The following is a 71,690-nucleotide window of genomic DNA, read 5'->3' as shown; positions in this document are numbered from 1 at the left end:
GAGTCTCCTTTGTTCAACTAATCGCGTGGAAAGCATCCTACGTCATGCACCCCCACTCATGCACCCCTACTGCCAGGAGTTCGTCAAGTGGCATATATCGTTGGCTACATCCATGACCTCCATGGCCATACCATGAATGTCCAAGGCGCTGCACGGAGACATCCACGTTCACATGAGTGCATCCTACCGGAGCGCGGAGTAGCTCCAGTACTTCGCCTCGGTCGACGGCGACCAACGCCTAGAAGACATTTCGGTTCCTTCCTTCTCTTTTTAGAGACACTGTCTTATTAAATTGGGATACCTAAATTCTCATAGTCATGGATTACACTTTGTGAATTTGTTTGCTTCAGAAGATCACGTTGCTCCTGGTGTGACAATGCTAAATAAAATGGATGTTTGTATCACGAAAGTAAAAGAATAGATGCTTTTATCCACATGTATTCCTGGAAAAAAAATTCAAGGCTATTTGGGGATTGCTGGTCTAAAAATTGATGGACCAGATGATGTTGTTTCCTATAAAAAAATTTGAGTAATGTTGGAGGACGGATTGTAGTAAATTTGGAGTGACACTTGAAGGATGAAATAATACGGCCACCGTTATGATACCCAACCTTGGTGGATATATAATCCTAAAAAGGTAACTTATTTTTGCCCAATTAGTCTCTGTAAAGTTCTTTATAAAATTATTAGCAAAATATAGGCTAATCTTGTGAATAGGATTTTGCCGGATATAATTGGAGAAAAACAAAGGGCCTTCGTACCTACTATATTTAGAGGTGATAACATGTTAGGGCACATACAATGGGGTGACGTCAGCCTTCCCTTATATGTGTCACGTCAGATTTTTTGTTAGTTCGAGGAGAGAGAATGAAGGAAGATAATGTTGTCTTTCCTTAGCTAAGAGATCATCTCTTAGAAAATAAGGGAAGGCTATTTTCTCCATTGTACGACATGTCTTCCCTTAGCAACATAATTTTCTACCAAATTTAATTAATTATCATTAATTGCTAGGGATAGCTATAAGAGATAACCCATTGTAGGACTTCTACCTATTGTCTTCCCCAGATGATGTGGCAGGATAAGGGTAGGCGTGCCTTCTTCACCATTGTACATGCCCCATATGATAATATGAAAGCACACATGCAATAAAGAAGAAATCAAAAGGTGGTTTGCATGCCGTAAAATTGGATATGCATAAGACATATGATAGGGTGAAGTGGAGTTTTTTTGAACCTACGGTGGAGTGGAGTTTCCTAGAAGGAATCATGCTAAAAATGAGGTTTGGTCAAAGGTGGGTCAAGATTATTATGGTATGTGTCTTATTGGTGTACAAATCCGATTTAGCTCCACAAAAATTGCATATGTTGAGCCATCAAGAGGATTATGCCAAGGTGATCCTTTTTTTTTACCTGAAACACCATGATTCCATTAATTTGGCACAACAGATTCACTGGCCACTAGACCCTTTACATCATCCAATACATTTTCCGGCCATAGAAGCCGTTCAGCATTCTGATGAGCGCCATAGGCAGCAATCAGATGAGCAACCTTATTACATGTGCGAGGTACAAAAGTAACATCAACAGACCAAAAGTTTAAACGAATGAAAGCTCGGATGTCGCGGAAGATAACTCCTTCAGGTAACAGGTCGTAGTCCTTACTCTGTAAGGCACGAGCGAGGATCGAAGAATCTGTCTCGAGAGTAATATTCACCATGCCCCATTGCACAGCTGCGTGCAACGCCGAGCATGCTTGGTGTGAGAAGGTTTCTCAGCACTAACCTATAATGCAAAGAGACATGGACATATTCAAGGAGTAAAAGTGTGTAGGGATGCTCCATCTTCATCACACATTTTTCCACATATGATTCTTTAATTCTTATGGGAGCGAACAAACATAATGTTGTTTGCTTGAAAGAAAATTTGGGGGACTAATGTAGCGCATTAGGACAGATAGTAAGTGAAGGAAATTGTACTATCTATTTCAGCCTTAACACCAATGTTGATACACATGTGGACATTTGTACTATCCTTAACCTTATGGTAGAAGCGCTATGCGATAAATAAACTAATTTACCTTTCCTAGTTCAGGAAGATAGAAGTGATATCTTCCAATATCCAGTTGATAGGGTTTATGAACATGCACAAGGGTGGGCGGATATATGACTTTGTCTATGGGAGGAACAAAGGTGAAATTAAAGGTTGATGCTCAAGCAACACCTCGATATGCAATTTTTGTATTTTTTGTTACAAAAAACTCCGTAAAAGAATTAATGATGCAATCTCAGAGTGATGATGGGTTGATGATGTGACAAACAAAAAAGATGCACGGGTTTGCTTGGTGAAAATTATGTGTTGCTAAGAAAAGAGGAGGATATGCATAAGGCGCAAGGGTGGGCGGATAGAGATCCTCACTGTTTTAATAATACAATGCTTGCAAAGCAAATATTAAGGCTAATCTAAGAACCAGATATAGTTTATGTGTAAGAGTTTAGAGGAGAAGGTACTACCCTAATGTAAAGATCCTAGAAGCAAGATTGAAGGAAATATCTTCTTTCACATGGCAAAGTATCATGACAAGTTTGCGAACTTTGAAAAATAATCCATATGATATGTAGGGGGGTAGGGGACAACATATAACTAAATATGTGGCATGATGTTTGTGTACAACTGTTATCACCAGAATTTAACCGGATCAGAGGTGGGCCGTGATTGAGATGGGCTTGGAGAATATACACGGAAAATATACATGAATCGGCCTTGTACAAGGAGTTTGGGCTAGATTGCCCGTGTATCTGTAAATATAGTAGGATACGTGTCGGTTAAGATTAAAAGGTAGAATTTGGCTCGTGCACGGTTGGGATTATTCCCACGTTAGAAAGTCTACGGACTATAAATATGTATCTAGGGTTATTGAGAAAGAGGATGATCACGTTCACAACAAATCAATCTAGGCGCATCGCCACCCCTTGTTTCGAGGGTTTCTTCCGGGTAAGCACCATGCTGCCTAGATCGCATCTCGCGATCTAGGCAGTATCGAGTTTATTCGTTGTTCATGCGTTGCTCGTGCTGAAGCCTTGTTGATGGCGAGCAACGTAGTTATCATAGATATGTTAGGGTTAGCATCAGTACTTTCTTGATGTATTTGTTTAGTCATGCTTCCCCTAGATATCTAGCCACCCTTGTACCAATTTGAGGTGCAAGGGTGGCACCTTGCTTAGTCATTGTTTAGTAGATCCGATCCGTTACGATTGCTCCTTGTTCTTCAAGGATTAGTTTGATATCTACATAGTTAGGCCTTGCAAACGGGTTGAAGGATCCAGTAGCACGTAGGGTGTAGTTTGCTAGCCCTAGAGAAGATGTTCCGGGAATCAACTCCATGTTGGTTTTTAGGCCTTATCTAGGGCTGGTTTATTATCATCTTGCGTGGCTGCCAGGCTCAATTACGTGTAGGACGTTCCGGTTATGTGGTGAAAACCCTAGATCGGCGTAGATCGTTTTAACTTAATATTGATCAAGCAGGACCACCATGTTATCGTAGATCTCATACGAATCATGGGTGGATCGGCTCCTTGAGCCGATTCACAGGACAACCTGAGAGCCGATCGAGGCTCGTATTTAATGTTTACGTGTATGCCATGCAGGAAACTAAGCGAAGAAATCCATCACCTTCCTGACCAGGTATAGGTCAGGTGGCACGCCCTTGCACCAGCATCGGACGTGCGTGCCGGAGCTTTGCGGGCCGTCGCTCGAGGGACCAGGGCCTACCGCAGTTCTGGGAGCCTCCCGGCTCTACGTGTTGCCCGTCGCTACTCGCCGGTGGGTTTTGGTGGCCAACACATTCTGGCACGCCCGGTGGGACAGTCTTCTACATCAACTGCATCATCATCCGCATCAGAGATGGCGGAAGATCCAGTCACGTACGAAGATTTGACTGAGGAGCTCAAGAAAAAGTATGACGATATCAAAGCTCTCTTCGAAGCCGACCTCATCGGCTCTTTCCAGAGAACCCGCTCACACGGCATCAGGTGGAAAGGGTTCTCACCTGAAGGCGCGCTCGATGGAGTGGATCTGTCTACTCCTTCAGAAGAACGCACCAGGTCTCTGCGTCAGGAAGTTAATCACATGGTAGCTCATTCGCTACACCGCCATTCGGAGAGCCTGGTGAACGCCTTGGAGCGTGTCGCGCTTCGCGTGGTCCAGGAAATCATGAAGCATCAGTACTCTCCATCAGGACCTGCTCTAGGGACTCACCAAGGAGAGATACCACTCCAGACCCGACCACAGCTGCCATTCGCGCTGGCAGCACCAGAAGTGCCGAGTTCACCGGCATACGTCGTCTACAAGATCGGTGGCGATCCTAGTGATTACCAGTGCTTGTATGAACCGCCTAAGGAGATCCCGCACGGATACATGTGCACATATGTGCCGCATCGCGATATCGGGCACGCACAAGCCGATCGCAATGAGGGGTTTCTGGAACAGCAGGAGGGGCTTCTGGATCAGATCTTGAGAAGCAGGCGTGGCTAGCTAAGTATGCCACTCCATCGAATCTTCAAAGCTCGACTCCTGCAGCTAGCACCGTGGATCAGATCAGTGCAATCTTGAGAGACCAGTTCGGCATGGTGCCGAAAAGGAGGACAATCGGCTATTTCAAGCCGTACCCCAACGAGTACGATTTGATCCCACTACCACCCAAATATCGGCTCCCTGAATTCTCCAAGTTTAGCGGGTCAGAAGGCTCCAGTTCAATCGAGCATGTGAGCCGATATTTGGCGCAGTTGGGCACGATCTCAGCATCGGACCCGTTACGTGTGAGGTTCTTCGCACAGTCCCTCACAGGATCGGCTTTCGGGTGGTACACCTCGCTGCCACCAGATTCGGTCCGGACTTGGAAGCAGATGGAGGAGCAGTTCCACATGCAGTATCACTCAGAGGCTTCCGAGGCTGGCATTGCCGATCTAGCACAAGTACGACAGAAGCGCGGAGAAACAGTGTCAGAATACATCCAGCGCTTCAGGGCCATTAGGAACCGATGCTATTCGGCTCGTTTGACTGAAAAAGAAGCAGTCGAGCTGGCGGTGGTAGGTCTCGCATCGCCGATCAAGGATATGGCTTCACAAGCAGAGTACGCTTCACTGGCGCATATGGTTCAGAAACTGTCATTATATGAACAGCGCCACCCAGAGTTGTACCAGGACAAGTTCAAGCGCGCAGTAGTCCTGGTTGAGACAGAGGAAGGTGAAGACTCCGCTGGAGATCAGGAGGTAGCGGTGGCTGAATGGGCTCGGGGGGCAAGCCCCGTGTCCTGCAAGTGGGTTAAACCACAAGGTCCTCCAAGAGGGTTTGACTTCGACGTAAGCAAAGCTGAGCAGATTTTCGACCTCTTACTCAAGGAGAAGCAGCTGAAGTTACCCGAAGGCCATAACATCCCTACGGCGCAAGAGCTGAACGGAAAGCCATATTGCAAGTGGCATAACACGTTCACCCATACTACCAACGTCTGCAGGGTGTGGCGTCAGCAGGTCCAAATGGCAATAGAACAAGGGCGTCTGATTTTCAGCCAGTACGCCATGAAAGTTGACACGCACCCCTTCCCCACCGTTAACATGGTGGAGTACACTTACCCCGGGAGGTGCCAGCCAGGTTTCTCGTTCAGTATTAACATGGCCGGGCCTGTGCACCACCCTGGTAAGGACAGAGACGAGGGCACCCGCTCTCGTAGCAAGGACAAGGAGGAGGCCGTTCCGCGCGACCGGCCCCGACACGATGGCAAGCGCTACATCACAGAGGGAGAAGTGAAGAATGTGCGATATCAGCGACCTCTCTCTGATCATCTCCTCAACAAATATGAGCGTCAGTACGACCAACGTCGGCGATACAACGACGATGACGAAAGAGATCGTCGGGCTAGCAGGGACGCCAGGGAATATCGTCGGCATGATCGGGACGATGAAAGATATGAGCTCCATGCCAAGGAAAAGTCAAGAGAGCAGGATGACGTGGACAGGCACTGGGATTGTCCCTTCTTCAAACACTGCTGGGATTCAGGAATGAGCCGATTGCCCACAATCGGCAACTGCCCAGAATGTAGACAAAAGAAGAAGGGCACAGGAGACGTGTCAGTGTTCAAGCGTCTAGGACCTCTCCCATCTCGGAACAAGCAAGCTGAGTCCTCTCGGGTGGAAGATCTCGAGGAGTTAGAAGACGAAGAAGAAGAAGAAGAAGAAGAAGAAGGAGATAAATACCACCGTCCTAGGTGGTGCCCTGATGGACTCAGCCACTCCCAAAAACGTAGGGTTCAGCGACTACGTTCCTTGGAGGAAGCCGAAAGGTTATACCTGCACACGTTGAGGAAAGCGCGGCCTGATCTAGCCGCGAAAATTCAGCGAACTCTGGACGAGGAAGGTCGACCACAGAAGAAAGAGTGGCGCCCCAAACAGAAGAAAGCCGATGATGAGACATCGGCTGGCACAAACATGGTGTTCATCCTTCCGGCGGAGTTTTGTGCTCCTGGAATAGAAGAGGCACCTGTGGCACAACTTGACTGCGGCCCACGGCCAGTTATCTTTGAGAAGCCACGAGAAAGAAGCTATAGACACCTGAAGGCCCTGTACTTACGAGGTTATATCAATGGGCAGCCTGTCAACAAGATGCTGGTTGACACCGGAGCGGCAGTCAACATCATGCCATACTCCATGCTACGTCGTCTGGGATGCTCTAGCTCGGATCTGATCAAGACCAATGTCACATTGCGCGATTTCAACGGCCAAGCATCAGAAGCACAAGGTGTTCTGAACGTGGATTTAACCGTAGGAAGGAAGACCATCCCTACAACGTTCTTCATCGTCGACAGCAAGAGCACCTACGCTGTCCTGCTGGGGAGAGATTGGATTCACGCCAACTGCTGCATTCCATCCACGATGCATCAATGCTTAATACAGTGGGATGGAGATGAAGTAGAGATCGTCCACGCAGATGACTCGGCCGAGATCTCAACGGCTGGCATGAACGTTTGGGAGGCGGCAGGCCAAGAGCCACTCTCCGGAGTCACTTTGGACGACTGTGAGCGCATCGACGTGACAAAAAACTGGGTGAGGCTGGTCTTATCCACCGGCCTGACTGTGTAACAAGAGCAAAGACTATGGACGCACGTGACAAGGCCGATCCCAGCGATCGGCCCCAAAAAATAAAAAGTGATGATCTTGTCTCAAGCATGTCACGTAGTCGTAGTAAAGCACGAAAAAGATGTAAACCTTCATTGAGCAATGCAATCAAAGTGGGGGCCGATTCCAGCAATCGGCCCATATTATCCTTGCCATACGTTTTGCATGTGTTGAGCATCGATCTAACAGGAGACGGAAAGCTAGGGTATGGGTTTACATCGGCTGATGAGCTAGAAGAGGTTGATATTGGTCCTGGGGATAAGCCACGACCCACTTTCATCAGCAAAAAAGTTAGATCCACATCTCAGGAGCCAGATGATAGCTCTGTTGAAAGAATACCCAGATTGCTTTGCATGGGATTACACAGAGATGCCTGGTTAGACAGGAGCATTATTGAGCATCGGCTCCCACTCAAGAAAGGATTTCGGCCATTCCAACAACGTGCACGTCAGATGAAGGCCGAAATTCTCGAAGAAGTCAAGAAAGAGATCGAGAAAATGTTGGCCGCCGGGTTCATCAGGCCATGCAGGTATGCTGAATGGATTTCCAGTATCGTACCTGTAGAAAAAAAAGGACGGCCGATGGCGTGCTGCCATAGATTTCCGAGATCTCAACAGAGCCACTCCAGAGGATGAATATCCAATGCCTGTGGCAGAAACATTGATCAATGCAGCTGCTGGCCACAAGGTGTTAAGTTTCATGGATGGCAATGCCGGCTAAACCAAATTTTCATGGCTCCAGAAGATATACACAAGACTGCATTCAGAGTACCAGGATCAGTGGGCTTGTTTGAATATGTTGTCATGACTTTTGGGCTGAAGAATGCCGGTGCAACATACCAAAGAGCCATGAATTACATTTTTCATGATCTGATCGGCAAGTTGGTGGAAATTTACATCGATGATGTGGTGGTCAAGTCTATCTCCATGGAAGGACACTTGGGTGATTTGCGACGCATCCTAGACCGGACTAGAAAATTCGGACTAAGAATGAATCCAAAGAAGTGTGCCTTTGGTGTGACGGCCGGTCAGTTCCTAGGTTTTTTGGTTCATGAATGTGAAATTGAGATCGGTCTGAAAAGTCAGGAGGCAGTACGTACCATGCAGCCACCTACCACGAAGAAGGAACTCCAATGTCTTATCGGCAAGATCAACTTCGTCCGACGGTTCATCTCTAATCTGTCAGGACGAATTGAGCCGTTTATGGCATTAGTGAAGATTAAATCTGATGATGAGTTTCACCGGGGGGCAGAGCAGCAGCGAGCGTTTGACGAGATTAAACAGTACCTCATGACGCCGCCCGTGTTAGTTCCACCTCAGCAAGATAGACCGTTCTATATCTACTTATCAGTAGCTGACACGTCCATCGCTTCAGTAGTGGTGCAACTTTATGAGGGTGTAGAAAGGGTCGCATTCTACCTCAGCAGAAGGATGTTGGATGCAGAGACAAGGTATCCCGAGATCGGGAAGTTATGCCTCTGCCTATTTTTTACCTGCACCAAGCTTCGTCACATCTTTCTGATGGCAGAAATCATCATCATATGCAAGTCAGACGTTGTCAAGCACATGCTGTCGGCTCCTGTTTTGAAAGGCCGACTTGGTAAGTGGATGTTTGCGTTATCGGAGTTTGATCTTCGGTATCAGCCTGCGAAAGCAGTTAAAGGGCAAGCATTGGCCGATCTTATAGCTGAACGAATCAATACTAATATAGCAGCACTATCTGTACGTGCATGGGCTATGTTCTTCGATGGATCGGCTTGTGACGATGGTTGTGGCATCGGCATTCTGCTCGTGTCGCCTCGGGGGGCAACATATTCCTTCTCCATCAGGCTACCTACCCCTTGCACCAACAATGTCGCTGAGTATGAGGCAATACGCAAGGGAATGGAGTTACTTTTGGAAGCCGGGGCAGAGGCGGTGGAACTTTTTGGAGACTCGAAGTTGGTGATCTCCCAGCTCACGGACGAATACAAGTGCGAGAGTGAGTCACTCTTCCCATTATGGATGGAATGCCGCGAGCTGATGGCACAATTTCGGTACATCAACTTCAATTGGGTCCCAAGATCTCAAAATACCGAGGCCAACGATCTCGCACAGATGGCGTCAGGCTACAAGGACATACCAGACGGGTCAGAAGTTCAGGTGCAGTTCCTGGAACAGGATGATTGGAGAGCCGATATCTTCAATTACTTGAAGGATCCGGCTCGGGGGGCACCTAAACGGATAAGGTACAAGGCCATGAAATATGTTCTTATAGGAGATGACATGTTCTACAGGACGTTGGAAGGATTACTGCTCAAGTGCCTGGGACCAACCGAGTCTAATCGGCTCTTACACGAGGTACATGAAGGCGCTTGTGGAACTCACCAATCGGCTCATAAGATGAAGTGGCTGATCAGGCGATCAGGGTTTTACTGGCCCACCATGCTTGAGGACTGCTTCAGCTAATACAAAGGATGCCAAGCGTGTCAGATGTTCGGGAAGATTCAGATGGTACCCGCATCAGCAATGAATCCCATCATCAAGCCTTGGCCATTTCGAGGTTGGGGCATGGATATGATCGGTAAAATCCATCCTGCATCGAGCAAAGGCCACGAGTGGATTTTGGCCATTACCGATTACTTCACTAAATGGGTGGAGGCTGTCCCTATGAAGAAGGTAAAATCGGAAGATGTTATCAAATTTGTGAAAGAACACGTCATTCATAGATTCGGGATTCCCCAAACCATCACGACCGATGGAGGTTCGGTCTTCACTTCTAAAGAATTCAGAAAGTTCTGCGACGACATGGGAATTAAGCTGATCCGATCATCTCCATATTATGCTCAAGCCAACGGGCAAGCTGAAGCGTCCAACCAAAGCCTTATCAAGCTTATTAAGAGGAAAATTGACGAGAACCCTAGGGGTTGGCATGAGGTTTTATCGGAAGCTTTGTGGGCCTATCGCATGTCATGCCATGGAGCTATAAAAACTTCGCCATACCAGCTGGTCTATGGGCAGGAAGCCGTATTGCCTTGGGAAATTACGGCTGGATCGAGACGTGTCACGTTTCAGAATGATCTAACAGCTGAAGAATATGCAGCCCTGATGAGTGATACTATTGAGGATGCAACGGAACTCAGACTTTGGTCGTTGGAAAAGATTAAAGAGAACAAAGCCAAGGTAGCTTGCGCATACAATAAGAAGGTGAGACCAAAGGAGTTTCAGGTTGGTGATCTGGTATGGGAAGCTGTGTTGCCATTAGGAACTAAGGATAAAGCATATGACAAATGGTCTCCTAATTGGCACGGTCCGTACAAAGTTGACCAGGTATTGAAGGGCAATGCATACATGCTCGAGCAGCTGGACGGTGTTAAATTCCCAGTAGCCGTCAATGGTCAACACCTCAAGAAATATTTCCCAAGCATGTGGGATGACGGACAGTGAAACATGGGGGCCGATGCATAAAATCGGCCAGTAAAAAAAATTTATATGCAAATCACAGCCGATGCACAGACATCGACTCTAGAAATATGGATAGCAGTACAGCCGATGCACGGACATCGACTTCAGAATAATAAAGCCGATGCATAGTCATCGACTCTAGAGGAACAAGTTCGATCGAGCAGTTAACAGATCAGTTTCAGGCGAGACCGTGACATTTGGGATAATTTTCCCATTGAATTCGCTGAGGGGTCGAATCTGTGCGTTTGAAATCTAAGGTTGGCGTGGACACGGATTGGACCTGTTTGGACGGCAATTTGGGGGATTTGATAAGATTGCAGGTTACTGATACGTCTCCGACGTATCGATAATTTCTTGTGTTCCATGCCACATTATTGATGATATCTACATGTTTTATGCACACTTTATGTCATATTCGTGCATTTTCTGGAACTAACCTATTAACAAGATGCCGAAGTGCCGATTCTTTGTTTTCTGCTGTTTTTGGTTTCAGAAATCCTAGTAACGAAATATTCTCGGAATTGGACGAAATCAACGCCCAGGGTCCTATTTTGCCACGAAGCTTCCAGAAGACCGAAGAGGAGACGAAGTGGGGCCACGAGGTGGCCACACCCTAGGGCGGCGCGGCCCAAGCCCTCACCGCGCCGACCTGTAGTGTGGGCCCCTCGTGTGGCCCCCTGACCTGCCCTTCCGCCTACTTAAAGCCTCCGTCGTGAAACCCCCAGTACCGAGAGCCACGATACGGAAAACCTTCCAGAGACGCCGCCGCCGCCAATCCCATCTCGGGGGATTCAGGAGATCGCCTCCGGCACCCTGCCGGAGAGGGGAATCATCTCCCGGAGGACTCTACGCCGCCATGGTCGCCTCCGGAGTGATGAGTGAGTAGTCTACCCCTGGACTATGGGTCCATAGCAGTAGCTAGATGGTTGTCTTCTCCCCATTGTGCTTAATTGTCGGGTCTTGTGAGCTGCCGAACATGATTAAGATCATCTATCTGTAATTCTATATGTTGTGTTTGTTGGGATCCGATGAATAGAGAATACTTGTTATGTTGATTATCAAATTTATATCTATGTGTTGTTTATGATCTTGCATGCTCTCCGTTACTAGTAGATGCTCTGGCCAAGTAGATGCCTGTAACTCCAAGAGGGAGTATTTATGCTCGATAGTGGGTTCATGTCTCCGTGAATGCAGGAAGTGACAGAAATCTCTAAGATTATGGATGTGCTGTTGCCACTAGGGATAAAACATTGGTGCTATGTTCGAGGATGTAGTCACTAATTACATTACGCGCAATACTTAATGCAATTGTCCTGTTGTTAGCAACTTAATATCGGAGGGGTTCGGATGATAACCTGAAGGTGGACTTTTTAGGCATAGATGCATCTTTGGATAGCGGTCTATGTACTTTGTCGTAATGCCCAATTAAATCTCACTATACTCATCATAATATGTATGTGCATGGTCATGCCCTCTTTATTTGTCAATTGCCCAACTGTAATTTGTTCACCCAACATGCTTGTTTATCTTATGGGAGAGACACCTCTAGTGAGCTGTGGACCCCGGTCCAATTCTCTATCTTGAAATACAATCTCTTGCCAATACTTGTTTCTTGTTTTACGCAAACAATCATCTTCCACACAATACGGTTAATCCTTTGTTACAGCAAGCCGGTGAGATTGACAACCTCACTGTTTCGTTGGGGCAAAGTACTTTGGTTGTGTTGTGCAGGTTCCACGTTGGCGCCGGAATCTCTGGTGTTGCGCCGCACTACATCCCGCCGCCATCAACCTTCAACGTGCTTCTTGACTCCTACTGGTTCGATTAAACCTTGGTTTCTTGCGAGGAAACTTGCCGCTGTGCGCATCACACCTTCCTCTTGGGGTTCCCAACGGACGTGTCAACTACACGCATCAAGCAAATTTCTGGCGCCGTTGCCGGGGAGATCAAGACACGCTGCAAGGGGAGTCTCCACTTCCCAATCTCTTTACTTTGTTTTTGTCTTGCTTTATTTTATTTACTACTTTGTTTGCTGCACTATATCAAAATACAAAAAAATTAGTTGCTAGTTTTACTTTATTTGCTATCTTGTTTGCTATATCAAAAACACAAAAAAATTAGTTACTTGCATTTACTTTATCTAGTTTGCTTTATTTACTACTGCTAAAATGAATAATCCTGAAGTTGAAGTTCGTACGTTTAAGCAACGAGGGGGAGAATGTTTAAGAGATGCTTAGTACAGAATTAGTGATGCCCATAATAGGTGCATTAAGAAACACTCCACCACTATCCTACTCAGGATTTTTTATGTTGGTATCTCTAACTGGAATAGGTATGTTCTTGATAGTCTCGCGAAAGGTAACTTCCTAAGTACTCTTGCATTAGAAGCTAGCTGCATTATTGAGAGTCTATTTGGAATACCCCCTGTTGATGAAGTTAAAACTGAAATCTCTCTTGAAGATGTTATGAAAAAATTGGAAACCTTAGAGAAAAATTTTCCAAGTATTGAAGCTAAATTGGAAATGTTACTTGATAAAACTGATGAACTTGATAAATCCTTAGGAGGAATTGATGAAAGAATTAGTATCCTAGGAACTTGTGTTGTCCATGACGATCAAAGCAATAGGATTGACGAACTTGAAAAAGGTATGGGAACCTTGGGTTCAACATTTTCTTCTCTTAAATATAAGGAGAAAGCTTATGTGGGTAAGGAGCAAAAGTTTATGTATGTCTCTAAAGTGCCTAAACCAAAGAAGTATTATTATAGGCCTAAAATTGACAAAGCCCTTAGTACCACTACGGATGGGGGAGCTCATGATAACGATGCACCATCTCTTGATAATACTTGATACACACTTTCTGCGCCTAGCTGAAAGACGTTAAAGAAAAGCGCTTATGGGAGACAACCCATGGTTTTTACTACAGTACTTGGTTTTTATTTTGAGTCTTGGAAGTTGTTTACTACTGTAGCAACCTCTACTTATCTTAGTTTAGTGTTTTATTGTGCCAAGTAAAGTCTTTGATAGTAAAGTTCATACTAGATTTGGATTACTGCGCAGAAACAGATTTCTTTGCTGTCACGAATCTGGGCTGTTTTCTCTGTAGGTAACTCAGAAAATTATGCCAATTTACGTGAGTGATCCTCAGATATGTACGCAACTTTCATTCAATTTGAGCATTTTCATTTGAGCAAGTCTGGTGCCTCGATAAAATTCGTCAATACGAACTGTTCTGTTTTTGACAGATTCTGCCTTTTATTTCGCATTGCCAGTTTTGTTATGTTCGATGGATATTTCGATTCCATTGACTTTCAGTAGCTTTGTGCAATGTCCATAAGTGTTAAGAATGATTATGTCACCTCTGAACATGTATATTTTGATTGTGCACTAACCCTCTAATGAGTTGTTCTAAGTTTGGTGTGGAGGAAGTTTTCAAGGATCAAGAGAGGAGTATGATGCAATATGATCAAGGAGAGTGAAAGCTCTAAGCTTGGGGATGCCCCGGTGGTTTACCCCTGCATATTCTAAGAAGACTCAAGCGTCTAAGCTTGGGGATGCCCAAGGCATCCCCTTCTTCATCGACAACATTATCAGGTTCCTCCCCTGAAACTATATTTTTATTCCATCACATCTTATGTGCTTTTCTTGGAGCGTCGGTTTGTTTTTGTTTTTTGTTTTGTTTGAATAAAATGGATCCTAGCATTCCTTGTGTGGGAGAGAGACACGCTCCACTGTAGCATATGGACAAGTATGTCCTTAGGCTCTACTCATAATATTCATGGCGAAGTTTCTTCTTCGTTAAATTGTTATATGGTTGGAATTGGAAAATGATACATGTAGTAAATTGCTAAAATGTCTTGGATAATGTGATACTTGGCAATTGTTGTGCTCATGTTTAAGCTCTTGCATCATATACTTTGCACCCATTAATGAAGAAATACATAGAGCATGCTAAAATTTGGTTTGCATATTTGGTCTCTCTAAAGTCTAGATAATTTCTAGTATTGAGTTTTGAACAACAAGGAAGACGGTGTAGATTCTTATAATGTTTACAATATATCTTTTATGTGAGTTTTGCTGCACCGGTTCATCCTTGTGTTTGTTTCAAATAACCTTGCTAGCCTAAACCTTGTATCGAGAGGGAATACTTCTCATGCATCCAAAATACTTGAGCCAACCACTATGCCATTTGTGTCCACCATACCTACCTACTACATGGTATTTCTCCGCCATTGCAAAGTAAATTGCTTGAGTGCTACCTTTAAAATTCCATCATTCACCTTTGCAATATATAGCTCATGGGACAAATAGCTTAAAAACTATTGTGGTATTGAATATGTACTTATGCACTTTATCTCTTATTAAGTTGCTCGTTGTGCGATAACCATGTTCACTGGGGACGCCATCAACTACTCTTTGTTGAATTTCATGTGAGTTGCTATGCATGTTCGTCTTGTCTGAAGTAAGAGCGATCTACCACCTTATGGTTAGAGCATGCATATTGTTAGAGAAGAACATTGGGCCGCTAACTAAACCCATGATCCATGGTGGAAGTTTCAGTTTTGGACAATATCCTCAATCTCAAATGAGAAAATTAATTGTTGTTACATGCTTATGCATAAAAGAGGAGTCCATTATCTGTTGTCTATGTTGTCCCGGTATGGATGTCTAAGTTGAGAATAATCAATAGCGAGAAATCCGATGCGAGCTTTCTCCTTAGACCTTTGTACAGGCGGCATAGAGGTACCCCTTTGTGACACTTGGTTAAAACATGTGCATTGCGACGATCCCGGTAGTCCAAGCTAATTAGGACAAGGTGCGGGCACTATTAGTATACTATGCATGAGGCTTGCAACTTGTAAGATATAATTTACATAACTCATATGCTTTATTACTACCGTTGACAAAATTGTTTCATGTTTTCAAAATCAAAGCTCTAGCACAAATATAGCAATCGATGCTTTTCCTCTATGGAGGACCATTCTTTTACTTTTATTGTTGAGTCAGTTCACCTATTTCTCTCCACCTCAAGAAGCAAACACTTGTGTGAACTGTGCATTGATTCCTACATACTTGCATATTGCACTTATTATATTACTCTATGTTGACAATATCCATGAGATATACATGTTACAAGTTGAAAGCATCCGCTGAAACTTAATCTTCCTTTGTGTTGCTTCAATGCTTTTACTATGAATTATTGCTTTATGAGTTAACTCTTATGCAAGACTTATTGATGCTTGTCTTGAAGTACTATTCATGAAAAGTTTTTGCTATATGATTCACTTGTTTACTCATGTCATATACATTGTTTTGATCGCTGCATTCACTACATATGCTTTACAAATAGTATGATCAAGGTTATGATGGCATGTCACTCCAGAAATTATCTTTGTTATCGTTTTACCTTGGGACGAGCGTAACTAAGCTTGGGGATGCTGATACGTCTCCGACGTATCGATAATTTCTTGTGTTCCATGCCACATTATTGATGATATCTACATGTTTTATGCACACTTTATGTCATATTCGTGCATTTTCTGGAACTAACCTATTAACAAGATGCCGAAGTGCCGATTCTTTGTTTCTGCTGTTTTTGGTTTCAGAAATCCTAGTAACGAAATATTCTCGGAATTGGACGAAATCAACGCCCAGGGTCCTATTTTGCCACGAAGCTTCCAGAAGACCGAAGAGGAGACGAAGTGGGGCCACGAGGTGGCCACACCCTAGGGCGGCGTGGCCCAAGCCCTCGCCGCGCCGACCTGTAGTGTGGGCCCCTCGTGTGGCCCCCTGACCTGCCCTTCCGCCTACTTAAAGCCTCCGTCGCGAAACCCCCAGTACCGAGAGCCACGATACGGAAAACCTTCCAGAGACGCTGCCGCCGCCAATTCCATCTCGGGGGATTCAGGAGATCGCCTCCGGCACCCTGCCGGAGAGGGGAATCATCTCCTGGAGGACTCTACGCCGCCATGGTCGCCTCCGGAGTGATGAGTGAGTAGTCTACCCCTGGACTATGGGTCCATAGCAGTAGCTAGATGGTTGTCTTCTCCCCATTGTGCTTAATTGTCGGGTCTTGTGAGCTGCCGAACATGATCAAGATCATCTATCTGTAATTCTATATGTTGTGTTTGTTGGGATCCGATGAATAGAGAATACTTGTTATGTTGATTATCAAATTTATATCTATGTGTTGTTTATGATCTTGCATGCTCTCCGTTACTAGTAGATGCTCTGGCCAAGTAGATGCCTGTAACTCCAAGAGGGAGTATTTATGCTCGATAGTGGGTTCATGTCTCCGTGAATCTGGGGAAGTGACAGAAATCTCTAAGATTATGGATGTGCTGTTGCCACTAGGGATAAAACATTGGTGCTATGTTCGAGGATGTAGTCACTAATTACATTACGCGCAATACTTAATGCAATTGTCTGTTGTTAGCAACTTAATACTGGAGGGGGTTCGGATGATAACCTGAAGGTGGACTTTTTAGGCATAGATGCATGCTGGATAGCGGTCTATGTACTTTGTCGTAATGCCCAATTAAATCTCACTATACTCATCATAATATGTATGTGCATGGTCATGCCCTCTTTATTTGTCAATTGCCCAACTGTAATTTGTTCACCCAACATGCTGTTTATCTTATGGGAGAGACACCTCTAGTGAACTGTGGACCCCGGTCCAATTCTCTATTGCAATACTTGTTTTACTGTTTTCTGCAAACAATCATCTTCCACACAATACGGTTAATCCTTTGTTACAGCAAGCCGGTGAGATTGACAACCTCACTGTTTTGTTGGGGCAAAGTACTTTGGTTGTGTTGTGCAGGTTCCACGTTGGCGCCGGAATCTCTGGTGTTGCGCCGCACTACATCCCGCCGCCATCAACCTTCAACGTGCTTCTTGACTCCTACTGGTTCGATTAAACCTTGGTTTCTTACTGAGGGAAACTTGCCGCTGTGCGCATCACACCTTCCTCTTGGGGTTCCCAACGGACGTGTCAACTACACGCATCAGTTACCGTGCAAATAGGCAACTAATTTGGCCTTGATCGCGTGTTATGAAAAAAGCCGATGCGCTGCTATCGGCTCTTTACACGTTAACTTACTCTGACAATCGGCAAATTTGATGAGAAAGCAAGATCGGCAGAGGAATATTTTCTTCATTAATAAAGGGGATTTCTTACAAAGAAGAGCCGATTGCTCAAGAGAGGAAGAACAAAAGAAAGGTCTATTGACCAATCTACTACTACTAATCATACTCTACGGGCCGTCGCTGCCCTCGTCGTCGCCATCGGAGCTCTCGTCGGCACTGCTGCCGGCGGGCTCCTCGTCGCTGCTCCCGTAGCCTTCGTTGGGAGCCTCCTCCTCCTCGTCGTCGTCATCGTCGTCATCGTCATCTGACCCGGCACGGAAGCGCTTCGCCGGCGGGTAGTCTTCGAGGGAGTCGTCGTCCTCCTCTTCTTCCTCCTCCTCGGAGGAAGTGTAGTCGTCCCAGGAGAACGAGTCGTCCTCGCTCTCCGCCTCCAGTTCCCCATCGGCAAGGAACTGGAGGTCCTCATCTCCGCTGGTCAAGGACTTATCGTCCTCAGACCAGACGGAGGAGTTGTGGTCCTCCTGGTCCCATTCTTCTGGGGCGCGCTGGTTGTGCGCCGCCGTCAGATCCCACTCCGGCGTGGGCTCGCGGGAGGAGGAAGATGAGGAAGAAAAGGATTGGGAGGAAAGATCCGACGAGGCGGAGGAGGAGGAAGAGGACGACATTGCTACAGGAGAAGGGGGATTTCTGGTGCCGATGGCTAGAACATAGCAAGGGGATGAAGAGGCGAACTGTTCGGCGCGGTTAAATAAAAGGGGATATAGTGGATTTAATGCCACAGCAGTTTCCGAGGAAGTGGTGCCAAAAGAAAAAAACAACAACTGTCACATCACGCAGAGAAGTTGAGAAGGCGAGGCATCATGATGAAGGATACTGCGACGGTTCTGCCCTGCCACGACGTGACCCGACGAAGAAAAGGCAGAGTGGTTTTGGAATTATCATTACCAAAACCAGGGGGGCATGTGTTATCACCAGAATTTAACCGGATCAGAGGTGGGCCGTGATTGAGATGGGCTTGGAGAATATACACGGAAAATATACATGAATCGGCCTTGTACAAGGAGTTTGGGCTAGATTGCCCGTGTATCTGTAAATATAGTAGGATACGTGTCGGTTAAGATTAAAAGGTAGAATTTGGCTCGTGCACGGTTGGGATTATTCCCACGTTAGAAAGTCTACGGACTATAAATATGTATCTAGGGTTATTGAGAAAGAGGACGATCACGTTCACAACAAATCAATCTAGGCGCATCGCCACCCCTTGTTTCGAGGGTTTCTTCCGGGTAAGCACCATGCTACCTAGATCGCATCTCGCGATCTAGGCAGTATCGAGTTTATTCGTTGTTCATGCGTTGCTCGTGCTGAAGCCTTGTTGATGGCGAGCAACGTAGTTATCATAGATATGTTAGGGTTAGCATCAGTACTTTCTTGATGTATTTGTTTAGTCATGCTTCCCCTAGATATCTAGCCACCCTTGTACCAATTTGAGGTGCAAGGGTGGCACCTTGCTTAGTCATTGTTTAGTAGATCCGATCCGTTACGATTGCTCCTTGTTCTTCAAGGATTAGTTTGATATCTACATAGTTAGGCCTTGCAAACGGGTTGAATGATCCAGTAGCACGTAGGGTGTAGTTTGCTAGCCCTAGAGAAGATGTTCCGGGAATCAACTCCATGTTGGTTTTTAGGCCTTATCTAGGGCTGGTTTATTATCATCTTGCGTGGCTGCCAGGCTCAATTACGTGTAGGACGTTCCGGTTATGTGGTGAAAACCCTAGATCGTCGTAGATCGTTTTAACTTAATATTGATCAAGCAGGACCACCATGTTATCGTAGATCTCATACGAATCATGGGTGGATCGGCTCCTTGAGCCGATTCACAGGACAACCTGAGAGCCGATCGAGGCTCGTATTTAATGTTTACGTGTATGCCATGCAGGAAACTAAGCGAAGCAATCCATCACCTTCCTGACCAGGTATAGGTCAGGTGGCACGCCCTTGCACCAGTATCGGACGTGCGTGCCGGAGCTTTGCGGGCCGTCGCTCGAGGGACCAGGGCCTACCGCAGTTCTGGGAGCCTCCCGGCTCTACGTGTTGCCCGTCGCTACTCGCCGGTGGGTTTTGGTGGCCAACAACAACTAAGCCAAACAGGGAGCGGTTTCATTCCCCAAAAAGACAAAAAAAATCAAACATGTTGATGAATTACTCGATGCAACGTGCAACTCGAATAAGAAAACCCTAAGAGAGAATTTATATCCAAGTGATGTGGAAAATACCCTCTATATCCCTCTAAGTCAGAATGGAATGGAGGATTTTGAGTGTTAGAAGTTCAATACTCCCTCCGATTCATATTAATTGACTCCAATATGGATGTATCTAGAACTGAAATGTGTCTAGATACATCCATATTAGAGTCAATTAATATGAACCGGAGGGAGTAATATAACCATTTTATCTGTAAGATCAAAGTACCACATGGAATGGGAATCACAATTTGGAAACAATCCTAGAAAACTGGATGGACCAGGAACAACTATACTGAATTGATTTTGTGATGAACTTTTGAAGTGCAAGCTACCAGAAAAAAAACTTCACTTTGAAGTGTCTACTTGGTATTCTACCTTAGTTTGGAGCGTTAGCAATCGTCACATTGTCGCAAACAGCTCCTTCCCGCTATGTCCAATGGCTTGTGAATACATCAAGCATTCTATTTTCACGTATGAGGGGACGGAAGATATATGTAGTAATTGGACCTAGGATATTTAATCAATGAATCTTGTGCTACTGATGGATTGGGCAGTGTATTGTTGGACTATGTAATCATGGGAAACATCACTAACCCTCTAGAAATGGAGTAAGCTAAACTCATAAAAGTATTCATCGTGTCAGCATGACACATATGGTGGATTAGACGTCAAAAGGTACATGTGAAACGATCCAACCTATTTCAAGAAGGGTTTTGTCGATCTAGGCTCTTCGAGTGACATCACCAAAGAAAAAAGGAAAAGGAAAGTTTTGGGGCTAAAGCGAGGGAGGGCTTTGTCTTGGTGAATGTGGATGCAACTTTCTACATTGAATCACGAAGAGGAGCAACATGGAATGTGATCCGCAATTGCAAATGAATCTATCTCGCTACTAGCAATAACAACACTGATTTTTCTTTTGATGCGGCTACCATTTTAGCTTGTATGATCCAATCAAATCATTTTGGAGCTAATAAGGTAGAGATTCAACGTTCTAGATGCAATTGAGATGATGAAGCATTTTTTTGGCAGCCTACGCGACTCCAGTCTTTGAAGATATATGCATCAAGCGAAATCATTTAATAAATCTGTTATTAATTTTATTCCTAGAATGTTAATAAGTGTCTTAGAGAAAGAGTGTAGGTCTCAACCTAAAGTTTGGTTTGGGGAACCACCTGTTTTTATTATTCTCTTGTTGATTTACTATGTAAGTGTGCTCTGATTCATAAGTGCGTACAGTAGAGTCCTGGTGCTTAATTAAAAAAACATGTAGCCATGTTAATCAAGCTTAAATTTTGCTTGAGCACAAACAAGGGTCTAAAGTTGGGAGCTGCACTTTGGACCATAGAAAAAAGATTCTAATGCGGTAGGCTATGCGGACTTAACGAACAGGCTCATTAATCCCATTAGTCGAAGCACTCCCGAAATCCTGTAACGGGTACAAACTGGCGAAACAAAATCATTATTATTTGGATGAAAACTTGATAAATGGATTAATGAGGGACCGCCTGAGGCTTGGGTGACTGATAACTAACCTAGTGCCCGATCGACGTCATCCTACCCCTACAACCATGATATTCTTTTCCTTCTCGGGTGAGGCTCCGTAACCACGGTCGTCCTACCCGTAGGCGCCACGCACGCCTCACCCTACCCCGATCCCCGTCCTCCCGACCATCCCTCTAGATCTGGTGAGGGACTAGATCTTTTCCAGACCACCGCTCCCTCCCTAAGTTTCTAGTTCGCTTACATTGCCTCCGTTGTGGCCAGTCCGGCGGCAGCTTACTCTATTCCTCGCCCCGGCTGTGGCGAGTGGTTGTCGCCGACTTGGGCTCTGCCTCCCCTATCTTCCTAGCGCACGAGTAAGGGATTTGTTGGGGATATGCATAATGAGTGTATCCACGACGCTTAGGTGACCCACAAATAGTGGTTGGTCCTATGGCCTAACGGGCAGTCCAGTTGTTGATGGACTTGAATGGAGGTCTAGCTAGGACGGAGCAAAGTGGGCCCACACCTCCTTACACAAGGCGGAGATTTGAAGGACAATATAAGTGGTGTGCGTGTTAGTCTAGGACTCTATCATCCGTCAGACAAGGACTCTCATGAAACCTAGGTCCGGGGCCTACGGGAGTCCTTAGGGCATCACAATACATCATTGTAACGTGCACTTGTTAGCTTTAAAGTAATTTACAACAGGATAGGGTTTCGCTGCCGTTGTGAGATTTGAATCTGGGTAACTCGCGTTTCTCCATTCCGGATTCTTCACGCCTTACGCCTCTCTCTCTCTCTCCCCCGTCTTGAGCTTCTCCTCATGGCGTACAACAAGATTAATCAGCATCAAAAACGTCTAAATAAAGGTAAATATTCCAAGTTGTCGGCCATTTTTTATGGACCAGTCAAATATGAAAACATATGGGCAGTGTAACCCTAACACGAGCCGCATCATGGCATTATATATGGGTAGACATACAGGCCACCGGTACAGAGGTGTAATCCGGGTACAATACATAGTATAGAGACCTATACATATATAGCTAGGAGTAATGCTACACCTACGGATATTTTCTTTACGGAAACCACTTACGGGCTCACGATTGCACAGCACGCAGGGAAACAGTTTCCGATTTTTAAGCAAAGAATCCATACCAAACCAACCAGGACGTTCCACGTCAGTCCGTAAGTCTTTCCGTAGGCAAATGATCCGTACGTCTAGGATTACCGTATAGCTAGGCAACTACTTTAACATCAAATTCCAGGCTAATGACTCGGCAGAACAAGAACTGCAAATCTGGAAGCACAGAAGACTCGAGTTCTATGCTTAAAAGACACGCAAGCTCAAAAAAGAAAAGAAAAAACTCAAGGTCTCCAAGTTCATCTTCGTCCTGCTCCTGCATCACTGCATAAAGAAGTGTTCGGCCTTCACATTACATATTCGTGCGCACTGCGCCTTCGCGCATCTCCTGGGAGAGCCTGCACAGTGCAGAGTAGGAGGATCCTCCCTCCTCGACGGCCTTCCTGCAGGCACCCTTCATCTCCGTGCACTTCTCCCTCGCCTTCCTCCCTTCGTCAGAGTCGCCGTCCATGAGCGCCTTTACAGCTCGTTCCAGCTCCGAGCCCACGACGAAATTGTTCCTCTTCCTGTCCACCTCCATGGCCACGGCCACGCCCATGTAGGCGACCAGAGTGAACGCGTTCAGGTGCTGCTCAGCGTAGAGCGGCCACGGCACCATCGGCACTCCGAACCACAGGCTCTCCAGGATGGAGTTCCACCCGCCGTGCGTCACGAAGCCGCCCACGGCGGCGTGGGCGAGTATCTCCTTCTGCGGCGCCCTCGTCGGCCACACCATGCCCTTCTCCTTTGTCCTCTCCAAGAACCCCTCCGGGAGCAGCTCCACGAGGTTCGCGTCCGAGGGTTGTCGCGTGCCGGCTGCTGGCGGGCCACGCAGCACCCACAGGAAGCGGTGCCCGCTGCGCTCCAGCCCGTGGGCTATCTCATGCGCCTGCGTCGCGGTGGCGAACCCTCCGCCGCCGAAACAGAGGAGTACCACGGATGCTGGAGGCTGCGCGTCGAGCCACCGCACGCACTCGTGCGGCTGCTCCGCTGGCGGGTTCAAGGAGACCACGGGGCCTATTGGATAGACCGTCGGGGCAGGGACTCCGTGCGTGCACCGGCCATCAGCGATGGCAGCGAGAACGCTCTGCTCCAGCTCGCTAGCCGTGTTAATGATGACGCCCCGGGCTTCCATGAAACGCCTGCCGTGGTACACGAACCATGTGTACCCCGGCTTCTTCTTGTCCATCAACGGCGTCGGGAGGGCTGACGGCGGTACGGGCGGCAGCCCAGGCACGTCGACCATGCCTTCCATCTCCTCGAACTCACTGGTGACCTCCTCCTGGAGCGCCGGCAGGCGCAAGAAGAGCGCGTACATGGCGGCGCTGGCGGTGAAGTAGACGTAAGATGGCACGGCGAGCTCGCGGGACTCGTCGAGCAGCGTCGTGCAGAAGAAGTCGATTACCAGCGCGGCCACCGGGCACGTCAGCCGGGATATGGCCGCCTTCACGTGGGCCGCGTGGAGCTCCACAAAACGGGAGATGAAATCCTCGGCGCCCACGTAGTCCGTCGGGGGCTCGACGGCGGGAAGGTGGTGGAAACGAATGTCCAGACCAGACGCTTCCTCACGGCGTATGTGGCCGGCGACGTCGGACCTGTAACTCTCGGTGGGCGCCTGCATTACGAGCACCGTGAGCGACAAGGCGCCGCCGCTGCGGGCAAGCAGCCGCTTGCCGGCGTCGAGCATGGACATAAGGTGGCCGACGCCCCAGACGGGCAGCAAGACGACTGTCGGGGTTGCCATCGGTGGTGATCGACGAGGACTCCCGGATTATGCTAGTATTTTGCTTAGGATCAAATGAGTGAGAAACTGCAGGGAATTATGCGGTGGTTCGTGTTTTTTCAAGCAGACTGCGAGGTGGCAAAACACGTCGGAACTCTTGCGAAGTAATTAGCTGCATACAAAAAAATAAAAAGCGGCAAACCTACCACTGAAATTGTTGGTTGGTGGATCTGGCATCTTGGCAGGCGTGGTGTCAACTCTCGAAAGCGCATTGCAGGCAGTACGAGGAAAAAAATTGATGGGTGGTCTTTTATTTTTTTGAACTGGATGGGTGAGCTGATGATGCAGTCCAATCGCTAGCTGTCGTTTCTGGGTCGTCGTCATGTAGGCGCGGTGTTTCTATCTGCTTGTGTATTAAATTGAAAATTGCTGCTCAATGCAGAAAGTCAGAGAAGCAGGCACAAGTATGATTCTTTTATTTCACGTCACAAGATAATTTAAATATATTAGTACGATCTCTTTCTATTATAAGTTTTAGTTGTACTAAATTGCTTGTGCATGGTAGACTGTGTTATGAAATATGGAGTCTGATAAAAGTATCTTGCAAGTTATGAGCACTCGCATATGTCTTTATGCCAAGTTTAATAAATTAAACTTTCGTTAAAAAAGACTTGGTCAAGCTTTAACATAGTTTGATTTAGCAGGGAACTAGAGATTTTTATAGTATTGATCGGCCGGTGTGAGCGAGGGCGTCACCGACAAGGAAGACCGAAGAGGAAGTAATGGCGGCTATTGTTGATCTAGCCACCGACCATGATCTAGCCCCAGCCGACCGCTTCGGATCGACCTTTGATGGTATGTGAGTCGTCCAGGAGTTGGAGTCTTCTCAGCGCCTTTACCTTCACCTTCTGCTACGCAGGTTTAGCCCGAGGAGCTGAGGCTCATCGATCGGCCCATGTTCTGAACTTCTTCTCGTCAACGATTTATATGGAAAAGTGTGGTGCGCTCCTTGACCTCTAGATCGGATGGGATCCTGCCGTGTGTGTCCGCAAGCCTATACCGTGCGGTTTCAAGGAGACACGTCACGAAGCCCCGCTTTTCGTTGGCACCATCGTGTACGTCAACATCGACGTCCACGTCGCGATTACCGTGGTGCTGCCGGATGCAGGAATGTCACACTGGTTAAGATTGGGAGGACATAAGGTGTCGATGGCTAATTTTGAGTTCGAGACTGCTAAGATAAATAATGGTGGACACAGTTTTTTTATATGATGAAGACGATGCTTCACATGTCGTTGTGCAAGTGCAGTTTTGTTTGCAGGATGATGTCCACAAAAAAGCATACGAGGGATGACCTTGAGCCTGGTGACTGGTGATTGACAATAGCGTTCTTGACAAGCTGGGAGGGTAGCACTGAGTGGCTTTATTTTAATGGTGCTCTTTGAGTTTCGAGTCTCGATTTTCAAGGTGAAAACTCTATGCCTCACCTTTATTGGTTTTGCTTGGCATGGACAAACTTCTGACCGTTTCCTTATTGAAGGCATTATTTGAAGAGTTTGGACTTTTTAAGATGAAAACCTGATACGTTGCAAACGTATCTATGATTTTTGATGCTTCATGCTTGTTTTACACCAATTTTTATATGTTTTATTTACACTTCGTTGCACTTTTATGCATTTTCTGAAACTAACCCATTGACAAGATGATACAGTGCCAGTTTCATGTTTCATGTTTTCTGTTGTTTTGTATTTTAAAAAATTTGTACAGAAAATATTCTCAAAATTGGACGAAACAAAAGCCAAAATTCCTATTTTACTGTAATGAAGACGGGGTCCAGAGGGCAGACGGAGGAGGGCCAGGAGGCGGCCACACCATACATGGGCGCGGCCCAGCCCCTGGCCGCGCCTAGGGGTGGTGTGGGCCCCTCGAGCACCCACCGACCTCGCCCTTCCGCCTATAAAAAGCCTCCCGATGCGTAAACCCTAAATTATCCGAGTCTCCATCCACGAAAAGTTCTGCCGCGGCCACCATCGCCGACCCTAGCTCGGGAGGGTTCTGAAGCTCTTCCCGGCACCCTGCCGGAGAGGGAGATCATCACTGGAGGCCTCTACATCGCTATGCCCGCCTCCGAAGTGATGCGTGAGTAGTTCATCTCTGAACTACGGGTCCATAACATTAGCTAGATGGTTATCTTCTCCAATTTATGCTTCATGTTTAGATCTTGTGAGCTGCCTATCACGATCAAGATCATCTTTATATAATGCTACGTGTTGTGTTTGCTACGATCTGACACGCGTACAGCACGCGACCGTTGGGAACCCCAAGTGGAAGGTGTGATGCGTACAGCAGTAAGTTTCCCTCAGTTAGAAACCAAGATTTATCGAACCAGTAGGAGTCAAGAAGCACGTCGAAGGTTGATGGCGGCGAAGTGTAGTGTGGCGCAACACCAGGGATTCCGGCGCCAACGTGGAACCTGCACAACACAACCAAATTACTTTGCCCCAACGTGACAGTGAGGTTGTCAATCTCACCGGCTTGCTATAACAAAGGATTAGATGTATAGTGTGGATGATGATTGTTTGCAGAAAACAGTAGAACAAATATTGCAGTAGATTGTATTCGATGTAAAAGAATGGACTGAGGTCCACAGTTCACTAGAGGCGTCTCTCCGATAAGAATAAGCATGTTGGGTGAACAAATTACAGTTGGGCAATTGACAAATAAAGAGGGCATGACCATGCACATACATGATATGATGAGTATAGTGAGATTTAATTGGGCATTACGACAAAGTACATAGACCGCTATCCAGCATGCATCTATGCCTAAAAAGTCCACCTTCAGGTTATCATCCGAACCCCTTCCAGTATTAAGTTGCAAACAACAGACAATTGCATTAAGTATGGTGCGTAATGTAATCAACAACTACATCCTTAGACATAGCATCGATGTTTTATCCCTAGTGGCAACAGCACATCCACAACCTTAGAACTTTCTGTCACTATCCCAGATTTAATGGAGGCATGAACCCACTATCGAGCATAAATACTCCCTCTTGGAGTTAAGAGTAAAAACTTGGCCAGAGCCTCTACTAATAACAGAGAGCATGCAAGATCATAAACAACACATAGATAGTAGATTGATAATCAACATAGCATAGTATTCTCTATTCATCGGATCCCAACAAACACAACATATAGCATTACAGATAGATGATCTTGATCATGTTAGGCAGCTCACAAGATCCAACAATGAAGCACAATTAGGAGAAGACGACCATCTAGCTACTGCTATGGACCCATAGTCCAGGGGTGAACTACTCACTCATCACTCCGGAGGCGACCATGGCGGTGAAGAGTCCTCCGGGAGACGATTCCCCTCACCGGCAGGGTGCCCCGGAGGCGATCTCCTGAATCCCCCGAGATGGGATTGGCGGCGGCGGCGTCTCTGGAAGGTTTTCCGTATCGTGGCTCTCGGTACTGGGGGTTTCGCGACGAAGGCTTTAAGTAGGCGGAAGGGCAGGTCAAGAGGCGTCACGGGGCCCCACACAGCAGGGCTGCGCGGGCCCCCTGTAGACCGTGCCGCCCTACTGTGGTGCCCCCCCGTGGCCCCACTTCGTGACTCCTTAGGTCTTCTGGAAGCTTCGTGTGAAAATAGGCCCCTGGGCGTTGATTTCGTCCAATTCCGAGAATATTTCCTTACTAGGATTTCTGAAACCAAAAACAGCAGAAAACAACAACTGGCTCTTCGGCATCTCGTTAATAGGTTAGTGCCGGAAAATGCATAAATATGACATAAAGTATGCATAAAACATGTAGGTATCATCAAAAAAGTGGCATGGAACATAAGAAATTATCGATACGTTGGAGACGTATCAGCATCCCCAAGCTTAGTTCCTGCTCGTCCCGAGTAGGTAAACGATAACAAAGATAATTTCTGGAGTGACATGCCATCATAATCTTGATCATACTATTTGTAAGCACATGTAATGAATGCAGCGATCCAAGACAATGGTAAATGTAATGAGTAAACAACTGAATCATATAGCAAAGACTTTTCATGAATAGTACTTTCAAGACAAGCATCAATAAGTCTTACATAAGAGTTAACTCATAAAGCAATAATTCAAAGTAAAGGCATTGAATCAACACAAAGGAAGATTAAGTTTCAGCGGTTGCTTTCAACTTGTAACATGTATATCTCATGGATATTGTCAACATAAAGTAATATAATAAGTGCAATATGCAAGTATGTAGGAATCAATGCACAGTTCACACAAGTGTTTGCTTCTTGAGATGGAGAGAAACAGGTGAACTGACTCAACATAAAAGTAGAAGAAAGACTCTTCGCAGAGGGAAGCATTGATTGCTATATTTGTGCTAGAGCTTTGATTTTGAAAACAAGAAACTATTTTGTCAACGGTAGTAATAAAGCATATGCATCATGTAAATTATATCCTAGAAGTTGCAAGCCTCATGCATAGTATACTAATAGTGCCCGCACCTTGTCCTAATTAGCTCAGATTACCTGGATTATCACCGCAATACATATGTTTTAACCAAGTGTCACAAAGGGGTACCTCTATGCCGCCTGTACAAAGGTCTAAGGAGAAAGCTCGCATTGGATTTCTCGCTTTTGATTATTCTCAACTTAGACATCCATACCGGGACAACATAGACAACAGATAATGGACTCCTCTTTAATGCTTAAGCATTCAACAACAATTAATTTTCTCATATAAGATTGAGGATATTTGTCCAAAACTGAAACTTCCACCATGGATCATGGCTTTAGTTAGCGGCCCAATGTTCTTCTCTAACAGTATGCATGCTCAAACCATTCAACTCATGGTAAATCACCCTTACTTCAGACAAGACGGACATGCATAGCAACTCACATGATATTCAACAAAGAGTAGTTGATGGCGTCCCCAGGAACATGGTTATCGCATAACAAGCAACTTATAAGAAATAAAATGCACAAGTACATATTCAATACCACAATAGTTTTTAGGCTATTTGTCCCATGAGCTATATATTGCAAAGGTAAAGGATAAAAATTTAAAGGTAGCACTCAAGCAATTTACTTTGGAATGACGGAGAAATACCATGTAGTAGGTAGGTATGGTACGTGGACACAAATGGCATAGTGGTTGGCTTAAGGATTTTGGATGCATGAGAAGTATTCCCTCTCGATACAAGGCTTAGGCTAGCAAGGTTATTTGAAACAAACACAAGTATGAAGCGGTGCAACAAAACTCACATAAAAGACATATTGTAAACATTATAAGACTCTACACCGTCTTCCTTGTTGTTCAAACTCTTACTAGAAATTATCTAGACCTTAGAGAGACCAATTATGCAAACCAAATTTTAGCAAGCTCTATGTATTTCTTCATTAATAGGTGCAAAGTATATGATGCAAGAGCTTAAACATGAGCACAACAATTGCCAAGTGTCAAATTATCCAAGACATTTTACCAATTACTACATGTAGTATTTCCCGTTTCCAACCATATAACAATTTAACGAAGAAGATTCAACCTTCGCCATGAACACTATGAGTAAAGCCTAAGGACATATTTGTCCATATGCAACAGCGGAGCGTGTCTCTCTCCCACATAATGAATGCTAGGATCCATTTTATTCAAACAAAAAAAACAAAAAAAAAACAGACGCTCCAAGCAAAGTACATAAGATGTGATGGAATAAAAATATAGTTTCACTAGAGGAACCTGATAATGTTGTCGATGAAGAAGGGGATGCCTTGGGCATCCCCAAGCTTAGACGCTTGAGTCTTCTTAAAATATGCAGGGGTGAACCACCGGGGCATCCCCAAGCTTAGAGCTTTCACTCTCCTTGATCATATTGTATCATCTCCCTCTCTTGATCCTTGAAAACTTCCTCCACACCAAACTCAAAACAACTCATTAGAGGGTTAGTGCATAATCAAAATTTACATGTTCAGAGGTGACATAATCATTCTTAACACTTCTGGACATTGCACAAAGCTACTGAAAGTTAATGGAATCGAAAAATCCATCAAGCATAGCAAAACAGGCAATGCGAAATAAAAGGCAGAATCTGTAAAAACAGAACAGTCCGTAAAGACAAATTTTATTGAGGCACCAGACTTGCTCAAATGAAAATGCTCAAATTGAATGAAAGTTGCGTACATATCTGAGGATCACTCACGTAAATTGGCATAATTTTATGAGTTACCTACAGAGAATTAGGCCCAGATTCGTGACAGCAAAGAAATCTGTTTCTGCGCAGTAATCCAAATCTAGTATGAACATTACTATCAAAGACTTTACTTGGCACAACAATGCAACAAAACTAACATAAGGAGAGGTTGCTACAGTAGTAACAACTTCCAAGACTCAAATATAAAATAAAAGTGCAGTAGTAAAATCATGGGTTGTCTCCCATAAGCGCTTTTCTTTAACGCCTTTCAGCTAGGCGCAGAAAGTGTATATCGAGAATTATCAAGAGACGAAGCATCAACATCATAATTTGTTCTAATGATAGAATCAAAAGGTAACTTCATTCTATTTCTAGGGAAGTGTTCCATACCTTTCTTGAGAGGAAATTGATATTTAATATTACCTTCCTTCATATCAATGATAGCACCAACAGTTCGAAGAAAAGGTCTTCCCAATATAATGGGACAAGATGCATTGCATTCAATATCCAAGACAACAAAATCAACGGGGACAAGGTTATTGTTAATGGTAATGCGAACATTATCAACTCTCCCCAAAGGTTTCTTTGTAGAATTATCAGCAAGATTAACATCCAAATAATAATTTTTCAATGGTGGCAAGTCAAGCATGTTATAGATTTTCTTAGGCATAACGGAAATACTTGCACCAAGATCACATAAAGCATTACAATCAAAATCATTGACCTTCATCTTAATGATGGGCTCCCAACCATCCTCTAGCTTCCTAGGAATAGAAGCTTCGCGTTCTAGTTTCTCTTCTCTAGCTTTTATGAGAGCATTTGTAATATGTTTCGTGAAAGCCAAATTTATAGCACTAGCATTAGGATCTTAGCAAGTTTTTGTAAGAACTTTATAACTTCAGAGATGTGGCAATCATCAAAATCCAAACCATTATAATCTAAAGCAATGGGATCATTGTCCCCAAGGTTGGAAAAAATTTCAGCAGTTTTAGCAGTTTCAGGCAGTTTTTCACGCTTTGCATTAGAAGTGGAAACATTGCCAACACCAATTCTTTTGACATTAATAGTAGGACGTGCAGAAACATGTGAAGCATTAGCATTACTAGTGGTGGTAATAGTCCAAACTTTAGCTATATTATCTTCTTTAGCATTTTCTTCTTTTTCCCACCTAGCACGCAATTCGGCCATCAATCTTATATTCTCATTAATTCTAACTTGGATGACAATTGCTGTAGTAACAATCTTATTATTATTATTATTATTATTATTATTTTCATTAGGCATAACTTTCGATTTCAAGAGACCAACATCAGCAGCAAGACTATCGACTTTAGAAGTAAGTATATCAATTTTTCCAAGCTTTTCTTCAACAAATTTGTTAAAAGCAGTTTGTGTACTAATAAATTCTTTAAGCATAGCTTCAAGTCCAGGGGGTGTGTTCCTATTATTGTTGTAAGAATTCCCATAAGAATTACCATAGCCGTTACCATTATTATAAGGATATGGCCTATAGTTGTTACTAGAATTGTTCCGATAAGCATTGTTGTTGAAATTATTATTTTTAATGAAGTTCACATCAACATGTTCTTCTTGAGCAACCAATGAAGCTAACGGAACATTATTAGGATCAACATTTGTCCTACCATTCACAAGCATAGACATAATAGCATCAATCTTATCATTCAAGAAAGATGTTTCTTCGACAGAATTTACCTTCTTACCTTGTGGAGCTCTTTCCGTGTGCCATTCAGAGTAATTAATCATCATATTATCAAGAAGCTTCGTTGCGACGCCGAGAGTGATGGACATAAAGGTACCTACAGCAGCTGAATCCAATAGGTCCCGTGAAGAAAAATTCAGTCCTGCATAAAAGGTTTGGATGATCATCCAAGTAGTCAGTCCATGGGTTGGGCAATTTTTAACCAAAGATTTCATTCTTTCCCATGCTTGTGCAACATGCTCATTATCCAATTGTTTAAAATTCATTATGCTACTTCTCGAAGATATAATTTTAGCAGGAGGATAATATCTACCAATAAAAGCATCCTTGCATTTAGTCCATGAATCAATACTATTCTTAGGCAGAGATAGCAACCAATCTTTAGCTCTTCCTCTTAATGAGAAAGGAAACAATTTTAATTTTATAATGTCACCATCTACATCCTTATACTTTTGCATTTCACATAATTCAACAAAATTATTAAGATGGGCAGCAGCATCATCAGAACTAACACCAGAAAATTGCTCTCTCATAACAAGATTTAGTAAAGCATGTTTAATTTCAAAGAATTCCGCTGTAGTAGCAGGTGGAGCAATAGGTGTGCATAAGAAATCATTATTATTTGTGGTTGTGAAGTCACACAACTTAGTATTTTCAGGAGTACCCATTTTAGCAATAGTAAATAAAGCAAACTAGATAAAGTAAATGCAAGTAACAATTTTTTTGTGTTTTTGATATGGAGAATGCAAACAAGACAGTAAATAAAGTAAAACTAGCAACTAATTTTTTTGTATTTTGATTTAGTGCAGCAAACAAAGTAGTAAATAAAATAAAGCAAGACAAAAACAAAGTAAAGAGATTGGAGGTGGAGACTCCCCTTGCAGCGTGTCTTGATCTCCCCGGCAACGGCGCCAGAAATTTAGCTTGACACGCGTACAGCACGCGACCGTTGGGAACCCCAAGTGGAAGGTGTGATGCGTACAGCAGTAAGTTTCCCTCAGTTAGAAACCAAGGTTTATCGAACCAGTAGGAGTCAAGAAGCACGTCGAAGGTTGATGGCGACGAAGTGTAGTGCGGCGCAACACCAGAGATTCCGGCGCCAACGTGGAACCTGCACAACACAACCAAATTACTTTGCTCCAACGTGACAGTGAGGTTGTCAATCTCACCGGCTTGCTGTAACAAAGGATTAGATGTATAGTGTGGATGATGATTGTTTGCAGAAAACAGTAGAACAAATATTGCAGTAGATTGTATTCGATGTAAAAGAATGGACTGGGGTCCACAGTTCACTAGAGGCGTCTCTCCGATAAGAATAAGCATGTTGGGTGAACAAATTACAGTTGGGCAATTGACAAATAAAGAGGGCATGACCATGCACATACATGATATGATGAGTATAGTGAGATTTAATTGGGCATTACGACAAAGTACATAGACCGCTATCCTGCATGCATCTATGCCTAAAAAGTCCACCTTCAGGTTATCATCCGAACCCCTTCCAGTATTAAGTTGCAAACAACAGACAATTGCATTAAGTATGGTGCGTAATGTAATCAACAACTACATCCTTAGACATAGCATCGATGTTTTATCCCTAGTGGCAACAGCACATCCACAACCTTAGAACTTTCTGTCACTATCCCAGATTTAATGGAGGCACGAACCCACTATCGAGCATAAATACTCCCTCTTGGAGTTAAGAGTAAAAACTTGGCCAGAGCCTCTACTAATAACGGAGAGCATGCAAGATCATAAACAACACATAGATAATAGATTGATAATCAACATAGCATAGTATTCTCTATTCATCGGATCCCAACAAACACAACATATAGCATTACAGATAGATGATCTTGATCATGTTAGGCAGCTCACAAGATCCAACAATGAAGCACAATTAGGAGAAGACGACCATCTAGCTACTGCTATGGACCCATAGTCCAGGGGTGAACTACTCACTCATCACTCTGGAGGCGACCATGACGGTGAAGAGTCCTCCGGGAGATGATTCCCCTCTCCGGCAGGGTGCCGGAGGCGATCTCCTGAATCCCCCGAGATGGGATTGGCGGCGGCGTCTCTGGAAGGTTTTCCGTATCGTGGCTCTCGGTACTGGGGGTTTCGCGACGAAGGCTTTAAGTAGGCGGAAGGGCATGTCAAGAGGCGTCACGGGGGCCCCACACAGCAGGGCCGCGCGGGCCCCCTGTAGGCCGCGCCGCCCTACTGTGGTGGCGCCCCGTGGCCCCACTTCGTGACTCCTTCGGTCTTCTGGAAGCTTCGTGTGAAAATAGGCCCCTGGGCGTTGATTTCGTCCAATTCCGAGAATATTTCCTTACTAGGATTTCTGAAACCAAAAACAGCAGACAAGAATCGGCTCTTCGGCATCTCGTTAATAGGTTAGTGCCGAAAAATGCATAAATATGACATAAAGTATGCATAAAACATGTAGGTATCATCAATAAAGTGGCATGGAACATAAGAAATTATCGATACGTTGGAGACGTATCAGGATCCGATGAATATTATACTATGTTGAGATCGATTATATACTTATCATATGTTATTTGTGATCTTGCATGCTCTCCGTTGCTAGTAGATGCTTTGGCCAAGTAAATGCTTGTAACTCCAAGAGAGGGTATTTATGCTCGATAGTGGGTTCATGCCTCTAGTAATCTGAAAGAGTGACAATAACTTTTAAGATTGTAGATGTGATGTTGCTACTAGGGAGAAAATAGCAATGCTTCATCTAAGGATAATTCTATTGTTTACTTTACACACATTGTTTAATACGATAATTTGTTAATTGCAACTTAATACTGGAAGGGCTTCAGATGATAACTGGAATGTGGATTATTAGTCATAGACGCATTTGGATTACAGTCTTGTATTATGTTGTAATGCCCAAACGAATCTCATAGTAATCATCTTATCATGTATGGTCTTTATTCTGTCAATTGCCCAGTTGTAATTTGTTCACCCAACATGTTATTTATCTTTATGGAGAGACACCTCTAGTGAACTGTGGACCCCGATCCTTTCTTTTACACTGATAAAATCATCATATTCTGTTTACTTAATACAATCACTGTTCTCTTTAATTCCACTGCAAACAAACATCTATTTCCACATTATACGGTTAATCATTTGTTTTCAACAAAATCGATGAGATTGACAACCTCACTGTAAGTTGGGGCAAAGTATTTTGGTTGTGTTGTGTGTAGGTTCCACGTTGTTGCTGACGCCGGTAGTGCGTCCTGCCACAAGTCAGCTAGCAACACCTTCAGAAGTCACGCCTTTCTCCTACTGGTCGACTAAACCTTGGTTTCTTACCGAGGAAAAACTTACTACTGTTCTCATCATACCTTCCTCTTGCGGTTTCCCAACGGTGTGCAATATACGCTCATCAAAACCCGTGACCAGATTTTGATTATGTTGGGCCGCGACAACACTTATGTGTTGTTTCCTTCTTTGAGAACCACTTTTGTAATCTAGTTGTTGGCATTGGTGGTGGTTTGAGTCCAGCTGTTGCAGAGTGGTTGATCACTATGATGTGGTAATTTTATGTTTTTTCTATGTGCATCCATAATTTCTCGACAAGTTCTTTACATTATGGTAAATCAAGGTGTATTTGGCATGTCTAAATTTCGCAATAGGCGACAAATAATAGGGTTTGCCCGTTGGCATGGAGAAAGATGTGATTTGGGCCAAGCAAGCGCGTCCGGGCTGAAAACGGAATACAATGGTGGTCCCTTGTTGTGGCAGGTGCGGCCCGCTTCATCCTGGGCCGGGTAGAACCGAGCCGCGCAGGCAGGACCCATTTCAAGTAAACTTGCCCTACGGGGCGCGGCCGGCACCTCGCTCCCTCGCCGCCTGCCTGCCTGCGCACACCACGCCGCCGTGCCGCCCCCGAGCGCCTCGCGAGGCCATGTCATGACGGCGGCCCGACGGTGCACCGACCTCTCCTCGCTCTCACCCCCGCCCGCCCTCCTCTCTCGCCTCTGCTCCGCGGCCTCCCGTCTTCTCCAGGTCAGTGCCCCACCCCATCACACCCCAATCTCCTTGGGGCATTCGGCCGACCACCTCGCCGGCGGCGCACTTAACTTCCATCTCTCTCACACGTTGCGCCTCTGCTTCTGTCAGACGAGGCAGTACGGCTCGAGGAAGGAGGGAGATGGCGGCGGCATGCGGAACGCACGGTCAAGTTCCGGTTCAAGGCCAGGTAACGACGACTCGGACACCGGAGCAGATGCTTCATGGTTTCCATCTATAAATCCATACATCTAACTATGGAGCTCGCCTTCGGACACTGTTATTGGCGCGCAGGGTTCATCGACCGTTCGTCGTGGAGGTGTTTCGACTCGAGAGCTGTGGGAATTCACCCGGGCGCTATACCTCTCAATTGCTGGTCCGTTCTACAAAAGCTGAAACGAAAAGGTGCAGATCACTCTCTTCTTGCTTAGCTATCTCTATTCCAGAGTAAGGCTCGGTTTGCGGTTGCTGAACTATGTTGTGCCGAGTTCATATATAATAATCATCTGTGAGTAGAGAGAAGTTATTTAGCCAAACAGAGAAATAGGCAAACACAGGTCAGCTAACGGGATTATCACGCAATGCCAAACACTTAAGAGCTTTGACATGCCATACACATGTCACGTGTTTGCTTCGTAACACTACACCGCGTTAAAAGTTTATACTACAGAATGAAGAATTGCACGCAGTACTCAAGGACACGGTTATTGTACAGGGTTTGAAGCTTATCTTGTCGGGGGATGTGTGAGAGATCTGCTACTGAAAAGGCCACCAAAAGATTTCGACGTGATCACGACTGCAAGTCTCAAACAGGTTTCGACCTATTCAAAGACCGCACATGTTTCTTTTCCCCAAAACTCCGATGCCCTTGTTCCATTGATTGGCTTATGATTTTTTTTTTCAGATTAAGAAACTCGATTTCAAACGCTGTTTCATCATTGGCACACGCTTTCCAATATGCCAGGTTCATATGCGGGGCTCGACGTTCGAGGTTTGTTATTCACAGGAACAATGGCGTTGTGAATACTTGGTTCTTTGAGCGTTGTTCTCTAACCATCGCTTGCCGGTCCTTGCAGGTTTCGAGCTTCAGCACAAACTGTTCAGAAGAGTCTGGTGGTGATGATCAAGGGGATATTCTTCGCTGGAAGAATTCGTTGAAAAGAGATTTTACAATAAATAGGTAATCTTCTGTAGGAAATCTGGTACAACTTCAAAGGTTCAATGAATGCTGTTTCTGTGAAATATCATGGGTGCTAAATTACTAACATTCTTGCGATGTTTACATGGCAGCCTATTCTTTAACCCATTCAATAACAGAGTTTATGATTATGTGAATGGAGTAATGGATCTAAGAAAAAACAAGGTAGTTTGCTTGATTTTATCATTACCTAACTCCTTGTTTACCTTTTTCTTTTTCTTCTTCCTAACTCCTTAAATCACCAATCAGGTGTGTACTGTGATTCCTGCCCACGTTTCTTTCAAGGAGGATTCTGGTAGGTGTTCAAGGAATTTGCTTGATTTTATCATTATCTATTCAAGAAAAAAATAGATTCAAATTTCTTCCAGCCAGGATTTTGCGTGGCTTGAGAGTTGCCGCTCGCCTTGGCTTTCAGTTCTCCAGCGAAACTTCTACTGCAATACGAGATCTTTCTCCATCCATCATAAATATCGACAAGGTTTATTATTACTTTAGCTCCCTGAAAGCAAACGTGCAAGTATATATGAATTCTCATGTATTTTTTTTGTTTATATTCATGACGGCATTTACTCAGTCAAGGTTGATGATGGAAATGAGATATATGCTATCTCATGGGGCGGCAGAGTCTTCCATTAGATTGCTTAGCAAATATGGACTTCTCGATATTTTGCTTCCTTTTCAAGTAAGTTGAGCAATGAGGTCCTGTTGTTACACAAGTATATTTCTGCCCGCAACCACTTCCATCTGTCAGCTTACTCATTCTTGAATGCTATTTGTATTTTAGGCAGCATATTTATCAGATCAGATGAAGGGTAGATCAAGTGACAAAGATCTGATGCTTATGGTGAGTAACTCTGAAACATGCCATGTCATGTGGAGAAATAGTGAAATAATTTAAAGCACACACTTAATCAGTTGATTTCGCCTGTGCAGAAACTATTGGCTAATCTTGATAAATTTTTTTCTGCTGACTGGCCATGCCACAGCTCTTTGTGGTAAGAATCTTTGAGTGCCAATTTGTGCATATCTTTACTTGACTGTGCTTACCATTATGGGTTTAGTCAAGTTATACAACCTTTGTTTGTTCTTGCTAGTATTTATATTTATGCTCCTCAGGAAGTGTGGTACTAGATATACTACCAAACAGTCCAGCCGCAAGCATAGCTGATTAGGATAGTTTTGACCTTGGTGATGTAGGTCTATTGTGGTTCCTTTACAGTTCCTCAATCTAGTTATTAGTTTCTAGTAAAGCTAAAATAAACATTCTGCTGGCTCTGCTAGGGACTGTTGTATCAGCACGTGTGTGTACTTCCGTAGTCTGGTGTTGTTCCGATATTTGTTATCAGCTCAGGCCATATACCAATATCATCACTTTGATTTCCAGGTTTCACATAGTAGATAAGCCTGGTTTTGTTCTATTATCATATTTATTTTACATTTCTCTGAAAAATGCTTGTGTACTCCACTCTCCAGACTGTCATACAGTGCTTACAAGGCTTGTAGAAATTCATGCATAGTTTCCTGTCTGGATGGGTGAGGAGGGGACAGCGTGTATCATCTTAGATTTACTTATGCTAGCCTGAAACGTGTGCATACTTCATGTAGTTTTAACACATCTGTATACTACTTCGTACCACTGTCAATCTGCATTTCAAGTGTCCTCTTTTCTGCCTATACTAACGCTTGATGTTATGAGTAGGCAAACTGTGTTTTCCATTCCTTATTCGGTAACCAAGTAGCATAACTATCTGATCGAAATTTCAGTGCTTGGTATGGACACGCTGTCAGCCATGTACAGTATATTTTATTCGTTTGATATTATTCCACAGGTTAGGGCTGTTGGCATTTCACACTGCATTGGTTAATGCTCCACAAGACGCCCAGGTAATCAAGGCTTTTGCTGCACTGATGCATTTCGGAACATGGGACAGCGCTGTCGAGTTCTTGAAACAAGATGTTGGAGCACCAGCTATATTTGTCCCAGAAGCTCTGGGGCCTTCTCAGGCAAAACTGGATGATAATCTTATGAAACAAATATCACAGCTGGCATCACTAGTCAATTCTTCGGTTGATACATTTACATGTTTAGATAGTCTCAAGCAATCATTGGCCAGACATTCGAAAGCTTCACAATTTTCAGGAGTTGTAAGTATCACTATAGCATATTTTAACTCCCAATCGTGCATCTTTATGCTAGCAGTTTTTATATTTCCAGTGAAATTTATAGTTTATTCTCGGTGCAACTTATGTTGTTTTCCTTTTTCCCGGTTAAATCAGCAGCCCGTTTTGTGAAGCACTTTTTATTGCATGTCTAATCGGTAAATTGTTGTTTACATTGTTCCTATGCTCTCAAATATTGGTATGTTTTATATTCCCTTCCACACTTTTCCATTTTATTGGGGAACCAGAAAAAAGGAAACAGTGAGTGGAGCTCTTATTGATGTCACTTAAAGTTTTGACACCTAAACATTTACTAACATACAATATTAACTCATGATTGATGCCAATGTTAACAAAAGAAGGTGTTTCGATGTAGCAGCAATGCTCCCTATATTGCTTATGTTATATTGCGTATTGCCCACTTAATCATCATACTAAGATTTGTCGGGGATTTATTCCCAGGTTTTCGTATCGGCCAGGGAGAGGAGCAGAGTGCTGGGGATATTTAAGGGCCTTGATTCTGACTTAACTTCATATGTCGAGACCAGAGGTATGCATGGGATTGACTACAGGTTGATGGAATATGGGGATGCTCGTGAGGTCCGGTTTGTTCTCGGGAAAGTGATCTTGGACACTATGTGTGAAGAATCACCGCCTGCATCCACCGATGCTGCTGCTGCTTCTGCAAAGCCAGGGGCGGATCATACTGATGGAGTTCATCATCCACTGTCCTCGTTATTTTAGTGGAGAATCATAGTGAAGCAGCTACCAAGACTCAACATCACATCTGTTTTCCATGAATGCTGCTGAGCGCATCGAAGCTCTCAGATTTTGCCGGTGTGAAGTTGAGGATGGGCAATACGAACTTGGTGTTGTATATTTTTTTTCGTCGTAGCTGAGCTTACCTGGGAAGAAGGATGCCCTCCTAGTTTTGTAGAAGATTGAGCATAGGCTGTAGAGATGAAAGATGTTAGGTTATCTTGTGTACTTTTTGTCTGGTTTACTAGTAGGCATGTAAGTGTGCAAGAGTTAGAGTGCACTGTGAGCATGTGCGGTTGTGTTTTAAAAGATTCAATAAGAAAGCGAGTTCAGATTAGGCAAAATGGAGATTCCGTTATCATTTGATTCTATCCACCGGAAACAATGACATAAGATTTATTGTGAACAATGACATAAGTATTAAACTGGTTATAAGACCAGGAGGGTGGAGAGTAGTAAATGAAAATGAATTACCAGAAACAACTCTGAGAAAGGAAGAGGGACTCTGTAAATTTGGGCAAGTTTGAATGAATTTAATCTGACAGTTGAGAGTAATTCTGAGTACTGCATTTTGAAACAAGTTTCTTCTGTCAAATGTACGGGGTAACAGACAAGCAATACGTGTGAGCACACTCCACGAAGAAAGGCGTAAACTAGTTTCTCCGTATACTAGGCTTGAAGACAGTAAAATACACGGTTGTCTCTTCGAAGACTCTTGTTCATTTCCTGTTTGCGCCAACGCTCTGGTGTCTCCGTCGCCAACGACCTGGTAGACAGCGTCGCCGGCGGCCAAGGATGGAGAACGCGGTGGTGCTCCGGGAGTGGTTCGACCGCGTCGACGCCGCCCGCACCGGCAACATCACGCCTCCTCAGCTCCAGGTTTTCCTACCTCCTCCTCCCCGTGCTCGGAAGTGCCCACGACGATAATTTGCCCACTAACGCGCGAATCCGGTTGTCCTCCCACCAGAGCGCTCTGGCCGTGGGAAACCTCGACTTCCCCCCTCTCCATCGTGCAGCAGATGATCAGGTCCTCCACTCGCCGTGGCGGCTTTCGTTGTCTTAGCTCAATTTGGGAATGGAATTGGGGCTGATGCGTGTGTATTTGTATTCTGTAGGATGTACGACTTCGATGGGAACGGCACCATGAGCTTCGAAGGTTAGCCCCTGATTCTGCAGGTCAAAGTCAAATTGAATCCTAGTATCAACTTCCCACGATGCTACCTGCACGCATCCATGCGAGTTTCTGTTGAGCAAATTTGATCATTTATGCCGCATTGTGAATTTTGATCACTTGAAAGATGATCTAATAATAACATCGCTTGCTGTAATCATTGCCCTTGCAGAGTTTTTGGCTCTTAACAAGTTCCTCCAGAAGGTATGTGGGCTCTCTGTTTCAGTCTATTTGGGTTTGACATTCAGGATTATTAACTGAAATCGTTTGTATGCGGTGTGTATCAAGTAATTTCCTATGATGATGATATTTGAACTTTGGTAGAATGAAATATGAAGTAAATGGCCTACTATTCTGTACCAAAGTAACATTACATGGCACATTGCATCTGAGAGGAGTGAATTCCATAGTAATGCATTCCTAATTGCACATTTTCCTATCTGACTTAATTTTTTTTGTATGATCTTTTTAATATGCAGGTGCAGACTGTCTTCTCCACTCGAGAAAGGTATTACAAAATTGTTCAAGTGACACCCTGATCTTTCATACAGTTTGTATTTTTCTTGAGTTAAGGCGCTCACTGCATTTGTCTAAATTTCTTATTTTCTATATTATAGGGGTCGTGGATTTCTCAGTCTTGAGGAGGTGTATGAGGTGATATTTTAATTTCAACTGTTTTAAGATGTACTGTCACTGTGTCTGGTCTTTGTGGTGACTAGGCCACCTACCTGACCAAATCCTTCCCCTTGTATGAGCAATGTTACAATTTTTTTAAACTTTCTATACAGGCATTAATCAAACTCGGGTTTTCTTTGGATTCACCTGCCTTCTACACAGTTTGTGAGGTACTTACCATTCATTGCTAGTGCAAAGTTGATCATAAGATTAGAGCGTCTCTAACAGAGCCCGTAAATGCCGCCGGAACTAAATTTTTCCGGCGGATTTACGGGTTCGGGCCGAAAGCGGCATAGAACAGCGACTGAATCGGAGACCCAGCCCGTAAAACTTTCTCGGGGGCCCAAGAAAGTGAGCGCGGCCCCTATTTATACAGGCCACGGAGGGACTTGTTAAGAGCCAAAAACTCTAGAGTGTTCATAAGCTCTGTGAAATGTTGTCATGAGCTTGTGAGAAACTATTGCACTGGACTGGTATATTTGAAGCAGAAACACGAAGGGTAAGCCTGTCCAAATTACAAACTTGATACAAAGAATTTATTTATCCTAAGCTGCCTTTTCATGTAATCTGGAGCATGTCGGTGTAAAACTGGTGTTAGGTGGCCTGTTAAATTTTCATGAGTTTTTGTTACGCTCAGTTTTCTATGTGAACATGGAACTAGTGTTAGCCTCTTAAATTTTCATGCTGAGTTTTTGCTTCCAAGTTGATTATTTTTTACTGTCAGTTTTCTATGTGAGCTTGAAATAGGTGATACAGTTGAGAAAGTTTTAGGTGTCAGCTGAAGTAAAGAGTGAATATAAAATGAAGATTTTGTAGTATGAATTTCAGAACTTGATATCTAAACTGTTGCCCCCCAAAAGACTGCTAGTTTAGCACATCTTCTTTGTCTGTCTGGCCATAATCATTTCCTACCTACACATCCTAGAGCCCTTGGCTAGTAGTAATGCACTGCCTGTAGTTGCATTAATGCTTCTTATTCTAGAACTTTTATTCTTTAACTGTCTTGGTACATCAAACACATCATTTATACTGTGTCATACTTGATGCTTGGCCCTTCTCAGAGCTTCGACAAGAGCAAGAAGGGGATGGTTCGTTTGGATGAGTTCATATCAATATGCATCTTTGTGCAGTCAGCTCGGTATGTACATCATGGTACCACCAACATAACATTCAAGTTATGATAACCAGCTGTTAACTTCTACTTTCAACCTAGCTGCATGCCTGGTTGTGGTCTGTGGTTACTGTATAGTGACCATAGGCAGGCACTTTCACTGTTTTTTTTCCTTTCTAATAATTACCTTGTTTTGCTTTACGACTAAAACCTAATTGTTGCTGCCTAGTTCATTGTTCTCTAGCTATGAACAGATATTATATCGATTTTCTGTGAAAAGGGACATTCCAGCAGGGCACTAGTAGGAATTGATTATGCAAGCTAGGTTTTTAGTTTGTACCTACACATTCATGAAAATCAAATATTACTGTACTCGGTAGGTTTTACTTGCTTCTTGTTGGTACTGTAGGATCTACATCAACTGTTATGATTCAGTTTTTCTTTGAATAAGAGGAGTATTTTGCGACAAATTGTTCTGTACATGATTTGCATTTCTCAGAGTACCATGCTAAATTTTAAACTGATAATATACTTGTGTTGTTTTTGTAGTAACTTGTTCAGTTCATTCGATACAACCAAGCAAGGGAAAGTGACATTGGACTTCAACCAGTTCGTTTACTGCAGTGAGTTTCTGTCCCCTGTGTCAACGTCTGCTGCTTATTCCTCAAAGACAGATAAAATCATAAAATGATGCTACTGTTCTAAGTTTTTGGGTTCCACCCTTGTTCACTAAATCGTGTCATTCTACAGCGGCGAACTGCAGGATATAGCCGCATTACTTGAAAATTGTACATGGAAGACCAGAAAAGAAAATGTCGCCAGCCACTGGACCAGATGCTAGTTCAACTCATTGTTTGCCAGAGAAGGTTTGGTGGCACATATGGCAGTCCAAATTACAAGTCATCATTTGGTTACATTCTAGAGGAATTCAATACCATCCAGGGTTGTCTGTATATACACAGAAAATGAGACATGCTTATGCATGATTGTATGATTTTGTATCTAGTAACACAGGAGTAATCCCATTGTTTGGACTACTCTCGCACTTGTTATTTTCTGGAAAGTTTTCTTGTTTCTGCATTATTATTTCTGCTATCCATGGCAAGCTAATTTTGGAGGAAATCTCTAGAATGGTTGATGGTTCCAGAAAAGCAAAACAGTATGGGCCTGGACTTCTCTTACGAGTATGGATCAGCTGCAAGATCCAGTAAGCTCAGTTGCGAACTGTGGCCCACAGAACAGTCGTGTGCAGAGAGCTGAGAGGTCAGGCGAGCTCTCACCACTCACCTCCGTCTCCGCCATGGCGACCATCTCGGCAGCCCTCTCCATCTCCTTCCTCCCGCCCCCGGCCCGCCGCGCCGCCTCCACCACCTTCTCCCCGCGCGTCATCAAGGTAAAACCCATCACCTGCTTCCAAGTGCCGTAGCCACAACCCTCTGATTCCGTGGTTCTTGCAGAGAGCTCCGCGGTTCAGGTGCTGCGCGGAGCCGCCTTCCCCGGAGCAGGAGACCCCTCCACCTTCGTCCCTGTGGGGCGTCTCCACGAGCGCCTGGACCGCGGGCGTCGCGGGGCTGGGGTTGCTGGAGACGGGCTACCTCAGCTACCTCAAGCTCACGGGCTCCGAGGCCTTCTGCCCCGTCGGCGGCGGAGGCTGCGGCGACGTGCTCGACAGCGACTATTCGGTCGTCTTTGGTAACCTCATCCTCCCCGGCCTATCGTCCACTGCTCACGGGATGGAGGGATATATAGTTCTGAAAATCGTACTGCTTCCATTGTGCTTGCAGTATCAGTATGTAGCATAGTGAGAGCTTAGCTAGTTTTGAGATTTTATGCGTATTTATTCCAAATGTTGCCCATGATCTCCCCTTCTATAGCCTCGTACAAGTGATTTGGCTGAACTTTTTATTCTTGTGTCCTGCTGGTTACTTTCACATAATGGTAATACAATGCTCATGGTTAACGATTGGCCTCTCTTGAATTCGGCAGGGATCCCTCTTCCATTAGTTGGTATGCTGGCATATGGTTTGGTTGCCGCGCTTTCTCTGCAAGAAAACAGCGAGGAGTTACTCCCTGGACTTGATGACTTGGATATCCGCTTGACCTTGCTTCTGCTCGCTACTTCGTTGGCGACCGCGAGTGCTTATTTCCTTTTCATTCTCAACACCAAATTTGTTGGGACCTCTTGTGTATACTGCCTATCTTCAGCATTTATCTCCTTCACGTTATTTTTCATCAGAATAAAGGTGTGTGCTCTCTTAAACACATCAACCTGGTCCTGTTGATCTAAAAAAAACCTGGTCCTGTTCTTCATTTACACCTTTTGGTGATCAAGTAACCCATCCAACTAACCTTTCTCAAAGGTATTCTTGCAGGACATTGGCTTGGCACGCATCCAGAAGTTTGTTGGTCTTCAGTTAGCTGTAGCTGTGATTGTTGCTCTTTCTTTAACGAACTCCTATAGTTCAGCTACTACTCAGTTGAAGGGGTGAGGTTTCCTCTAAAATTGGTTATCGGTGAAAATACAGATTATAAGCCGTCTTCTTTGTCGTTTACTCCAAGTTATATAGTCGTGCTTTTGTAAGAAGTTACATTTTTCTTTCTATTATGGTTTTATATGTTTCATTTTGCATAATCACACGTTTTGTGCTAAGTAATCGATGTGAATTTGTAGCCTACATACTCCGCTTCCTTTAAAATCATCACAAGTGACTTATAGATTCTTTTTTTTTTCATTTTATGCAGCACAGATGATTTTGTATTAGAACCATACAAAATAGAGGTAACAGCAGAATCAACCCCTTTTGCGATCTCACTGGCAAAACATCTACACTCCATAGGTGCAAAGATGTATGGAGCGTTCTGGTGTTCTCATTGCAATGAACAAAAACAGGTACGATCTGTTTCCTCTTTCTTGAATTTATAACTTCATAGTTAATACCACAGGATCTCATTGTTGCTGCGCTGAGCAAGATCTCAAAAAAAAAAAGTAGAACAAAATCAATCAAAGCCTACTTTTAATGCTTACCATATGGTCATGCAGATGTTTGGTCGTGAAGCTATGGAAGTTCTGGATTATGTGGAATGCTTCCCAAACGGAGCCGGTAAGGGAAAGAAAATGGCCAACGAATGTGCAGCCACTGGTCTAGAAGGTTTTCCAACATGGATCATCAACGGCAAAGTACTCCCCATAACTTTGATGTTTCCATTATAGTTTAAGTCCATGATATCATCCATTAGTTGAGGCCCGATTTAATTTATCGGTTCACATCTGCATTGCTGTCAGTATTAAGCACACTGAATTTGTAGTTTCTCCTCAGATGACATCTTCTGCTCTTACTTTGCTGTTGCATGCATCTAGTTTCAGTTTTGACCTATGATGTTATCCGTTTTTATATTATGTCATGGCTTTTCCATGCCTCCGTCAGCATTTTGTCCTGAGATGCACTATGTGATTAATTCTTCCCATGTGTTCACGTATTGACTGTGTACCTCCCTCATTCAGCTCCTGAGCGGTGACAAGGAACTCTCAGTTCTCGCAGAAGAATCAGGTTTTGTCTCCGAGGTCCCCGAACAATCTTAAGGCCATGAACCACGACCAGAAGCATCCCCACCAAATCGAAACATGGAAGCATCGTTGAGAGCTCTCTGGAGGCAAGAGTCTGAAGCTGGTGGTAGTTCACAGCAATGCCACAACATATTCATCAAGCTCGAGGCTAGGAGTTCTCTTCCAGTGTGCATAGATTTACTAAATTCACCCACTAATCATTGTAATATGTAAATCTCTACTTGTTCACTCATGCACAGAATGAGAAAATAGAAGAACCTCGGAGGAACATGTACAACCTTTTTGTAGTCTGTAGTTTGTGCTGTAAAACGTTGGTAGGTGGCTGGGAAACCACACATATTTTCGTCCTCCTAGTATACTCTGCACTTGGACATCTGCACTACTACAGAAGTGCATTGTGTAAAACATGTCAGTCACCCTTTGACACGCTCCCGAGTTTCCTTATGGACTTGGCTGAATGGGAGATCAGTTTGAACTTGATGTTCAGATATAAACATGTCTTGACTCTTGAGTAGAGCCGATAGTATCTTCTGCTCTTACTTTGCTTCCTCACTGAGACAAGGAGAGCAAAATGATTTTCTGCATTATTACTTCAAACAGTAGGAGACAATCTTGATTTTCTCAACAAAATCGCTGTAAATCTCCCATTGTGCATAATCTTTTTTGTTTGTTTGAAGCTTAGCTATGTATATTCTCAGCATGGGGTGCCAGCGTGGAAACCTGGTAGTTCCTATATCTTCATACAACCGCTACATGTGTTCATGTGGGCAAGATTATTGCATCAAGCATCTGAAAGTAAAAAAAAAATCACTCACATATGGACTTTGACACTAGTACAGTAGTAGTGCAGATATTTCATCAATGAAGGAAAATATCAAAATAGTAAACAAGTAACATATGCAAGGAGGAGTCCAACTAGCCTCTTTGATTCACTGGTTCTAAAAGTTGGAGAAAACCACAGGGTTGTGCTAACATCTTTAGCGTTGCGAGAATAATGCTTGGAATAACTATTCGTGATGGCGTCTGTTTGGATGACGGCCTTGACACGACACTTTTAGCCGAAACCTTTTATTTATCTTTGCTTGAAGGCTAAGCTAGTTTATTTTCTGCAGTAAAGACAGATACAGCTGCTGGTCTCCTTTGCTCCCCAACAAGTGTGTTCTTTGACATGAGCCCCTATCACTATCCCCTGCATCCAGCACTCCAGGATACACAGAGCGCCGAAACAGAATGGCATCTTCATAGTCCCGTAACTGCAATACTCTTCTGCACGAAAATAACATATGCATATGCAGCTGTTAAGTTATGTTGACAATTTTTCGTGAAATTGAAAACAATATACATGGTGCCCAAAGTATGTTCTAGAAGCTTAAAAGAAAGGAAACTGCTGTATGCTAGTTTTGTTGTAGACCAGTTTGCAATAAATTAACCTAAACACGATGAGAGGGAGATAAAGATGGACCTGCAACAACAGTAGGACTTCTGTGCAACACAAGCACTAGGAGGAGACACATAACGGCATGCCTGACATCCATGGTATATAACAGTTTCTTGTCAAGCTTCATCAAGGAGAAACAAATTGTAGTTACGGTGTATTCGTGCAGAAGAGTATTCGGTGTATGCGGATGAAAGAAGACGACGGTGTATTCTATATTAAGTCTCTGCATGTTCTTCATAAACGTTCCTATTCGAGATCAATGACAATGCAATCAATGACCATATCTTTGAGATAGTACACTGGAAGCATATCTTTTAGACCATGCAATCAATGGTGCTAGCTTGTTGGCCAGATGGCCATACTAGCTGGCGCATGCTTTCAGGTTCGTCGTTTCCAGCTCAGCTAGGGTGGCCACGTCACCACGTTGGAGCATTCAGTGGCTGCCTCAAAAAGGATTTGCCACGTGGAAACCGAGGCATATAGCTGAGATCTTATATACAAATAAGATGTGTACGATTTGATAGGGAGGAAAGCTCAGTTGATCACACAAAGATACTCTGCCCCGCACGAGAGAGAAAATCAAAACCTTTTCTTTGCTTCCGAAAAATAACAATTGAACCTCAACCTATTGATAGAACCTTCGTCTAGTTGTTGTGAATGACCAATTTTTCAATACATTCGACTTGATTAATTGGCTTAATAAAATGAGACAAAACTTATACCTTTGTTTTGAATAAGAAAAGTTAGGAAGATCGAGAAATAAAATCATTGAGTTGATATGTTCCGAAAAGCCAGGGAGATGGCCATATCTTTCAACAAATACATCTACTACACTTACTAACATGGATTTACTACCAATCGTGCTAGCTATGCATGCATGCTAGCACACCGGGTATAGTTATGTGATTCATGCTACGTAAAGTGTGCCCATTCCGCCAGCATCCGCGCCTCTACAACCCCACCTACTCGTAATGAACCCAACCTTTTCCGTGCTCACCCTGAGCCTCCCCGCTCTCCTGCCCCGACACCCACCTGAGACTCTCGCCACCCACCGCCCTCCCTACATGTCGCCAGAGATTGTTCTAGGTCCCGCAAGCCCGCAATGCCCTCGAACACCTATCTCCCCCGCGCGAGAGCCACCACTACTCTACAAATCCTAACCATGCATAATGGAGGTACGAAGCCCTAAGTATGGCAAGGTATAACCGAATACATAGGCATATTCGGTTTGCCTGACGGTCACTAACCTATATAGGAATTTGGTTGGTTCTCTCCGGCTTCAAATTCTTTCTCCGTGGAACAGGGACAAATTGATGATACACCTCATCTGCTCCAGATAAGAACACCTTTTTTTCACATCAAGGAAGTGAAGGGGGTAGTTTGAAATGGGGAATAACGAGGTTCCGAAACGAGTGCATAATAATATGTTGTCCTATTTTTTGGCACAAAATTGGCAAGTATTTATAATCATTTTGTTGTTGTTTGACACCTAGTTCATGCATATTGCCAAAATGAGGTGCGGGCGTGGAAAATCCAATTTTCTGATATCCTCTGTACGTTTAGACCTCTCTTCATACGACTGCTACAAGTGTTCATATGGTCAGATCACTGCATCAAGTCTCTGAAAACAATAAAGCTACTCCGTATAACACTTCCGTATGGAATTCGACTGAACGGGAGATTAATTGGACTGCTGTGACACAGGGAGAGTAGAAGTGCAGAGTGTTTCATCAGTGAAGGCAAAATAATATTAATAAGTATACTAGGAGATGTCGTCCAAAGAGCCTATTTGATTCCTTGGTTCTAAATAAATGGATAGACGGCCCTGACACTACAAAGTCAGCTACTCATTTTTTGCAGAACAGACAGATACACCAGCTGTCATCCTTTTTGCCCCAGCAGCTGTTTTCTTTGACACGAGCGCCGACCACTACCGCCCGCACCCAGCAGTTCACCTTGCATATTGCGCCGAAACAGAATGGCATTTTCGAACCTCCGTAATCGCAATCCTCTGCGCGAAAATATCACGTGCATATATCGAAGCGTTAGTTAAGCTCTGTCTCACATGAAAGTTGTCATGAAACTGACAAAAATAATACTGTGTACTCCTAGTACTGTACTACTACAACACCGCTAATTTTATCATAGATCAGTTTGCATCAAAAATATTTCAAAAACAAAAAAGCGCATCGAATTAACAAACACAATGAGATGGGGAAATAGGAGAAACACGAACCGGCCACAGCAGCAGGACTCCCATGTAACGCGAGCACGAGGAGGAAACAGAGAACGGCATGCCTGGCATCCATTGCGTGATGGTTTATCGTGAAGCCCCGAGCAAACAGAGATAGTATGTCCTTTTCGAAACAAGATAGAGATAGTATGTCCAAGAAGAAAAACGACGCCATATCTATATGAAGTCTCTACACGTTCTGGATAAACATTGTGAATCAGTGACCATGAAGCCAATTAATGAAAATATCTTTGAAATACACTGGAAAGATACACCGGAAGATATGCTAGCTGGACAGTATGACCGGATGGCCACACTGGGTTTTAAATTAACATATTAAGACATGAAAGAGTATATATTTGCCCGCGTAATCTTTATTGAATTAGAATACTTTACCGTTATTCAATATTCAATAAGAGTAAAAAGAATCTAACTTTTTCTATTATTTATTAATGTGTATCTATCTTTATCATTTCATTCACGAGGAGCTAGATGAGAAGAAACGATCATGTCCAATTTTCAAGTTAAGATGCTGCCTGGCGCATGCTTGCTGGTTCGTGGTTGCAACATCGACCAAGATGGCCACGTCACAAAGTTGTTGGAGCATTTAGCGGTCTCCCCAAGAAAGATGCATTTTTCTGTGCGTATCACCTTTGCGCATAGGGGTTGGGCTAATACTTGTCGTTGCAATTTATCTGATGTCCTTGATAGGACAGAGAAAGATGTATTCATACATACAGATAAGTTTTTCTGTGACAACAAAGTGTGTATTTTCTTTAGAAATACCAAGTATAGCGATTGACGTGCACACACGTAAAATACCACATGCACACACTTACACAACCTGTTGAAATATGGAGGGCAAACCGTAAGCATCCATGATGTCAAACCTATTGTTTAATCCTTAGTAGACCGGGGGGTTGGGGGGGAGGTACAACAACGACCCCAACTATCCAACAAGAAGTTGGTTCAATTTGATAGGGAAAAGGGTTATTTAATCACAAATGCTACTGTTTGATGTTATTTTTGGAAACGTCAAGTAAAAATTAGACACGAATACGACCAAAGTGGCCGAGTTTCTAAAATTAACGAATTCGTCACAAGCGTCTCGCTATTGACAAGAATGTTATCTTACACTAAAAGAACAATTTGCCTTTACAAGACACATGATGTCAAACATATATCTAGTTCTGGTTGGTTGGGGATACAACCATTCTCCTGAGCATTCAACCACAAGCTAGTTCTCCACACTTTTTTTATTATTAATGATATTTGTTGCGACATCCTGCGGACTCGACAAATTGGAGCAAATCAAGCATGCACAACAGCCTCCATTCACCTAACAATCGTCTCCACCATCGGCTGTCACCCCTGACTGCTATTGTCTGGAACCCTACAAGAGCATGATGTCCATGTTCTATGTGTGCTTCGTGCCTCCTCTTGGATGACGAGGTACTCCCATCTTTTGCCCCCTCCACTGCCTACCTCATGTCCACTACGGAGTACGCCGGCTTGGCCTCAAACAAATGTCAAACTTAATGTTGGATGCATGAATTAATTATTTATTCAAACCAAAACTATGACTAACTCTTTTTATGGGAGAAAAATCTGTAACTAGCTACTGGGTCTAAGAATTTGATTTTGTGAACTTTTTAAATATGCGCAAATCTCATTAGATGTATGGTATATTTAGGGCTGCAAACAGTCCGGATATTTTCTGCTCCAGATCCGCAACTGCATCGATTTTTGAGGATATTTTATAATTTTTTAGGAATTCGCTAGATATGGATATGATGTAGATATTGGCCAAGCGGATAGCAGATATGGCAACGTATATGGTATTGATGATATCCAACGGATATGGATCATCTAACATTTTTTGCACGTTATCTGAGGTCCTAAAAGAAGATTATCTTATAAAGTTAGCCCAACCCCAAATTCCCATACAACCCGACGTGTCATGCTATTATCGGCATTGCACATTTGCAAGTTACTACTGTTAACTTTTGATGTGTCGGACCATCTTTAGATTATCGTGATGTTGTGTCAGCACACGAACAAGTGTGCATATTTGGCTATAGTCTAGTCTTACATATTTTCTTCTCACTTTATTTTACACAAAGGAAACAAACTTCTAATATAATATATGTATTTGTGCAATTATCTGCATTTGATCTGAGTCAGCTTCAAATTCCTCCCATATCTGCAATCCGATACAACCCGTTTTCATACCAGATCCAGATCCGATCACTATCCGCTCCGGTTCGAATCCGCCAAGTAAATATGATAACAGATATGGTAATAACAATTCCCCTACCTCATGCTCACGGGCTTCAAGGCTTTCTGCCCTGTTGGCGGCGGAGGTTGCGGCAATGTGCTCGACAATGACTATTCGGTCGTCTTTGGTAATCTCATCCTCCTCGGCCTATCGTCCACTGCTCATGGGATCAAGGGACAGTTCTAAAAATCTTACTGCTTTCATTGTGCTTGCAGTATCAGTATGCAACATAGTGAGAGCTTAGCTAGCTTTGAGATATAATGGGCTTTTCAGTTCTGCTTCGAGTGCCATCGTCAGTCTTTTAAGTGCCATCCTCGTTCTGTCTCCTCTCTCCATCTCCCTTGAGAGTCTCCTGGTCATCCCCGGCTCTTCTCCCCCTCTTCTCCGGCGGCTTCGTCGGCCGGAGGGGATGGGGGGAGGAGGCCGACCTCTTGTTTATAGTAGTAGAGCTAGTAGCAGGTATACGGTTTGTAGTTGGTCCTATATGGTGTCTAGTGTCATGCCGTGGGGATTCTTCCTCCTGGTGCTTGCGCACGGTTCCAGGTGGTTGTGGGTGTCGTTCTCCGGCGAAGCTCCATGTTCGAGATTGAGATTCGGGGAGGGATCTCGCAGGATCCTCTTAAATAAGCACGGTCTTGTTGGTGCTCTTCCTCATGCTGAGCTCGCTCGCCCTAGCCACCATGGAGGCGGAAGGTGGGATGCTGTGGTGGGATCTGGAGTGCCGGGAAAGATCATGAAGCTGCCTTGTGGGGTTCCTACACAGCGGCAAGCTTGGCCGCGGTGATCTGTGGCCAAGGGCGGACACTCCACACGCCAGTGCAGTGTATGCGCAGGTGCATCTTAAACCTCCTTCCGTGGAGGCCTTTCAACCTCAATGCGGTGGAGCAAGCTCTTCCCAGGCCAAGTGGTTTTGTCCCTGGAGCTGGGATGAGTCGTCGGAATCGCAGTTCAAGCAGCGCTGGTGGTGATGAAGAATTGAAGATACTGGACTTGATTGTTTTTTTTGTCAATCTTTGTAGGGTCTGTTTCGAAAGAATCTGGGGCCTTGTTGTATTTTCTATATCTCTTGAGGGCCTTGTTGTAATTTGTATTGTTACGACCACTGAGTACTGCAGTTTCTAGGCCTTTCAGGGCCCTTTCCTGTTAAAAAAAGATTTAATGGGTATTTTATTCCAAATGTTGCCCATGATCTTCCCTTCTCTGTAACCCCGTAGAAGTGATTTGGCTGAACTTGTATTTTTCTGTCCTGCTGGTTACTTTCACATAATGACAATACAGTGCTACTGCTCATGGTTACAATTGGTCTCTCATACCCGTAAAAAAACAGTTGGTCTCTCTTGAATTCGGCAGGGATCCCTCTTCCATTAGAGCAACTCTAACAGAGCCCGTAAATGCTGCTGTAACTGAATTTTTCTGGCGGATTTACGGGTTCGGACCGAAAGTGACGTAGAGAAGCACCTGAATCGGCGGCCTTGCCCGAATTTTTTTTATCGGGGGCCCTAGAAAGTGAGCACGCGGCCCCAATTTAACTAGGTCGGGGAGGGGAGTTCGGTTCCGAAACCCTACTCCCCTCCGCCGCATCCGCTCCTCCGCCGTGAAAAACCCTTGCACTCCGGCGAGGAATTACGGCCGCTCCCTCGCGCTCTCCGCTCCGCCGTTACCTCCCCTCCGTTCCCCATGGCGCGCGCACGAAGATGCGGTAGGGGAGGCCCGAATCGGCGGCGGAGGCTCGCCGACTCGTCCACCAGTTTTGCGCTCGGAGGTGGAGCACGCAAGCGGGCAGCGCGCAGGTGGCCGCACAGGTTGACGCGCAATGGGGCGTGCAATTGGGATGGCGAGGTCCCGTCCGGCAGCTCGTGCAGCCCGCCGCTTCCGCTGCGCCCCGACAGCAATGACGACGAGGATGACGAGCCGGCGATTCTCCTCACCAGCGGGAACTACGCGGTGGAGGGCGATGGTGATCGAGCTCGCAGCCCTCATCGTCGCCTAGGCGTCCTCCGCCGCGCGTAGAGCCCCGGGGCCAAATTTTGGTCAAATTAGGTGCGCGGTGTAGGATTAGTAGTTATTTTGGCTATTATATGTAAATTAGTTTGAATGTAGCTCGATCGGAGCATCGAACTCGTTGCATTTCACATATTCATCGCCAAAAATTTCCCGCGATGTTTGATATTTTTTTCAATTCGTTTTTTCGGTTTCTATTCTGCGCCTCGACTAAAATTAATAACTCCAGATTTTCGGTTCACACTTCCACGGGCACTACTAGTTGGCATATGGTTTGGTTGCTGCACTTCCTCTGCAAGAAGACAGCGAGGAGTTACTTCCTGGACTTGATGACTTGGATATTCGCTTAACCTTGCTTCTGCGCCTCGCTACTTCGTTGGCGTTCGTTGGCGACCGCGAGTGCATATTTTCTTTTCATTCTTTTTTTTTTCGAGGGTGATGGGGGGGGAATTTCCCACCATTTGTTGCATTCCATCGAAAGTAGCCTGGCATGCTCATATTCTTACAACAGATTAGGAATACACGGGGGTTTACATAGGAGTAGAGAACAAACATGAGGAAAAGAGGTACAAGTTAGCGCGAAGAACTACTCAGCCATAGAAACAAGCCAACAAGAACTCCATTGAAGTGCGCCACCATGGATCCAAGCTTGCCGGATGAGTGCAGATAGGGAGGAAGCTCGCAGCCTCTAGTCTTCATCAAGCCAACCGCCTGTGGCTATATGGTTGCCGCTCTTGCAGAGGAACTCCGCTCGCCCTTTAGGGGAAGGAAGCCCGAAAGGAGGGAGGACCACCGAAAGAGAACGAGGAGGTCCGAGACCATAGGGGCTGCGCATGCAAGCACCCTCCACTCGCCCTCAAGGGGGAGGAAGCCCTGGAGGAGGGAGGCGAGCTGCGTGGGAACAAGACCACCAAAGAGAGGAGCCAAGAACTCGTTAACCCGGCTTCAGATAGAGAGAGCCACCTAGTCGACACCACCGGGCACGAAAAACTCCGCTGAGCATGACGAACCGACCGCATCAAGTCAGTCGAGCCTGACTATGTGGTTGCCGCTCAAGACGAACACTTCCACTCGCTCTGCAGGGGGAGGAAGCCCTGAAGAAGGGAAGACATAAGCAAGAGAGCAAGGGGATTCGGCCAAAAAGGATCCAGCCCGAGAAGACACCTTCACTCGCCCTCCGGGGGGAGGAAGCCTCGGAGGAGGAAGGACACTGCCTCAGAACAAGGACAGCCAAAAGGACGAATCGGAACTTGCTAACCCGGCATTGGAAGGAAGCAACAATCGGTTGGAGGAAGTCGAAGCAGAGGATCGAGGGGAAAACCTCGCAGGGTACTGCAGAAACGAATAGTGGGGAGTAGCAGAGGCCAACTTGGAGGGGCAGTGACACGGGCACTACACACAGGGGAGGAAGGGTGGGCGACACGGGCGCCGGAGAGGAGACCGCGACACGGGCGCGGGGAGGGGGAAACCTGCAGCCCCGCGAGGCGGCAATGCACGAGCAAGTGTGGTTCCAGAGCGACGCCTTCACCAAGGAAATCGACGCAAAGAGAGCGCCGCCGTCGCAGAGCCTTAGCCCGAACCACACCGGAGGAAGAGCAGCAGCTCACCAAAGCTCGGGGGCAGAGACCGCAACACACAGCACCACCGCAGGGGGGCAAGCCGCGCGCCCGTGGCCGGGATCGATGGCCGAACCCCCGGAACAGCGTGGGGCGAGCAGGGGAGTGGGCAGGGGCCAAGGCCTGGAGGGCCACGCCGGCCGCACCAAGCCGAGCGGAGCAGCCCGCGCGCCGGAGCCAGGGGGCCGGCCCTCACGCGAGGAGAGCCGGAACAGAAAGAGGACGACGCCCAGCGGCCGAGCACCACTGAGCGCCGCGACGGAGACGAGGAGAGCCCAGGGACGAGCGGCACAGCAGCGGCCGGCGCCGATGCGAGCAGCCGCCGCGGGAAGGTCTCCGGTGCAGCACGGGAGCAGAGCACGGAGGGGATAGGGGGAATGAGACGGGGGGAGGCCGAGCAACCCGTCGCTGGCACGGGGACAAACACCACGGTGCCAGCAGGGAGGAGCGCCGCCGGCATGCCGCGCGCAGCCGCCGGGCGAGATCCCCGCGGGAAACCTCCAGCTAGGGGGGGCGCGTGGAGAGGACGCCCTGCCGCCGCCGGCGCGCGCGGGCTTTGCCCGGCGGCGCCCTCCGGCGGCGGCAGGGGGGAGGCGGGGTGGGTGGCGGCGGGGAGCTGGGCGGGGAGTTGGGGCGCTAGGGTTTCCTCCCCCTTTTCTTTTCATTCTGAACACCAAATTTGTTGGGACCTCTTGTGTATACTGCCTATCGTCAGCATTTATCTCCTTCACGTTATTTTTCATCAGAATAAAGGTGTGTGCTTTCTTAAACACATCAATCTGGTCCTGTTCTTCATTTACACCTTTTGGTGATCAAGTAACCCATCCAACTAACCTTTCTCAAAGGTATTCTTGCAGGACATTGGCTTGGCACGCATCCAGAAGTTTGTTGGTCTTCAGTTAGCTGTAGCTGTGATTGTTGCTCTTTCTTTAACGAACTCCTATAGTTCAGCTACTACTCAATTGAAGGGGTGAGGTTTCCTCTAAAATTGGTTATCGGTGAAAATACAGATTATAAGCCGTCTTCTTTGTCGTTTACTCCAAGTTATATAGTCGTGCTTTTGTAAGACGTTGCATTTTTCTTTCTATTATGGTTTTATATGTTTCATTTTGCATAGTGATGACAACAATTCTACGTTATCTTTTTAGTTGGTGACCAGCCATTTTGACATTAATCACACGTTTTGTGCTAAGTAATCGATGTGAATTTGTAGCCTACCTACTCCGCTTCCTTTAAAATCGTCACAAGTGACTTATAGATTTTTTTTTTCATTTTATGCAGCACAGATGATTTTGTATTAGAACCATACAAAATAGAGGTAACAACAGAATCAACCCCTTTTGCGATCTCACTGGCAAAACATCTACACTCCATAGGTGCAAAGATGTATGGAGCGTTCTGGTGTTCTCATTGCAATGACCAAAAACAGGTACGAGCTGTTTCCTCTTTCTTGAATTTATAGCTTCATTGTTAGAGCATGTCTAACAGGCCCCTTATAACTCGTGCTGCACGTTCGGTTAATATGGTTAATTCGGTTCGGTAAATACGGTTTTTTAGTAAATACAGTTTCAATACTTCGGTAAATACGGTTTCGTATAAAAATACGGTTCGGTTTCGGTAATAACCATATTAACTCGGTTCGGTTTCGGTAATAACCAAATTAACGAAAGTTGACGCGAATTTTTGAATAACAACTATTTTTTATGGACATATATTTCGTTTCTATTTTTTAAAGTCCACACTGATTATGTTACAGGAGATAGAGAAATGATAAATAATGAAAATACGGCCAAATTTAAAAAACGTTGCACATTAGAGATTTGAAATAATGAGAATGCAGCCAAATATAAAAAAAATGCTGCACATTACAGACTTTAAATAATGAAAATGTGAAAAAATTGAAAAATATGATGCCCAATATGTACTTGAACTCACGACCTATTAAGCATTTATGTAAAATTGCACATGCAAGCCACCACACTATGCTGGTCTCTTGTCTGTTATGCACTTGTGAACAATTATAAACGTTCTACGCTAAATAAGTATGGGCCTGTAAAGTAAAATTCGATGTTGGCTAGGATGTTCGGTTTTCTTCGGTTAACCATGGACGCCCGCCGCTGCAGTACCGCCTCGCCGGCGAGCGGATCGAAGCGATCCCGCTCGCCGGACAACGTGGAGGATGCGTGGCGGCTCCAATGCAAGAGATCCGCCGCCGGGAGCCGCCGTGCGGCCTGCAAGTACGACGGCGCCGCGTTCGTCCCGCCGAAGCTCCGTGACTTCGCGCGGGGCGGCCGCTGGTACAACGAGGACCCGCCGCTCGGCCCCAAGTTCGACGAGTGGCACGCCGAGTGGGAGCGCCAACACCGGGTGAAGGAGGCATGGAACGCGAGCATCGGGAGCACCAGCGGCGGAGGTGCTCCGCTCGCCGGCGAGGAGGAGGAGGACGACGAGGACCAGGACCCCGCCTTCTTGAAGACGATTCAAGAGTCCCTCAAGGACGCCGACGAGAGGAAGAGGGCGGAGGAGGAAGATAGGGCGGCGGCCATCGCCGCCGTGAAGGAGGCGGAGGCGCGGGAGGCGGCGGCGGAGGCCGACGGGTACATCATCGACCTCTCCGACTAGAAGTCGGGATCCATGATCGCTCATTTTGTATGTAGATACGTCGATTCGTATGTATGATCGACGAACTATGAATGAGCAAGTTTCCCGGGGTTTTAAATTTACGAATTTACGGGGTCAAATACGGGGTCTTCTAGATGGAACGGTGTATCTACGAGTATTTTTTTTATACGGGGTGAAAAAGTCGCGAAATACGGGGCAGAAAAGTAAGGGGCCTGCTAGACATGCTCTTAATACCACATGATCTCAATGTTGCTGCGCTGAGCAAGATCTAAAAAAAAAAGTAGAACAAAATCAGTCAAAGCCTGCTGTTAATGCTTACCATATGGTCATGCAGATGTTTGGTCGTGAAGCTATGGAAGTTCTGGATTACGTGGAATGCTTCCCAAACGGAGCCGGTAAGGGAAAGAAAATGGCCAATGAATGTGCAGCCACTGGTCTAGACGGTTTTCCAACATGGATCATCAACGGCAAAGTACTCCCCATAACTTTGATGTTTCCATTATAGATTAAGTCCATGATATCATCCATTAGTTGAGGCCTGATTTAGTTTATCGGTTCACATCTGCATTGCTGTAAGTATTAAGCACACTGAATCTGTAGTTTCTCCTCAGATGACATCTTCTGCTCTTACTTTGCTGTTTCATGCATCTAGTTTCAGTTTTGACCTATGATGTTATCCGTTGTTATATTATGTCATGGCTTTTCCATGCCTCCGTCAGCATTTTGTCCTTAGATGCACTATGTGATTAATTCTTCTCATGTGTTCACGTATTGACTGTGTACCTCCCTCATTCAGCTCCTGAGCGGTGACAAGGAACTCTCGGTTCTCGCAGAAGAATCAGGTTTTGTCTCCAAGGTCCCCGAACAATCTTAAGGCTAGGAACCACGAGCAGAAGCATCCCCACCGAATCGAAACGTGGAACCATCGTTGAGAGCTCTCTGGAGGCAAGAGTCTGAAGCTGGTGGTAGTTCACAGCAATGCCACAACATGTTCATCAAGCTCGAGACTAGGAGGTCTCTTCCAGTGTGCATAGATTTACTAAATTCAACCACTAATCATTGTAATATGTAAAAGCTCTACTTGTTCACTCATGCGCAGAACAAGAAAATAGAAGAACCTCGGAGGAACATGTACAACCTTTTTGTAGAGTCTGTAGTTTGTGCTGTAAAACGTTGGTAGGTGGCTGGGAAACCACACATATTTTCGTCCTCCTAGTATACTCTGCACTTGGACATCTGCACTGCTACAGAAGTGCAGTGTGTAAAACATGTCAGTCACCCTTTGACACGCTCCCGAGTTTCCTTATGGACTTGGCTGAATGGGATATCAGTTTGAACTTGATGTTCAGATATAAACATGTCTTGACTCTTGAGTGGAGCCGATAGTATCTTCTGCTCTTACTTTGCTTCCTCACTGAGACAAGGAGAGCAAAATGACTTTCTGCATTATTACTTCAAACAGTAGGAGACAATCTTGATTTTCTCAACAAAATGGCTGTAAATGTCCCATTGCGCATAATCTTTTTTGTTTCTTTGAAGCTTAGCCATGTATATTCTCAGCATGCGGTGCCAGCGTGGAAACCTGGTAGTTCCTATATCTTCATACAACCACTACATGTGTTCATGTGGGCAAGATTATTGCATCAAACATCTGAAAGTAAAAAAAAAAAATTCACTCACATATGGACTTTGACACTAGTACAGTAGTAGTGCAGATATTTCGTCAATGAAGGAAAATATCAAAATAGTAAACAAGTAACATAGGCAAGGAGGAGGTCCAAATAGCCTCTTTTATTCACTGGTTTTAAAAATTAGAGAAAACCACAGGGTTGTGCTAACATCTTTAGGCCTTGTTTGGTACTAGTGTTTTAGTGGGGATTAGTGGGGATAATACTCTAGATTATTGGGTGAATCTCTGTTGTCACCTAATCCCCACAAAATCTCATCCCCAATCTACTAGGTAAGGGTAGAGTTTGGGGATTGAAAAAATTATACTAAAATTTGGAGAAAAGTGGGAATTAAACTCGTAGCACCAAACATGTATTAGGGATAAGTGGGGATTTGAAATTTGAAGCGGATTATCCATGCTAATTCCCACTAAAACTCTAGTATCAAACAAGCCCTTAGGGTTGTGAGACCAATGCTTGGAATAACTATTCGTGACGGCGTCTGTTTGGATGATGGCTTTGGCACCACACTTTTAGCAGAAACCTTTTATTTATCATTGCTTGGCTAAGCTAGTTTATTTTCTGCAGTAAAGACAGATACAGCTGCTGGTCTCCTTTGCTCCCCAACAACTGTGTTCTTTGACACGAGCCCCTATCATTTGTTGGAGATATGCCCAAGAGGCAATAATAAATGGTTATTATATATCTTTGTGTTTATGATAATGTTTATATACCATGCTATAATTGTATTAACCGAAACATTGATACATGTGTGATATGTAAACAACAAAGAGTCCCTAGTATGCCTCTTAACTAGCTTGTTGATTAATGGATGATTAGTTTCATAATCATGAACATTGGATGTTATTAATAACAAGGTTGTATCATTATATGAATGATGTAATGGACACACCCAAATTAAGCGTAGCATAAGATCACGTCATTAAGTTATTTGCTATAAGCTTTCGATACATAGTTACCTAGTCCTTATGACCATGAGATCATGTAAATCACTTATACCGGAAAGATACTTTGATTACATCAAACGCCACTGCGTAAATGAGTGGTTATAAAGGTGGGATTAAGTATCCGGAAAGTATGAGTTGAGGCATATGGATCAACAGTGGGATTTGTCCATCCCGATGACGGATAGATATACTCTGGGCCCTCTCGGTGGAATGTCGTCTAATGTCTTGCAAGCATATGAATAAGTTCATAAGAGACCACATACCACGGTACGAGTAAAGAGTACTTGTCAGGAGACGAGGTTGAACAAGGTATAGAGTGATACCGATGATCAAACCTCGGACAAGTAAAATATCGCGTGACAAAGGGAATTGGTATCGTATGTGAATGGTTCATTCGATCACTAAGTCATCGTTGAATATGTGGGAGCCATTATGGATCTCCAGATCCCGCTATTGGTTGTTGGTCGGAGAGAAGTCTCAACCATGTCTACATAGTTCGCGAACCGTAGGATGACACACTTAAGGTTTGATGTCATTTAATTAGATATGGAATATGGAATGGAGTTTGAAGTTTTGTTCGGAGTCTCGGATGGGATCCAGGACATCACGAGGAGTTCCGGAATGGTCCGGAGAATAAGATTCATATATAGGAAGTCACTTTCCAAGTTTGGAAATGATCCAGTGAATTTATGGAAGGTGGTTTCTAGAATTATCCGGAATAAATCACTATGGAAGGAGGAGTCCCGGAGGGACTCCACAAACCCTAACCAGCCAACCAAGTGGGAGGGTGGAGTCCATGGTGGACTCCACCTCCTTGGCCGGCCAAGAAAAGAGGGAAGGGGAGAGTCCCTGTCCCTCTAGGTTTCGTCCATAAGGCAATTTTTCTGTTGGGGTCTTATTCGAAGACTTTGGGCAAACCCTTGGGGTTCCACCTATATAATGAGGAGGAGAGGGAGGGGGGCAGCCCATGGCTTGGCCGCACCACCCCTGCCCCCTTGAGGCCGGCGCCCATAGCCCCCTCTCCCCAAACCCTAGCCTCCCCTCCTCCACATACAAACTCCCGCAGCGCATAGGCGAAGCCCTGCCGGAGTTCTCCACCACCACCGCCACAACGCCGTCGTGCTGCCGGGATTCCGAGGAGGATCTACTACTTCTGCTGCCCGCTGGAACGGGGAGAAGGACGTCGTCATCAACACCGAACGTGTGACCGAGTACGGAGGTGCTGCCCGATTGTGGCACCGTCAAGATCTTCTACGCGCTTTTGCAAGCGGCAAGTGATCGTCTACCGCAGCAACAAAAGCCTACTCTTGTAGGCTTTGGAAATCTTCAAGGGTGAGTCTCGATCATCCCCTCGTTGCTCCCATCTTCTAGATTGCATCTTGGCTTGGATTGCGTTCTCGCGGTAAGAAATTTTTTGTTTTCTATGCAACGAATCCCTACAGTGGTATCAGAGCCGTGTCTATGCATAGATGGTTGCACGAGTAGAACACAATGATTTTGTGGCCGTTGATGCTTTTGTTATCTTTAGTTTGAGTACTTTGCATCTTTGTGGCATAGTGGGATGAAGCGGCTCGGACTAACTTTACATGACCGCGTTCATGAGACTTGTTCCTCGTTCGACATGCAACTTGTATTGCATAAGAGGCTTTGCGGGTGTCTGTCTCTCCTACTATAGTGAAGATTCAATTTACTCTTCTATTGACAACATTAGTATCAACGTTGTGGTTCATGTTCGTAGGTAGATTAGATCTCTCTCGAAAACCCTAAACCACGTAAAATATGCAAACCAAATTAGAGACGTCTAACTTGTTTTTGCAGGGTTTGGTGATGTGATATGGCCATAATGTGATGATGAATATGTATGAGATGATCATTATTGTATTGTGGCAACCGGCAGGAGCCTTATGGTTGTCTTTAAATTTCATGTTGAGTAGTATTTCAAAGTAGTTGTAATAGTTGCTACATGAGGTGAACAACCATGAAGACGGCGCCATGAACCTTGACGCTACGCCGACGATGATGGAGATCATGCCCGTTGATGATGGAGATCATGTTCGTGCTTTGGAGATGAAGATCAAAGGCGCAAAGACAAAAGGGCCATATCATATCACATATGAATTGCATGTGATGTTAATCCTTTATGCATCTTATTTTGCTTAGAACGCGACGGTAGCATTATAAGATGATCCCTCACATTAATATCAAGATAATAAAGTGTTCTCCCCTCGTATGCACCGTTGTAACAGTTCGTCGTTTCGAAGCATCTCGTGATGATCGGATGTGATAGACTCAACGTTCACATACAACGGGTGTAAGCAATGTTGCACACACGGAATACTTGGGTTTGCTTGATGAGCCTAGCATGTACAGACATGGCTTCGGGACAACGGAAACCGAAAGGTTGAACACGAGTCATATGGATGATATGATCAATATGTTGATGTTCACCATTGAAGCTACATCATCTCACGTGATGATCGATTTTGGTGTAGTGGATGTGGATCGTGTACCACTTAACAACTATGAGGGATGTTGTATTAAGTGGGAGTTCATTAGTAATTAGATTAAAACATGAACTAATTATCATAAACATGGTCTGAGTAGTATTTTGAATTAATTTTGTAGTATTGGCATCCGTTTTCTACCATGCGCTAGTCTTGTAATTGAGATAGAAATACTGTTAAAATCTGACAAGAAACTTTACGGATTGGTACCGTATTGTTAAAGAATCAAGAATTGATTAAGTCCTATTGCAAACTTTTAGTAAACCTCACATTGTTGATTCAAAGAGCTATGTTTTCAATTAGTACCTAAAGTTATCTTCTCTCCATGAAACTTGAAGTTCAAATCTGTTTGAAAAGTAAGGAGCTGAAAATTTAGTTTTCAGAAATAATCAAGGTATGAGATATATGTGATATCTAAGACCTTATTGCAAGATGATAGAATATAATTTAGTGAGACTACATAAACTCATAAGTTTTATGGGAATGTACGAAGGTTGAAGATGCAAGGCGTCTCAATCCTCCAACTATTGGGGCACTAACGATATTCGCATATCCATGAAGTGATCGACCTTAGTATGCACCGTTGCTAAGACTCGTCGTTTCGAAGCATCACGTGATGATCGGGTGTTATAGATTCTACGTGTGCATACAACGGGTGCAAGCCAGATTTGCACATGCGAATAGTAAGGTTAAACTTTATGAGCCTAGCATGTACAGACATGGTCTCAGAAAGTCGTCATGAATTGATGGATAAAATTATGAGTGAAATTGTTCATCGTATTACAAAGTTACTAATAGTGAAATCTGAAACACTTGTCATATGATGATCAACTTCAAAGTAAGAACCTCAAGGTTATTGGTATTTGACCAACAAACCTAGAAGTTAATGATGTTAAAGTGTTTTTCTGAATAATGAGGAAAGCTAAAAGAGAAACTGCAAAAGATATTTTGGCAGAAAGAAAAGAAAAGACTAGAAAGTCTAGCTCATCTGTATATAAATGATATACATGTTATGGTTGTATTCCTAGTTAGGTCACACAATGAAATTCTTGGGTATTAATACCATATTGGTTGGTATGAAGTGTCATACAAAAACAACGCAATACAAGAATACAATGGCCTAAGTGACTGACAAGGAATATGATAGGAATGCACGTCTGGAACAAAAATAAAGTGTTATTATGTTCGTCGTTGGCATTCTATCTAGCCCTTAGAATTTATAATAAAGAACTTAATAATTGTTATTTTGCTCTGGTCAAATGAAAACAATGAGTTGTTCAAATTATGACATTACTCCATGTACGATGGATAAGTTATTATAAATCTTAATGGTGAAACACACATACATAACACTGACGCTAAAATGCCATAAGGCAAATGATTTGAATTCCACTTATTTGTGGAACCGCCATTTAGGTCATGTTGGAAAGGAACGCATGAAGGAACTCCATGCAAATGGATTTTTGGAGTCATTTGATTTTTGAATCGTTTGGCGCTTGCAAAATCTTTTCTAAAAAGTAATGACTGAAATACCGTTCATAGGCCTAGAGTTGAACGAGCAACTAACTTAGTGAAAACATACATAATGATATATGTGGTTCACTGGGCATAGTTGTGTGCGGGAGATTCTTCTACTTCATGAAAACTTTCAACAATGAATTGAGTATATATGTGGATATATTCAATAAGGAAGAAGTTTGAAACATTTGAATGGATTCAAATAAATTTCAGCATGAAGTGGAAATCATCGTAATAGAAAAGTCAAATATCTATGATTGGATCATGGTGGAAATATTTGAATTACGAGTTTTAGCGAACATCTAAGAGAGTTATGAAATTGTTCTACAACTCAAATTTCTTGGAGTATCATAGTGATGATGAAGTATCCAAGAGATGTATCCAAACCTTGTTGGGTCAATGATGAGATAAGATATTGACGCCATTATATTTTTGTGGATTATGCTTTAGTGACTACCGCTTTTACACTGAATAAGAGCATCATCATGATCCGTTGAAATGACACCATACGAGTTATGGCATGTGTATGAACCCTGATAGTCTTTTCTTAAATTTTGGTATGCATAGCATAAGTAAATAAGTTTACAACCAAAATCGGATGAATGTCTTTGTTGGTTATCCCAGAGATTTGATTGGGAATTCTTCCCACGAGACAAAGACAAAAGTGTTTGTCAATGTTTCTTATTTCCGAGAAATTATTTCTAGCGAAGTATTTGAGTGGGAGGACAATAGAACTTGATAAAGTTTATGAACTTGAGCATAATGATCAGAGTAGCGCAGCATTGGAATTGGTTCTGGAAGCGGCCACGACGATCATGGCTCCCATGACTACAAAGTGTTTTAGCCATGGAGATCGAAGTACATATTGAACCTTGTAAGTTTGGTTTACTTTGTGATCAAATAAATGATTTGTGGACAAAGGATTGATTTTGAACAATGATAAACCAACTACAAACAAAGAAGTTATGATGGGCCCTGACTCCTTTAATATGGCTATACGCCATGAAATCCAAGATAGATGAATACTTTTTGAAAGTAAATGGATCTATAAAATTGATGGACTTGGATGAAATATCCTTGAAGAAGCTTGACTTATCGAAAAGTTGTTTACGACAAAGCTCAAAGAGTTGACTACGACAAGATTAGATCTTCCGTAGCAATGCTTATAGTCTATATGGATTATTCTAGTAATCACTACATATTTCTTTTATGAGATATGTTAGTAGGATGGCAAAATACATTACTTATCAGAAGTGTGTATTAAAGGTGTATACAAGATACAACCAAGAGTTTTGCTGGTCCGTGGAATACTAGATAGATATACAAACTTCAATTGGATGAAGTTGAAGGAGATATGCCCTAGAGGCAATAATAAAGTGGTTATTATTTATATCTTTATGTTTATGATAAATGTTTATATATCATGCTATAATTGTATTAACCGAAACATTAGTACATGTGTGATATGTAGACAACAAGAAGTCCCTAGTATGCCTCTTAAACTAGCTTGTTGATTAATGGATGATTAGTTTCATAATCATGAACATTGGATGTTATTAATAACAAGGTTATATCATTATATGAATGATGTAATGGACACACCCAATTAAGCGTAGCATAAGATCTCGTCATTAAGTTATTTGCTATAAGCTTTCAATACATAGTTACCTAGTCCTTATGACCATGAGATCATGTAAATCACTTATACCGGAAAGGTACTTTGATTACACCAAACACCACTGCGTAAATGGGTGGCTATAAAGGTGGGATTAAGTATCCGGAAAGTATGAGTTGAGGCATATGGATCAACAGTGGGATTTGTCCATCCCGATGACGGATAGATATACTCTGGGCCCTCTCGGTGGAATGTCGTCTAATGTCTTGCAAGCATATGTATGAGTTCATAAGAGACCACATACCACGGTACGAGTAAAGAGTACTTGTCAGGAGACGAGGTTGAACAAGGTATAGAGTGATACCGAAGATCAAACCTCGGACAAGTAAAATATCGCATGACAAAGGGAATTGGTATTGTATGTGAATGGTTCATTCGATCACTAAAAGTCATCGTTGAATATGTGGGAGCCATTATGGATCTCCAGATCCCGCTATTGGTTATTGGTCGGAGTGAGTACTCAACCATGTCCGCATAGTTCACGAACCGTAGGGTGACACACTTAAAGTTGGATGTTGAAATGGTAGAACTTGAATATGGAATGGAGTTCGAATATTTTTTCGGAGTCCCGGATGAGATCCCGGACATCACGAGGAGTTCCGGAATGGTCCGGAGAATAAGATTCATATATAGGATGTCATTTTATGTGAATTAAAATGTCGCGGAAGGTTCTATGGAAGGTTCTAGAAGGTTCTAGAAAAGTCCGGAAGAAACCACCAAGGAAGGTGGAGTCCACATGGGACTCCACCTCCATGGCCGGCCAACCCTAGTGGGGGAGGAGTCCCAAGTGGACTCCCCCTTAGGGGGCCGGCCACCCCCCCATATGGGAGGTGGAACTCCCACCTCTAGTGGGAGTCCTAGCTTGGCTAGGTTTCCCCTCCATATGGAAGGTTTTTGGTTCGGGTCTTATTCGAAGACTTGGAGACCAACTCTTGGGGATCCACCTATATAATGAGGGGCCAAGGGAGGGGGCCGGCCACACCAAAGCCACAAGTTGGCCGCACCCCCTTGAGGCCGGCCACCCCCTCCCAAACCCTAGCCGCCCCCCTCTCCTCCATATCTCCCGCGTAGCTTTAGCGAAGCTCCACCGGAGTTCTCCACCGCCACCGACACCACGCCGTCGTGCTGTCGGATTCAAGAGGAGCTACTACTTCCGCTGCCCGCTGGAACGGGAGGTGGACGTCGTCTTCATCAACAACCGAACGTGTGACCGAGTACGGAGGTGCTGCCCGTTCGTGGTGCCGGAACCGATCGTGATCAAGATCTTCTACGCGCTTTTGCAAGCGGCAAGTGAACGTCTACCGCAGCAACAAGAGCCACCTCTTGTAGGCTTTGGAATCTCTTCAAGGGTGAGACTCGATACCCCCTCGTTGCTACCGTCTTCTAGATTGCATCTTGGCTTGGATTGCGTGTTCGCGGTAGGAAATTTTTTGTTTTCTATGCAACGTTATCCTACAGTGGTATCAGAGCCGTGTCTATGCATAGATGGTTGCACGAGTAGAACACAATGATTTTGTGGGCGTTGATTCTCTTGTTATCTTTAGTTTGAGTACTTTGCATCTTTGTGGCATAGTGGGATGAAGCGGCTCGGACTAACTTTACATGACCGCGTTCATGAGACTTGTTCCTCGTTCGACATGCAACTTGTATTGCATAAGAGGCTTTGCGGGTGTCTGTCTCTCCTACTATAGTGAAGATTCAATTTACTCTTCTATTGAAAACATTAGTATCAACGTTGTGGTTCATGTTCGTAGGTAGATTAGATCTCTCTCGAAAACCCTAAACCACGTAAAATATGCAAACCAAATTAGAGACGTCTAACTTGTTTTTGCAGGGTTTGGTGATGTGATATGGCCATAATGTGATGATGAATATGTATGAGATGATCATTATTGTATTGTGGCAACCGGCAGGAGCCTTATGGTTGTCTTTAAATTTCATGTTGAGTAGTATTTCAAAGTAGTTGTAATAGTTGCTACATGGAGGACAATCATGAAGACGGCGCCATTGACCTTGACGCTACGCCGACGATGGTGGAGATCATGCCCGAAGATGATGGAGATCATGTCCGTGCTTTGGAGATGAAGATCAAAGGCGCAAAGACAAAAGGGCCATATCATATCACATATGAACTGCATGTGATGTTTATCCTTTTATGCATCTTATTTTGCTTAGATCGCGATGGTAGCATTATAAGATGATCCCTCACTAAAATCTCAAGATAATAAAGTGTTCATCCTTAGTAGCACCGTTACCAAGTCTTGTCGTTTCGAAGCATCTCGTGATGATCGGGTGTGATAGATTCAATAAGTACATACAACGGGTGCAAGACAGTTTTGCACATGCGGATACTAAGGTGGCCTTGACGAGCCTAGCATGTACAGACATGGTCTCGGAACACGTGATACCGAAAGGTAGAGCATGAATCATATGGTTGATATGATGAACACTTTGAGTGTTCGCCATTGAAATCACACCTTTTCTCGTGATGATCGGGTTTAGGTGCGGTGGATTTGGTTCGTGTGATCACTAAGACAATGCGAGGGATATTGTTTTGAGTGGGAGTTCACTTAGATTTTTTAATTATGTTGAATTAAAATTTGAACTCAATTTGTCATAAACTTAGTCTAAACTTTTGCAAATATATGTTGTAGAGATGGCGTCCCCAATCAATTTTAATCAGTTCCTAGAGAAAGAGAAACTTAAGAGCAACGGTAGCAACTTCACCGACTGGTTCCGTCATGTGAGGATCTTCCTCTCTGGCGGAAATCTGCAATATGTGCTTGATGCACCGCTAGGTGACCCTCCTGCAGAAACTGAAACCGATGAAGTAAAAGCTGTTTACGAGACTCGGAAAATACGGTACTCTCAAGTTCAGTGTGCCATCCTATGCAGTCTGGAATCCGATCTTCAAAAACGTTTTGAGCACCACGATCCTCATGAGTTGATGAAAGAGCTGAAAGCTATTTTTGAGACTCATGCGGCCGTGGAATGCTATGAAGCATCGAAACAATTCTTCACCGCATGATGGAAGAAGGCAGCTCCGTTAGTGAGCACATGCTCGCCATGACCGGGCATGCAAAGAAACTCGATGACTTGGGAATAGTGATTCCTAACAGATGGGGATTAATCGTGTCCTTCAATCACCGCCACCAAGTTACAAGAACTTCGTGATGAACTACAATATGCGAGAACATGAACAAGGAGTTACCTGAACTCTTTGGCATGCTAAAAGCTGCTGAGATTGAGATCAAGAAAGAGCACCAAGTGTTGATGGTCAACAAGACCACCAGTTTCAAGAAACAGGGCAAGTCTAAGGGAAAATTCAAGAAGGGTGGCAAGAAAGCTGCCACACCTCCTGTGAAACCTAAGAACGGCCCTAAGCCCGATCTTGAGTGCTATTATGCAAGGAGAAGGGACACTGGAAGCGTAATTGCTCCAAGTATCTGGCTGATCTGAAGAGCGGCCTTGTCAAGAAGAAGAAAGAAGGTATATCTGATATACATGTTATAGATGTTTATCTCACTGGTTCTCGTTCTAGTACCTGGGTATTTGATACTGGTTCGGTTGCTCATATCTGTAACTCGAAACAGGAACTAAAGAATAAACGAAGACTACTGAAAGATGAAGTGACGATGCGCGTTGGAAATGGATCCAAAGTCGATGTGATCGCTGTCGGCACACTTCCTCTACATCTACCTTCGGGATTAGTTTTAAGCCTAAATAATTGTTATTTTGTACCCGCGTTGAGCATGAACATTATATCTGGATCTTGTTTAATGCAAGACGGTTATTCATTCAAGTCTGAGAATAATGGTTGTTCTATTTTTATGAATAATATCTTTTATGGTCGAGCACCACAAAAGAATGGCTTATTTCTATTAGATCTCGATAGTAGTGATACACATATACATAACATTGATGCTAAGCGAATTAAATTGAATGATAATTCTACTTATATGTGGCACTGTCGTCTTGGTCATATTGGAGTGAAACGCATGAAGAAACTACATACTGATGGATTACTTGAATCACTTGACTTTGAGTCACTTGATAGATGCGAAGCATGTCTAATGGGAAAAATGACAAAGACTCCATTTTCTGGTATGATGGAGCGAGCTACTGACTTATTGGAAAGCATACATACCGATGTGTGTGGACCAATGAGCGTAGCATCGCGCGGTGGTTATCGTTATGTTCTAACCTTCACAGATGATCTGAGTAGATATGGGTATATCTATTTCATGAAACATAAATCCGAAACTTTTGAGAAGTTTAAGGAATTCCAAAGTGAAGTAGAAAATCAACGTAACAAGAAGATCAAATT

At 44.3% G+C, this 71,690-nt stretch overlaps 4 protein-coding genes, 2 long non-coding RNA genes and 1 pseudogene across 7 annotated transcripts; 4 read left to right on the top strand and 3 right to left on the bottom strand.

The window, feature by feature from the left end:
• Positions 1–22,361: 22,361 nt before the first annotated feature.
• Positions 22,362–24,406, bottom strand: LOC127297200 (malvidin galactosylase UGT88C3-like). The gene has a single exon (XM_051327497.2). It carries the CDS (start codon positions 24,289–24,291, stop codon positions 22,861–22,863), a length of 1,431 nt encoding a protein of 476 aa, XP_051183457.1. The 5' UTR covers positions 24,292–24,406; the 3' UTR covers positions 22,362–22,860.
• An 11,634-nt stretch (positions 24,407–36,040) lies between these two features.
• LOC127297199 (uncharacterized) lies at positions 36,041–40,666 on the top strand. The gene is made up of 14 exons (XM_051327496.2): positions 36,041–36,201; positions 36,316–36,394; positions 36,499–36,609; positions 36,920–37,017; positions 37,109–37,195; positions 37,281–37,384; positions 37,495–37,567; positions 37,652–37,697; positions 37,771–37,880; positions 37,977–38,084; positions 38,187–38,246; positions 38,336–38,397; positions 39,232–39,547; positions 40,025–40,666. Exons 1-14 carry the CDS (start codon positions 36,106–36,108, stop codon positions 40,304–40,306), a joined length of 1,632 nt encoding a protein of 543 aa, XP_051183456.1. The 5' UTR covers positions 36,041–36,105; the 3' UTR covers positions 40,307–40,666.
• A 346-nt stretch (positions 40,667–41,012) lies between these two features.
• Positions 41,013–44,315, top strand: LOC127297196 (uncharacterized; annotated as a pseudogene).
• A 134-nt stretch (positions 44,316–44,449) lies between these two features.
• Positions 44,450–47,337, top strand: LOC127297195 (thiol-disulfide oxidoreductase LTO1). Of its 2 annotated transcripts, none has more exons than XM_051327493.1 (7): positions 44,450–44,671; positions 44,736–44,970; positions 45,265–45,521; positions 45,651–45,763; positions 46,021–46,168; positions 46,319–46,456; positions 46,781–47,337. In XM_051327493.1, the coding sequence occupies exons 1-7, from the start codon at positions 44,465–44,467 to the stop codon at positions 46,856–46,858; spliced, it is 1,176 nt and encodes a 391-aa protein (XP_051183453.1). In that variant the 5' UTR covers positions 44,450–44,464; the 3' UTR covers positions 46,859–47,337. The 2 variants fall into 2 exon arrangements, with proteins under 2 accessions (XP_051183453.1, XP_051183451.1); XM_051327491.1 differs by having other exon boundaries at positions 45,639–45,763.
• A 404-nt stretch (positions 47,338–47,741) lies between these two features.
• Positions 47,742–48,447, bottom strand: LOC127297198 (uncharacterized). Its single transcript, XR_007848984.2, has 2 exons — positions 48,306–48,447; positions 47,742–48,109 (listed from the first exon to the last, which is right to left on the bottom strand). It is a non-coding gene; the product is annotated as an uncharacterized lncRNA (long non-coding RNA).
• A 1,480-nt stretch (positions 48,448–49,927) lies between these two features.
• Positions 49,928–50,652, bottom strand: LOC127297197 (uncharacterized). Its single transcript, XR_007848983.2, has 2 exons — positions 50,518–50,652; positions 49,928–50,292 (listed from the first exon to the last, which is right to left on the bottom strand). It is a non-coding gene; the product is annotated as an uncharacterized lncRNA (long non-coding RNA).
• A 2,167-nt stretch (positions 50,653–52,819) lies between these two features.
• LOC139830065 (thiol-disulfide oxidoreductase LTO1-like) lies at positions 52,820–60,387 on the top strand (the record flags this gene model as incomplete). Its single annotated transcript, XM_071818343.1, has 7 exons — positions 52,820–52,919; positions 53,008–53,012; positions 56,851–57,162; positions 57,267–57,379; positions 57,691–57,838; positions 59,366–59,503; positions 59,828–60,387. Coding segments are annotated over 7 exons (894 nt in total), but the record flags the coding sequence as incomplete, so codon positions are not given.
• Positions 60,388–71,690: the final 11,303 nt, after the last annotated feature.

Source organism: Lolium perenne, chromosome 4, assembly GCF_019359855.2.
Source record: "Lolium perenne isolate Kyuss_39 chromosome 4, Kyuss_2.0, whole genome shotgun sequence".
Lineage (NCBI taxonomy): Eukaryota > Viridiplantae > Streptophyta > Magnoliopsida > Poales > Poaceae > Lolium > Lolium perenne.
The sequence above is the reverse complement of the archived record's forward strand: the minus strand, read 5'-3'. Positions and strand labels throughout refer to the sequence as shown.

Bases quoted from the DNA above. Each gene is read 5' to 3' on its own strand.
- LOC127297200 (XM_051327497.2), bottom strand. From the start codon at position 24,291: ATGGCAACCCCGACAGTCGTCTTGCTGCCCGTCTGGGGCGTCGGCCAC.
- LOC127297199 (XM_051327496.2), top strand. From the start codon at position 36,106: ATGACGGCGGCCCGACGGTGCACCGACCTCTCCTCGCTCTCACCCCCG. The intron at 37,018-37,108 runs GTTTCGACCTAT...TTTTTTTTTCAG, and splicing joins CGACTGCAAGTCTCAAACAG to ATTAAGAAACTCGATTTCAA. The intron at 37,385-37,494 runs GTAATCTTCTGT...TTTACATGGCAG, and splicing joins AGAGATTTTACAATAAATAG to CCTATTCTTTAACCCATTCA.
- LOC127297195 (XM_051327491.1), top strand. From the start codon at position 44,465: ATGGATCAGCTGCAAGATCCAGTAAGCTCAGTTGCGAACTGTGGCCCA. The intron at 44,971-45,264 runs GTAACCTCATCC...TGAATTCGGCAG, and splicing joins CGACTATTCGGTCGTCTTTG to GGATCCCTCTTCCATTAGTT. The intron at 45,522-45,638 runs GTGTGTGCTCTC...CCTTTCTCAAAG, and splicing joins TATTTTTCATCAGAATAAAG to GTATTCTTGCAGGACATTGG.